The sequence below is a fragment of the Gossypium arboreum genome, chromosome 8 (assembly GCF_025698485.1).
Source record: "Gossypium arboreum isolate Shixiya-1 chromosome 8, ASM2569848v2, whole genome shotgun sequence".
In the NCBI taxonomy this organism is placed as follows: Eukaryota; Viridiplantae; Streptophyta; class Magnoliopsida; order Malvales; family Malvaceae; genus Gossypium; species Gossypium arboreum.
The window spans coordinates 5,929,299-6,001,387 of NC_069077.1; the positions used below are offsets into that span (position 1 = coordinate 5,929,299).

Sequence of the window (72,089 nt, forward strand, 5' to 3'; positions counted from 1 at the left end):
AGATAAAATAATGAATTAAAGATTTGATTTGGAAAAAAATGAAAAACAGAATCTAAAGTTGATTGAAATTGTGATTACAAAAATAATAAAAATAATAAAGAGAGGTTAAAGGAACATAAATTCTTATTGGTAGATTCCAGCCTCCAGTTGTCTCATTCGCCTTAGGTTCAATCCTCGCCTTTTAAATAACCCTTCTCAACTCAAGTAAGTCAGTTATAGTGGAAGAGGACGCCTATGACCACCAGCTCCAAAGATTAGACTTACGATTTTTATGGAACCTGACTCTAGCCAGTAATCTATGCTAGATCAACGCTTCTCAATGGCGAATCCCATGCCATTTTGTCTCTTTGGCTCGCCAACCTCAGACACAGTAAGTTAACGAACCGACTGTGCAATCCTTCCAAAACATACAAAGCGGCCGCCTTTTGCATATGCTGAAAAGATTACTTCTTAAGGGCCATGGACGGAAGCGTCAACCCGTAGTGCGGAGAAACAATGAATACTTGGAGAGAAGGCTAAGTACGGATTCTAGGCCTCAAAAACCCTTTTTGTGGAATATTGACAACTTTCGGCTAGATAGGTTTTAGTTGTGATAGCCCTAATTAGACCCTAGTCGGAATGTGGTTTCGGGACCACAAAACCAAGTCACAAAAATTTATTTTTATTTTAATTGCATATATTTATGTGTGATAGTGTATGTGTGAAAAAAAATTTAATTAAATGTTTAAAAATTAGTCTTAGGAATGTGAATTTTCTTGAAAGGACTTAGTTGAGAAATTTAGAAAAGATGATATGTAAATTGTAAGGATCAAATAACAACAAGGTGAGAAAGCATGGATTTGCATGTCAAAATACCCTTAATGCATGAAGTGGCTAGCCATGTGTGATAATGTTCCTCCACTAAGTCTAATTAAATATATATTATAATGGTAAATGACAAAATAATCTAAATAGAAAAATAGATTAATAAAAAAAAGATGAATAAAAGAAGAAATGGAAGGAGAGAGAAGTGTTCGTCTTCTTCTTGCAAAGCCAAACCTAAGTGAAGAAAGAAAGAAAAATTGTTAAAAACATTCCGTCAATTTAAGGGTTAATCAAGGTAAGATTTCATGTTTTTTTTCATTAAATTTTATGAAATTTAGTTAGTAGACAAATCTATATTATAACCCATAGGTTGATTTTTCTATTTGGTGACAAAATATGCATTCGGTTGTGATGTTTAGATGTTATGAGGATAGTGTTTGATGCTTTGGATGGAATATTAGAAAGATGAAGAATGAACTAGTTAATAGATATATGAACATTGGTATGAACTTATGAATAGATGTGGAGTTTTTATTTTTTTTTAGTTAGAAACATTAGGTCAAATTGTTATGTGGAGGAACTAAATGTTTAAATGAAATAAAAATGATATTACATTTGAAACTGTATATTCGGCCTTATAATTAAGTATATAGGTGATGTTGAATTTAATCTTGCACATTCGGCTATATAGGTATACACATTTGTGATATTATCTTTGATTGTATATAATCGACTAAATGAGTGATGTTGGCTTATAAGTTGAGTTTGATTCATGATTATATATATATATATATTTGAATGTAAACATATTTGAGATAATGTTATGTTTGGAAGTGATGATACATCCGGCCTTGAGGTAATAGATGAATATTTGTTGAAGTTTTAATGTCTTGAACAATTACAGTTGTAAAATGTAATGAAAATTATTAGATTATATATGTGAGTAATTAGCAAGGGTGGTCGCCGTATATACAAATATATATATATATATGTGTGTGTGTTATATATGTATGTATAATTAAAATATTGATTGGATTATTGATAGTAATGTGATATTATGTGGTTATTAGCCGAATAACTCAAAAGCATAAGGTAGAAAGATCAAATTTTACCATGTGTTTCTTATGATATAAAATCATTAAAATTTGGATACAAATAACTAGCAAGGTGGTTAAACTAGTTAATTTATTTAATCAAGCTCAAGAACTTAAAGGAGGGGAATCAAGCAAGGGCAAAGCGAGGAGCATCGAGTAGCCGATTTGGAACCGTTTTATCCAACACAAGGTAAGTCCATAAGCATTTCTAAGGTTGATTAATTTATACATAAATGACTCAACGTATCATGAGAGAATTTCTTTTGTTAGGTATTCTTTTGGAGTGATATACATATTTATAATTGTGGCCGTATATGCCAATTGAACTAAGTAAATTGTCTTATTATAATGGGTCAACATTGGCACTAAGTGTGCGGATTTGAATGGCACTATGTGTGCGGAATTGAATGACACTATGTGTGCTGATTTGGATGTCAATACATGAGTGAATCTTCAAGGCACTATGTGTGCGGTGTAGCATGGCACTATGTGTGCGAATTTGTTTAGCACTATGTGTACGAAATCGGTTGATGATATAAGAAGTATAGGGAAAGAATAAAGTGCTAGAGCTATTACCTGAAATATCGAAGTTGAGACATGAAACGTATATGCATGGATACATCTAGTTCATTATTGTTTCATACTTTGAAAAAAAAAAGATTTAGACCATTTGGTTGTTTGATAGTCGATCGGATAGCAATATTTGGCTTGTGGTTGGATCGATAATCTAGTTAATTGTAGCATAGATCGGTATGGCTGAAATAGTTGATCTTACATTATTTCTCTTATGATCTCATGTTAATGGTCTGTTTTATATTGCTTATGACTTACTGAGTTGAATACTCATTTGGTGTGTTTGCTTGTCTCCTATTTAGATTTCCTTGACCCATTTTGCGTGCTTGGAATCATCGTCGAAGTCATCACACCAGCTTGCAACATTTTGGCACCCTCTTCTTAGTTGATCTAAATGAACATTTTGGCATGTATAGGCTAATATGTATTTTGTTTGAACTTTGATATGTATACTTCCAGCCATGTGAATATGGCTTAAATACTAAGTTTGAATTTGGTTATGTTTAATTATGTATAAATCGTCTTGGTTATAATGTGTAATGCTATTAATGAATTATATATATATATATATATATATATATAAATCTATACATATGTTTGAGTGTTGAAAATGCTAAGAAATATTGATTATGTGTTTTTGGGGTAGTTCGATTATGACACATTTATATAAGTGATTAATTGCAATTTGGCTATTGTATATGATCTTAGTATTTAAATTGAGATAGCGTAATGGGTCGATCGGTTATGTCCGAACATAACATAAAATCGTATGATATGGTTGTTATATGATGTAAACATATGTAATGGTTTTGATTGAACTTGATAATGATTAATTATGTGTTCCGGCTATGTATGAATAAGGATCGTATATGGTAGTATAATGAATTATGTATTATTAAAGATGAACTTAACGAAATGAAGATGGTAGAAGAAGATGCATGAAAATTTTACGAATAAGTATTTGGTTCGGTAATATCTCGTAACCCATTCCAGCGATGGAAACGGGTTAAGGGTGTTACATTTTATTGGTATCAGAGCTATGGTTTAGTCGATTCTAGAACTACCGTAGCGCGTATGAGTCTAGCTATACATGCCATAATGCTAGGATATGATAGTGTGATGACTTCTGACGGTTGAAATTGTTGTTTTGATTAGTAAATGGAATTCGCTCCAGAGAGAGCCTTAGCGGATGACATTGAGAATGTAGCGCCTGCTCCCACGCAAGGGACAGCGCCTGTTGAACCTCAACCATCTGCTAGTAATCAAGATGATGGGGCTAAACAAGCCTTCTTTACCATGATGAATGAGTGGGTTGCACAATATGCCCGAACAAACCTGGCTGCTCAACAATTCCCGAATTTAAATAATTCTTCTCCGGTGCCTATAATACCAGCAACTACTGATCCTATGAGGCTAAGTAAACCTCCTGTTGATTTGATTAGAAAGCGTGGGGCCGAGAAATTTCGAGCCACCACTACTGATGACGCTGAAAGGGCTGAGTTTTGGCTTGATAATACCATTCGTGTTTTTAATGAGCTATCTTGCACACCCGATGAATGTCTAAAGTGTGCCACATCCTTATTACGTGATTCGGCCTACTATTGGTGGAGAACCTTGATTTCGATTGTTCCAAAGAAACGAGTTACTTGGGACTTCTTCCAGACGGAGTTTCGTAAAAAGTATATCAGTCAACGATTCATTGATCAAAAGCGCAAAGAATTTTTAGAGCTTAAACAAGGCCGTTTGACGGTATCCGAATATGAACGTGAGTTTGTAAGGCTCAGTCGATATGCTTAGGAGTGTGTAGCTGATGAAGTTGCCATGTGTAAAAGATTTGAAGAGGGATTGAATGATGATTTAAAGCTACTGGTGGGTATTTTAGAGCTAAAGAAATTTGTAACACTGGTTGAACGAGCTTGCAAGGCTGAAGAGCTTGGAAAGGAGAAAAAGAAAGCTGAAATTGAAGCTAGAGATTTTCGTAAAAGATCGATGGGTAAAACTTCTTTCTCGGCTGCAAAGAAGTTCAGAGATGATACTAATAGATTAAAGACGACTGCAGGAATTTCTATTAAGGAGCGACCATCAACGGACTCTCGAGCTACTTCGGTTGCTAGTGTTGGCAACAATTGACAAGAAAAACCCGAATGTCCACAGTGTGGAAGACGACATGTAGGTGAATGTTGGGGTAAATCTATTAACAGAGCCTGTTATAGATGTGGTTCGCGGGATCATTTCGTTCGAGATTGCACAGAACCTGACGAGCAAAATAAGATGCAAGGTGAGAGATTGAGTCGTACAACAATTAGAGGTAGACCACCGAGAAATATAGGAGGCAGGGGTGGTAATCAGAGAGGGACTACTGATACGGCTGTTCGATCTGAGACTCGTGCCCCCGCCAGAGCTTATGCCATCCGTGCACAAGAGGAGGCATCCTCCCCTAACATTATCACTGGTACATTTACTCTCTATAGTACTAGTGTGCTTGCTTTAATTGATCCTAGTTCAACTCATTCTTATGTATGTGAAACATTAGCGTCCAGTAAGACTCTACCTGTTGAGTCTACTGAGTTCGTAATTCGAGTGTCGAATCCCTTGGGTTGATATGTGCTTGTCGACAAAGCGTGTAAGAAATGCCCTCTAATAATCCGAGGTTCCTGTTTTCCAGCCGATTTGATGCTTTTACCGTTTGATGAATTTGATATTATTCTCAGTATGGATTGGTTGACTGTACATGATGCAGTTGTAAATTACAAAAGAAAGACTATTGATTTGAGATGTGCAAATAATGAGATAATCCGAGTTGAGTCTACTAACCTAAACAGATTGCCAGCAATAATATCCTCGATGTTGACTCAGAGATATGTGAAAAAGGGGTGTGAAGCATATCTTGCGTACGTACTTGATAGCAAAGAGTCAGAAAAGAAACTTGAATCAGTGCCAGTGGTTTGTGAGTATTCAGATGTTTTTCTTGAGGAATTACCGGGATTACCACCCGTTCGAGAGGTAGAATTCGGCATCAAACTTGTACCTGGGACTACACCAATTCGATAGCTCCGTACCGTATGGCGCCAATGGAATTGAAAGAATTGAAAACTCAGTTGCAAGAGTTGATGGATAGAGGCTTCGCTCGACCGAGTTTCTCACCGTGGGGTGCACCAATATTGTTTGTGAAAAAGAAGGACGGAACCATGAGAATGTGCATCGACTATCGTCAATTGAATAAAGTGACAATAAAGAACAAATATCTATTACCGCGTATTGATGATTTGTTTGATCAGCTGAAGGGAGCCTCAGTGTTTTCAAAAATAGATTTGAGATCGGGTTATTATCAGTTGCGAGTCCGAAACTCAGATATACCTAAAACTGCTTTCAGAACGAGATACGGTCACTACGAGTTCTTAGTGATGCCGTTTGGGCTCACTAATGCCCCTGCGGTATTTATGGACTTGATGAATCGGATCTTCAGACAATATTTGGACCGGTTCATAGTTGTGTTTATTGACGACATTTTGGTCTATTCGCGAGATGAAATCGAACATGCCGAGCACCTGAGATTAGTGTTGCAGATTTTACGGGATAAGCAGTTATATGCTAAGTTCAGTAAATGTGAGTTCTGGTTGAGAGAAGTTAGCTTTTTGGGACATGTGGTATCCGCATCGGGTATTCGAGTTGATCCGATCAAAATTTCAGCCATACTCGATTGGAAGCCTCCGAGAAATGTTATTGAAGTTCGGAGCTTTTTGGGACTTGCTGGTTATTACAGACGGTTTGTAAAAGGTTTCTCGATAATAGCCACACCAATGACGAAACTACTTCAAAAAGATGTTAAGTTTGATTGGTCAGAAAAATGTCAGAAAAGTTTCGATCAATTGAAAACCTATTTAATTGAAGCTCCAGTGCTAGTGCAGCCCGAATCCGGTAAAGAGTTTGTCATTGACAGTGATGCATCCTTACTTAGGCTGGGTTGTGTGTTGATGCAAGAAAGTCGAGTTGTAGCTTATGCGTCGAGGCAATTGAAGCCACATGAGAAAAACTATCCGACTCACGATCTCAAATTAGCTGCCATTGTATTCGCTCTGAAAATATGGCAACACTATTTGTTTGGAGAGAGGTGTCATGTATATTCGGACCACAAAAGCCTCAAATATTTGATGACTCAAAGAGATTTGAATCTGAGACAAAGACGTTGGATTGAATTGTTAAAAGATTATGAGCTCGTCATTGACTATCACCCGGGAAAGGCTAACGTGGTTGCCGATGCTTTAAGTTATAAATCGTTGTTTGCTTTGAAAGCGATGAATGTTCGCCTGTCCGTTTCATCCGATAATGTGTTAGTAGCAGAATTAAAGGCCAAACCATTATTGATTCATCAAATACTTGAATCCCAGAAAGTCGACGATGAATTGGTTACTAAACGAGCTGAATGTGTTTCAAATGTAGAATTAGAGTTTCAGATTGACGACAATGATTGTTTAATGTTCAAGAGTCGATTATGTGTTCCAAGAAATTCAGAACTTATTTCGATGATTTTAAGCGAGGCTCATAGTAGTCGAATGTCAGTCCACCCAGGTAGTACAAAAATGTACAACGATCTGAAACGTCAATTTTGGTGGCTTGGTATGAAACGAGACATTTCTGAATTTGTTTCAAGGTGTTTGATATGTCAACAAGTGAAAGCAGAACATCAAGTGCCTTCGGGATTACTTCAGCCAATCATGGTACCCGAATGGAAATGGGATCGAGTAATGATGGACTTTGTATCTGGTTTACCATTGACACAGAGTAAGAAAGACTCAATCTGGGTTATTGTTGATAGATTGACGAAGTCTGCTCATTTTATCCCTGTTCGTACGGATTTCTCGCTCGATAAATTGGTAGAATTATATGTCTCCCAAATTGTTTGATTACATGGAGTACCTATTTCTATTGTGTCGGATAGAGATCCGAGATTTACATTGCGATTTTAGAAGAAATTGCAAAAAGCATTGGGTACCAAGTTGTATTTTAGCACCGCTTTTCATCCCCAGACTGATGGTCAATCTAAGCGGATAATTCAGATACTCGAGGATATGTTGAGATGTTGTATCCTAGAGTTTTGTGGTTCATGGGAAAGGTATTTGCCTTTGATTGAATTCGCTTACAACAATAGTTTTCAATCAAGCATTAAGATGGCACCTTACGAGGCTTTGTATGGTCGTAAATTCCGTACACCATTGTTTTAGACCGAACTTTGTGAAAGTAAAATCTTCGGGGTTGATTTGATTAAAGATGCTGAACAGAAAGTAAAAGTGATCCGCGAAAGTCTGAAAGCAGCTTCGAATCGTCAGAAGTCGTATGCGGATTTAAAAAGAAAAGACATTGAATATCAGGTTGGAGACAAAGTGTTTTTTAAAGTCTCACCTTGGAAAAAGGTGCTTAGATTTGGCCGTAAGGGCAAATTGAGTCCGAGATTCATCGACCCGTATGAAATATCCGAACGAATTGAGCCGGTCGCATATAGATTGATTTTACCCCCTGAACTTGAAAAGATTCACAACGTTTTTCATGTTTCGATGCTTCGACGTTATAGATCCGATCCATCCCATGTAATTAATCCATCAGAGGTTGAGATTCAATCTGATTTGAGTTACGAAGAAGAACCGGTTCGTATTTTGGCTCGTGAAGTAAAAGAACTACGAAATAAGAAAATCTCATTAGTGAAGGTACTGTGGCTTAAACATGGGGTCGAAGAAGCTACTTGGGAACTTGAAGACACTATGAAGGATCAATATCCTAACTTATTCGCTGGTAAGATTTTCGGGGACAAAAATTCCTTATGTGGGGGAGAGTTGTGGCAGCCCTAATTAGACCCTAGTTGGAATGTGGTTTCAGGACCAAAAAACCGAGTCACAAAAATTTATTTTTATTTTAATTGCATATATTTATGTGTGATAGTGTATGTGTGAAAAAAAATTAATTAAATGTTTAAAAATTAGTCTTAGGAATGTGAATTTTCTTGAAAGGACTTAGTTGAGAAACTTAGAAAAGTTGATATGTAAATTGTAAGGATCAAATAACAACAAGGTGAGAAAGCATGGATTTGCATGTCAAAATACCCTTAATGCATGAAGTGGCCGGCCATGTGATGATGTTCCTCCACTAAGTCTAATTAAATATATATTATAATGGTAAATGACAAAATAATCTAAATAGAAAAATAGATTAATAAGAAAAAGATGAATAAAATAAGAAATGGAAGGAGAGAGAAGTGTTCGTCTTCTTCTTGCAAAGCCGAACCTAAGTGAAGAAAGAAAGAAAAATTGTTAAAAGCATTCGGTCAATTTAAGGGTTAATCAAGGTAAGATTTCATGTTTTTTTTTCATTAAATTTTATGAAATTTAGTTAGTAGACAAATCTATATTATAACCCATAGGTTGATTTTTCTATTTGGTGACAAAATGTGCATTTGGTTGTGATGTTTAGATGTTATGAGGATAGTGTTTGATGCTTTGGATGGAATATTAGAAAGATGAAGAATGAACTAGTTAATAGATATATGAACATTGGTATGAACTTATGAATATATGTGGAGTTTTTATTTTTTATTTAGTTATAAACATTCGGTCAAATTGTTATGTGGAGGAACTAAATCTTTAAATGAAATAAAAATGATATTACATTTGAAACTGTATATTCGACCTTATAATTAAGTATATAGGTGATGTTGAATTTAATTTTGCACATTCGGCTATATAGGTATACACATTTGTGATATTATCTTTGATTGTAAATAATTGACTAAATGAGTGATGTTGGCTTATAAGTTGAGTTTGATTCATGATTATATATATATATATATATTTGAATGTAAACATATTTGAGATAATGTTATGTTTGGAAGTGATGATGCATCCGGCCTTGAGGTAATAGATGAATATTTGTTGAAGTTTTAATGTCTTGAATAATTACGGTTGTAAAATGTAATGAAAATTATTAGATTATATATGTGAGTAATTAGCAAGGGTGGTTGCCGTATATACAAATATATATATATATATATATATATATATATATGTGTGTGCTATATATGTATGTATAATTAAAATATTGATTGGATTATTGATAGTAATGTGATATTATGTGGTTATTAGCCGAATAACTCAAAAGCATAAGGTAGAAAGATCAAATTTTACCATGTGTTCCTTATGATATAAAATCATTAAAATTTGGATACAAATAACTAGCAAGGCGGTTAAACTAGTTAATTTATTTAATCAAGCTCAAGAACTTAAAGGAGGGGAATCAAGCAAGGGCAAAGCGGGGAGCATCGAGTAGCCGATTTGGAACCGTTTTATCCAACACAAGGTAAGTCCATAAGCATTTCTAAGGTTGATTAATTTATACATAAATGACTCTAGCGTATCATGAGAGAATTTCTTTTGTTAGGTATTCTTTTGGAGTGATATACATATTTATAATTGTGGCCGTATATGCCAATTGAATTAAGTAAATTGTCTTATTATAATGGGTCAACATTGGCACTAAGTGTGTGGATTTGAATGGCACTATGTGTGCGGAATTGAATGGCACTATGTGTGCTGATTTGGATGTCAATACATGAGTGAATCTTCAAGGCACTATGTGTGCGGTGTAGCATGGCGCTATGTGTGCGAATTTGTTTAGCACTATGTGTGCGAAATCGGTTGATGATATAAGAAGTATAGGGAAAGAATAAAGTGCTAGAGCTATTACCTGAAATATTGAAGTTGAGACATGAAACGTATATGCATGGATACATCTAGTTCATCATTGTTTCACACTTTGAAAAAAAAAAGATTTAAACCATATGGTTGTTTGATAGTCGATCGGATAGCAATATTTGGCTTGTGGTTGGATCGATAATCTAGTTAATTGTAGCATAGATCGGTATGGCTGAAATAGTTGATCTTACATTATTTCTCTTAATCTCATGTTAATGGTCTGTTTTATATTGCTTATGACTTACTGAGTTGAATACTCATTTGGTGTGTTTGCTTGTCTCCTATTTAGATTTCCTTGACCCATTTTGCGTGCTTGGAATCATCGTCGAAGTCATCACACCAGCTTGCAACATTTTGGTACCCTCTTCTTAGTTAATCTAAATGAACATTTTGGCATGTATAGGCTAATATGTATTTTGTTTGAACTTTGATATGTATACTTCCAGCCAAGTGAATATGGCTTAAATACTAAGTTTGAATTTGGTTATGTTTAATTATGGTATAAATCGTCTTGGTTATAATGTGTAATGCTATTAATGAATTATATATATATATATATATATATATAAATCTATACATATGTTTGAGTGTTGAAAATGCTAAGAAATATTGATTATGTGTTTTTGGGGTAGTTCGATTATGACACATTTATATAGGTAATTAATTGCAATTTGGCTATTGTATATGATCTTAGTATTTAAATTGAGATAGCGTAATGAGTCGTCTGGTTATGTCTGAACATAACATAAAATCGTATGATATGGTTGTTATATGATGTAAACTTATGTAATGGTTTTGATTGAACTTGATAATAATTAATTATATGTTCCGGCTATGTATGAATAAGGATAGTATATGGTAGTATAATGAATTATGCATTATTAAAGATGAACTTAACAAAATGAAGATGATAGAAAAAGATGCATGAAAATTTTACGAATAAGTATTTGGTTCGGTAATATCTCGTAACCCATTCCAGCGATGGAAACGGGTTAGGGGTGTTACATTAGTGGCTCATGATAATGGTGGAAAAGAAAATAAATATAAAAATGGAAAAGGGAATTTTATTGAAAGAAAATATGAAGAAACAAAAACCTAGACTTTTAGGGGGAGAGTGTTTACAGAAAAAGATGAACACCAAATAGAGTCACTTCACCCCCTATTAATAGTGCTAGGGAGATAGTCTAATTTAACTTAAATTCTTAAAAGATAAATACATTTAATTAAAGATAAAAAAAGATAATTAAAAATAAAATCCTAAAATTAAATAATCCTAATAATTATCTTAATATTAATTATCCTAATATAAATAAAATGGAGTCTTATAAAATAAAATCTCTTCTTTTTGCATTTTTAGTCCTTGTGTCTTCCATGCTCGCACTTTTGGCACAATCTTTTTCCTGTGTCGCATATCAGCCCATTGTGTCTCTAAATTCGCATTTTGTCCCTTAATTTTGCTTTTGCCTCCAAATCAGTCCCTAATCGATAAAAAGACATAAATAGCTCAAATTAGTAGGATCAAGCTCAGAATAAACACATGATTAATACATAAAAATACGTTATTCTAGAGCATTATCAAATTCTCCCTACCTAGTCCATGCTTGCCCTCAAGTATGGGTTCTGTCCATTGTGAAAATTAAATCCTGCCATGAAAGAAATACCACTCCAAAGTTTTATAAAAATTAGTCAAAATGCATATGAAAACAAAGAGAACCCTTAACTTGCTTTAAGTAAAATTGAGAAAGTTTTCCAATTAATACATACAGAAATTAAAATCGATTTAAATTATTTCATGGAAATTAGGTGAATTACTAAACTTACCAAGACACACTCTTTTGTTTCTTCCTTAGTCCCAAATTTTATTTATTTACATATATATTTTTTTATTTTTTATTTTATTTTATTTATTTATTTATTTATGTATGTATGTATGTTGAACCTTTTGATGCGAAGGGTGATGACAGCCAAGCACCAAACCCCGGTTACTCAGCCCAACATACTTTTTATTTTTATTTTCCCTAAGAACATGTGGAACCTTTTGACGTGAAGAGTGATGACAGCCAAGCACCCCACCCCAGGTACTCAGCCCAACGTATTCTTAAGAATTAATTTCGGTTAGCGGAGCTTTAACTATCACGTCACACAACCTTTTGATGCAAAGTAGAATGATAACCCAAGCACCCTACCCTAATTACTCAGCCAGTCACGTTCTAAGCTGTACTCATAACCATGGAAAAATTTATTAACAATTAAATGAAATTAACATTTTGAGAACTCAGGAAAAACAATTTAAGTGTCAAGAACAAGTTTCAATAATCACCTAATAGCCATGAACATAAATTAAGCATGCAATCATTTTAAGTGTTCACTTTATATTAAACTTGATCGATTTTACGAAAAGCAAGATAGAGTTAACTCCATTAATCACAATTATTTTTAGCCTAATAAAAATAAAACAGTGGAGATGGCATCAACTATGGGGAAAAACATAACTTCCTCAGAAGGCAAGAATCATACTTGTGGGGCAAATCGTAGGCAATTCCTGGTCAAAATCTTGGTCATGAAAAGAGGCAAAATATTCTTAAAAAAAAAATTTATATGGGCAGCAACAACCAAATCAGCATCTACAACGACAAAAATAATGAGGAATGTCTCCCCATACTTAAAACACATAGTCTTTGATGTGAAATAAATAAATAAATAGGTACAAGAAAAGTTTAGAAGAACTCCCCGTGTAGTTACTGTCGTTCGTGTATTAAGGTAATGAGTTCTTCTTATTGTTGCTTCGGTTTACCTAGACAAAAGAAGAGAATTTTATTAATATCTGAAAATAATAAATAATAAAATAATAAGAAAAAATAAATAAAAATAAAATAAACTAAAATAAAATAAAAATTGGGTTGCCTCCCAATAAGCACTTGTTTAACGTCGCTAGCTTGACGCTTCAACTAGTATTAGGGCTGTTCCAACTGAATTCTTTCGTTCGTATGGGCTTGAAAATTCTCATTTTTTATCACGCCCACTGTATTTGGGTTTAATCGTCCTTGCGCCCCTTTCTTTCGTTTCATATTTTCCTCCAAGGGGTTGATCCTTTTTAAGTCGACAATGGTCTCATCATTCTCTAAAAATGTGAATTTGAGATGTTCGGGAAGTGGTTTTAATTTCGGATCTGGTGCCTACACAATAGAAGGTAGAAATTTAGTATTCATGAAAGCCAATATTTTATTAACAGATTGAAAATCATTAAACATCAATTTAGATTTATCTCCATAAGATGACTCAAAAGTTTTTTTTTTACTGATGAGTCAATTATGTCGACACGGTTTACATCCAAGACTTCACTTGGGCGACTAATAGTGCCATAAATGTTAAACTTCACAATCTCCCCGTCAAACTCCATCCTGAGGGTTCCGCTTCGTACGTCAATCTTGGTATTCGTAGTACTAAGGAAAGGTCGTCCCAACAAGATGTCTGAAGTCCCAGGAGCGTTATCCTCCTCCATTTTTATCACATAAAAATCTGCAGGGAAGAAAAGGCCATTGACTTTGACTAATACGTCCTCGAGGACTCCTTCGGGGTGCAAAACAGACCTGTCTGTCAACTGAATGATAACACCTGTCTTTGTCAAAAAACCCGCGTTAAGTGACTCATAAATAGAACAAGGCATAACATTTATGGAGGCCTCTAAATCACACATGGCCCTTTTGATCCCCAAATGGCCTATTTTTCATGGAACAGCGAACATACCCCTATCTTTGCATTTAACCGGCATTTTCTGTTGTAGCACTGCGGAAACATTTTCACCAACACTTACCTTTTCATTGCCTGTTAACTTTCATTTGTTGGTGCAAAGCTCTTTAAGGAATTTGGCATACCTTGGAATCTGTCTGATGGCATTCAACAGTGGTAAATTGATCTCGCCATTCCTGAATGTTTCGAGGATCTCTTTGTCTTCCTTACTTTTTCGACACTGATTTAATCGTCTTGGGAATGGAGGTTGATTTTTGGCAGTGGGGGTTTCGCTCGAATCTGTATGTCATTTTCTGGAGTTTCCTGGGCGATTTCTTGGCCAAGATTCTTGCCAGAAATTGGTTCCAGCACTTTTCTACTTTGCAACATTACTGCATTTGCATTCTATCTCGGGTTTGGTTTTATTTGCGACGGCAGCTTCCCTTGAGAACTCAATTTCTCAATTGACGTGGTCAATTCTCTTATAGATGCCTTCGTTTCTTTTTGGAAATTAAGAGTTTGCTGTTGAAAATCAAGGACATTAGCTGTTAATTTATTGACCAAAGTTTCCAGAGAATTACCTGAATCTTGTAGCTGTTGTGGGACACGATTTTGGTATGGCTGGTTATATCATCGATTAGCTCCATAACTAAAGTTAGGGTGGTCCCTCCATCCTGGGTTGTAGGTATTGGTGTAAGGGTCATATCGCCTTTGTAGTGGCCTAGGAAAATTTCCCACAGCATCTAAATGGGCTATAGTATCATCATACAGACTAGGGCACGCATCAGTCGTATGTTCAGGTGTAGCACATATTCCGCATACTCAGGCTGGTTTTGCTTTTTCTACAACAAGAGAATTCACAATATTAGTAAGTCTATCAAGTCTATCCTCAAAGGTAGAATTACTTAGCTGGTGAACCCTTCTAGGAGGTTCAGGATTAGCTCGAAATTGCTGAGAATTTGCCGCAATTGAGATCAAGTCTCTTACTTGTTGGGGAGTCATGTTGACTAACGCTCCTCCACTCGCGGCATCTACCATATTCATCTCCATGGGTTTCAGGCCTTCATAAAAGTACTGTAGCAAAGACTGTTCCGTTATACCGTGTTGTGGTTAACTTGCACACAACTTCTTAAATCGCTCCCAATAGTCGTACAGAGTCTCTGCGTCTTTTTGCCTTATGCCCACGATTTCTCTTCTTAACTCAGCTGCACGTGATGCAGGGAAAAACCTGTTAAGAAATAAGCGAGATAGATCAGCCCAAGTTGTAATGGATTCAGGAGGTAAATAAAATAACCATTCCCTAGCTGAATCTGCTAGGGAAAAAGGGAAAGCGTGCAATTTAATTTGATCCTCAGTTACCCCCTGAGGTTTCATACTAAGGCAAACCATATGGAATTCTTTCAAATGCTTGTGGGGATTTTCGTTCTGTAACCCCCGAAAAGTTGGCAGTAGCTGGATCAAGCCTGATTTTAATTCAAAATTGTAATGACCCGAATTTTTACAGTTATCAAAAAAGTGCATTTTCGGGTCTCCGTTTCTAAAAAATAGATTTGTAAATATTTATTAAAAATATTTACGAAGTTAAGAGAGTGATTAATTAAAGTTTAATGAAGCAAATTAGCTTAAATAAAGGATAATTAGATAAAAGGATTAAATTGAATGAAGTGTGAAAGTTTAATTATAGAATAAAGAAAATTAGAAGGACTAAATAAGTAAATAAACCAAAAAGAGTGCCAAGTGTATGGCAAAAATAAAATACAAGTATAATAAATATAATACACACATTTGTAATACATATATTTATTTGCTTATTATTTAAGTAAATATTAATGTATTTATTATTATTAAATTATATATTATTATTAAATAAAAGATATTTATATAATAAATAGATTAAAGAAAGACAAATGTAATAATATATGTGTATATAAATGTAAAATAGATATTGGATACTAAATAGATATTTTATTATAGCTATTATTAAGTTATTATATATATATATATATATATATATATATATATATATATATATAAAGTAAAAGGAATAAAAAAAGAATAGAAAAGAAAGAAAGGATGAAACGAAACAGAGAGCAGGGGAAAGAAGGAAGGAAAAAAAGAAAGAAGGAAAAAGGGAAAAATTGGATTTCAGGGCTTGAAAGTTAAATAGGTAAGTCAATTTAGCCCTTTTTACTTAATTTTGATGTTTTGGAAGCTTTGGGACAAGGTTTTGATGAAATTAAGTGAATATTTTGAAAGTTATTAGATTTTTAAATATTGTTCATGTTGAATAAAAAGATGAATTAGGGGTTCGATTGATAGGAATTCAAGTTAGAAATGAAATAAGGATTGAATTGTAAATTAATTCATAAGTTTTATGTTGTAGGGACTAAATTGATGAAATTTCGAAATTAGGAAAATATGCTGGAAATTTAATAGTTAAATATGAGTTTAGTTAAAATTTGAGTAGAAATAAAGTATGAATTAAGATAGAAAAGTAAGTGAATTTAGTTAGGACTAAATTGAAATTAAAAGTAGAAAATCAACATTTTGCACTAAGACTATTTTGGACAGCAGCAGTAGGTTTGAAAAATCACCAAAAATTGTATAAATTGAATTAGAGGATTAAAAAAATATGGAATTAAATCTTATTGAGTCTAGTTTCTTATAAAAGAAACGGTGTAAGCAATTGAGTTGTAAATTATGAGATATAATGAATTTTGTGAGACAAGGTCAGAATGAATTAGGGTTCCCTTGTTCTGATTTTTAAAAATCACCAAAAATTGAAGAAAAATAATTAGAGGCTTAAAATTATATTTTTAGAATTCATAACGAGTCTATTTTCAGGAGAAATCAATGGGAATATTATCCGAGTTCTGTACTGTGAGATAATTAATTTTTAGTGAAGAAGGGTCGGAACTGTCAGATAGCAGAATAGGGGTGAATTTAAAGAATAAACTGTACCTAATGACTAAACTAAAAATTCTGAAAATTTTATGGTAAGAAGATATATGAGTCTAGTTTCAAGGAAAATTAACGGATCTTAATTTGGAGTTCCGTAGCTCGTGTTATAAATAATTTAGTGACTATGGCACAGATGGACAGCTTGAATATTCATAAAAGTAAATAATAAAAATTATAGATAATGTTACTTACAAGTGTGTTATATACACTAAGGATGTGGAATGAAGAGGAGGAGGAGGAAAAATATGTATGAATTTTCATCTAGCATGGCTAATTTGCATGTTTTAGGCTCAGGGACTCAATTGAATAAAAGTAAAACTTTATGGGTAATTTTGTAAAAATGTCAAAAATGACCAAATTGCATGAAATGGATTATTTTATTATTTAAATTACAAAATTGAATGAAATTATTACTTTAGTTCAAGATCGGGGGAAAACATGTTTTAGGATTAAATTGAAAAGTGTTGAAATTATGAAAAATTCTGATTTTTTATAGAATTCATGGATTGTTATCAATATGTATGAGAATAATATCTAGAAATAAGGATTAAATTGCAAGAATTTTATTTTCCTGACCCTGAGGATGAAATTGTCATTAATTAAAAGTTTAAGGGCAAAATGGCAATTTTTCCTAGAGCATTAATTAAATGCATTAGAATATGAAATGAATGAAAATGATGATCAAATTTATTTATAAAGATCCGGACGACTCAAAAATGAGACTTGATCTTGGAAAATAAAAGATATTGGATTAATGAAATTATAAACACAAACAAGCAATGAGGTAAGTTTGTGTAACTTGAATTGTATTTTAAATACTTGAAATATGTTGTTATGTGATGAAAATATGATTTGAATGTTCAATTCATGATAATTGATGAAATATCGCTAATACTCGATATAAATTGAAAATAAAGCTCGGTTGAATGAAAGGAAAATTCGATGAATCTCTGAAAAGGAATTGACGGTAAAAAGGATCTAGCCCGGACGGGTGATCCTATTCTGATATAGCCCTCCCAAAGAATACGTGTAAAATGGATTTAGCCCGGACGGGTAATCCAAATTAGGGTCTGAATTTAGCCTGGACTGGTAATTCAGATCCAAGCTCATTAGAGTAATTGTCATTGCAGGGGATTTAGCTTTGGACTAGTAATCCCGACAATACTCTATGAGTTTATATTCTGAGGATTTAGCCTGACCGGTAATCCCATTGTAAGGATGAGGTTCAAGGAGTGTGCTCTCGATATGAAATTTGTAAGACCATGGTTGAAAGATACCATGGCAACCTGATATGAAATGTGTAAGACCATGGTTGAAAGATACCATGGCAACCTAATATGAAATGTGTAAGACCATGGTTGAAAGATACCATGGCAACGTGACATGAAAAGAATAAGACCATGGTTGAAAGATACCATGGCAATGTGACATGAAAAGAATAAGACCATGGTTGAAAGATACCATGGCAACCTGATATGAAATGTGTAAGACCATGGTTGAAAGATATCATGGCAACCTAATATGAAATGTGTAAGACCATGGTTGAAAGATACCATGGAAACGTGACATGAAATGAATAAGACCATGGTTGAAAGATACCATGGCAACCTGATATGAAATGAATAAGACCATAGTTGAAAGATACTATGGCAGCGTGACATGAAAAGAATAAGACCATGGTTGAAAGATACCATGGCAACATGACAGAAAATGAATGAGTAAGACCATAGTTGAAAGACACTATGGCATCATGTCAAAGATAAATAAGACCGTGGATAGGAGACGTTATGACATCTATTGAACAATTGATATTCAGGTAATACTTATCAGATGACGAATGGTTATATGAAATGGTTGTGTGAAATGTTTACAAGAACTGGTCATATAGAAATATATGTACAAAATAGTTGTATGGAATAATTATGAAGATAAATAAACAAAATAAGTATAAGTACATGGAATATAATTTATGTCAAGTTTGATATAAACTATTACCGGAATAAATATACATAAAATATATGGAAATGATGGAGCATGAAGTATTGATATAATGAAATGAATGATATATGCTTATGAAGAAACGGTAAGAGCATGATATGTTTCATGACATGTACATATATGATTATCTTTGATATGTTGATACAAGGAAATTACGTAAGTTGAGACTATTATTAAACTCAAGTGCGATATGTAGAGAAAATAAGTATATCAATGTTGAATTTAGATGAAATGTGTGCAAGTATACTAACAATGATGTTGTTTGACGCTTAGACAAGTGCCAAACTATTGATTGAACGGTAACATGTTTAATTATAAGGAGCATTGAAATAGTAAGTACTTAGATGAAAATAAAATTTAAGATTTTGTGAAATTTTTTTTATAATCCCGATTTAATTTCGATTGGTTTCTAATGTATGTTTGGGGCTTCGAGGGCCCAATAGAGAAACATTATGATTATTTCTAAAATATGAATAATAAATGACTCAGAATTATCTGAAAATGTTCAGTAAACTCCGGTAATGCCTCGTACCCTATTCCGGCAACGGATACGAGTAAGGGGTATTACAAAATCAGTATCCATAGTGCGATACGCGATGCATAGTGGCGGTTGTTCTGTCGGCGCTTCGGCCAGTTGCCGAATTGTCTGAGCCATAGGTTGAGGTGCTAAATTAGGGTTTACATCAGCCCTAGCGTTAAGCACTTCTTCTAGGGAATCGACTTCTACTTTTTCGCCTTCAAAAGTTTGAGTAGGGTTTTCGTTAACCCTAGACTCTGCTTCGTCGTCAATTCTAATTTCTGGCGGTGGATTGCTTTGAGGTCCAACCACCGCTGACTGGTTTTTTCTTAGCTTTGTTTCCTTGCGATTAGCTCTCGCAGTCTTTTCAATCTCTGAATCAAACGCAAGAGTTCTTGGAGCAGATCTGGTCATAAGAAATAAAAAAAAAACAAGATTAGTACGTTACCGGTCCCCGGCAACGGCGCCAAAATTTGATTCGTCGTTGAGAGCACCAAAAATATCCTATTACCTAAAATAATGAAAAAGAACAGTAAAGGGGAAGTAGGGTTGAATCCTCAGGGACCGGATTATACGAATGCTTGTTTCTCGAAATCCTGGGCAGAATCGTGCCCAAGAAAACCTGCGTGACAGAAAAAGATAAAATAACAGAATTAAAGATTTGATTGGGAAAAAAAATGAAAAACAAAATCTAAAGTTGACTGAAATTGTGATTACAAAAATAATAAAAATAATAAAAAGAGTTTAAAGGAAAAGAAATTCTTATTGGTAGATTCTAGCCTCCAGTTGTGTCATTCTGCCTTGGGTTCAATCTTCGACTTTTAAATAACTCTTCTCAACTCAAGTAAACCAGTTATAGTGGAAGAGGACGCCTACGACCACCAGCTCCAAAGATTAGACTTACGATTTTTAGGGAACCTGACTCTAGCCAGTAATCTATACTAGATCAACGCTTCTCAATGGCGAATCCCACGGCATTTTGTCTTTTTGACTCGCCAACCTCTGACGTAGTAAGTTAACGAACCGACTGTGCAATCCTTCCAAAACATACAAAGCGGCCGCCTTTTGCATATGCTGAAAAGCTTACTTCTTAAGGGCCATGGACAGAAGCCCATAGTGCTGAGAAACAATGAATACTTGGCGAAAAGGCTAAGTACGGATTCTAAGCTTCAAGAACCCTTTTTGGGGAATATTGACAATTTTCGGCTAGATAGGTTTTAGTGGCTCATGATAATGGTGGAAAAGAAAATAAATATAAAAATGGAAAAGGGAATTTTATTGAAGGAAAATATGAAGAAACAAAAGCCTAGACTTTTAAAAGGAGAGTGTTTACAGAAAAAGATGAACACCAAATAGAGTCACTTCACCCCCTATTTATAGTGCTAGGGAGATAATGTAATTTAACTTAAATTCTAAAAAGATAAATACATTTAATTAAAGATAAAAAAAGATAACTAAAATAAAATCCTAAAATTAAATAATCCTAATAATATTCTTAATATTAATTATCCTAATATAAAAAAAATGGAGTCTTATAAAATAAAATCTCTTCTTTTTGCGTTTTTAGTCCTTGTGTCTTTCATGCTCGCACTTTTGGCACAATCTTTTTTCTGTGTCGCATATCAGCGCATTGTGTCTCCAAATTCGCACTTTTGTCCCTTAATTTTGCTTTTGCCTCCAAACCAGTCCCTAATCGATAAAAAGACATAAATAGCTCAAATTAATAGGATCAAGCTCAGAATAGACACATGATTAATACATAAAAATACGTTATTCTAGAGCATTATCACTTGGACAATTTTTTAGGCTCATATTTTGGGCTGGGCCAGGCCCAGGCATAAGAAATGAATCTAAAATTTTATTTGGGCTCGACCCATACCTAGCCCGACCCATCATCAGCTCTAAGTGCAATGTCCAATCTTTTAACACTTCTTGCAATTGGTATAGGTGAGATTTTCGGTCACTTCATATTTGTAGGTTAAAGTTGTGAGTTTTTTTTTCTAATTTATTTTAGATTTAAAATATTTTCTTCGAATTTTGTATAAAAACATAAAAAAAATTAATAACATCCTCATAGTATTATTTCATACTTTTTAACATGAATGATGTTTTAATTCTTAATTAGAGTGATATTTAATTAATTTGTGATATTAATTTAATTAAAACTCATATTAATAATAATTTTGATAAAAATATTAACGAGAGTCATAAATTTTATTTAGGGATAGAATAAGAGCAATTTAAAGATTATTATGGTGTCAAAAAAAAATATATATATATATATATATATCCCTTATATATAGTTTTAAACAAGATAATTTGTTTATAAGCCAGATTTTTGCGTAATTTGATCCGGTCCAAATAATTTTTTGAAAAATTTAAATAAACTTGAATTTATTTTATTATTTTATTAATTTATTTAATTTTAATTAAAAATATCTTTAGATGTCAAGTGGACTAGAATGAGTTGAGAAAAAAGTATTTAATTATTAAAATTTTAATTCCTAAGAAATTAAAATATGTAAAAATTATTTAATATTAAAAATAGAAACATAAAATTATATTAATGTATAACAAGTAAAATAAGTAATATCTAATCCGTACTAAGTATAGTGATGTTTTTTCTTTCATTATGAGCATAAAACGAAAAAGATTACTAAACAAAATAATTAATGTAAAAAATATCCATTTGATTAATTAAATTTAAAATAAAACTAAGTTTAAAACTAATAAATGATTTACAATTTATTGCATTAAAGTAAAATGTTACTAAGACTAAAGTAAAAATTTGTGGAGTGACCTAAATAAATTTTTTTTAAATGGATGATACGAGGATAATTTTAAAAAAGTTAAAAACTTTGGAAGTGACAAATAGGATTTTACCATCCTTTTCAAATAAATAATACCCATAGTAAAAAAACCGGTCCCTACATAAGACCTAAATATTCTGCCATTTAAGGATTTATATATGTATTTTTTTTATTTGATATTGATTGTATAAGTAGAATCCGTATAGAATTTCTCTCTTTCTATTTAACATTGATTAGAATGAAGTTTTTCAATCTTCATTTCGTATATGAATTCTTATATGTCATTCGTATTTGACATTAGTGAATTTTCTTCTCTTTTGCCTGTGGTTTTTTCTCAAAAAGGTTTCCATGTAAAAATCTGTGTTTTTTTTTTATTTTTTTCTTATTACTTTACGATCGTTCTATTGTCATTATAGACGTTAGTTTTAACAAACAGAGTGAGAACACTTCATTAAAAAAGAACGTACGTGACGTACCACCACCTACCAAGAAAATGTAGTCATTTGTGCTCGGTATGGTTTGAAGTTATACCTTATAACATATAGGGTACTTATAGGCAACTATGCTACCACTTGGGTCATTAGACAATTGTTACTAGTACTTCAACAGAGTGGGCTTCGCCACCCACACCTCACCTTGCCTAGCCTCAATCTCGTTGGCTACAACTTTGCTTATGGATAACACTTCACTATCTATGGACCTTTGAGACATATATATGTATATATGGCACATGGATCACATTTGATCTACTTCTCTAGGGACAAATGTTAGATCATTCTATGCATGCATCATGCATAGAGTCTTGCTTAGTCTATACCAACCACAATAAGATCAACATTAAACATGTGTCAAAGCTTGATGCGAAGGATGGTCGACCCTTACTTATAAATATTAATCTTTAGTCTCATGAACCTTTATTCAATTTTGTACTCCCATACTTCATACATCTCCCTCCTTCTAAGCAACTCTCTACACTGGCCATGGTATTCCCAATATAAAGCCTAAAGTTCTTATTCCTTAAAATCTTTGTTAAAAGAGCCTAAAATCTTTAGTAAAGGAAAATCAAAGACAAACACTCGAGCACGATCTTTAGCAATAAAAGCTTTCTTCCAGACCTTCCTTAAAATCCTAAAACTCTTGGTAAAAATGGCATAAAAGTTGAAATAAAATCTCTAATGCCTTACTTTTAGAGGTTAAGGTGTGTATGAAAAGATTTAAAACGACACAAGTTACGATATCAATATGGTACAAACACATGTCCTATAAATTATAATCCATCAAATCAATGCCCTATCAACATAGAACGGGCCTCAGCCCAAATTGCAGGAAAAGCCTTCTAATACAAGAAAGCCGCCCACCACCACTCACTAAACCCGAAAAGTGTAAACCAAACAAAGGGGAAAAAAAAAATCCCGAGCTTTCAACACTCCACAGTCACTCACTGATTAATTTAAAAGAAAGAAAAAGACAGTTGCTCACTGATATTGGTGTAGTGGCAGAGCAGTGAAGAGAATCAGTTGAGATATGTCTAAGCAAGGAGAAGTGGTCTGCGTAACCGGGGCCAGCGGCAGCATTGGGTCTTGGGTTGTCAAACTCCTCCTTGTTCGCGGCTACACCGTCCACGGGACCGTCAGAAATCTCAGTTACTTCTTTTGCTTTTTTGTTTGTTTGTTTGTTTTTCTTTCATTTCACAGTGGCTTTAATTTTGATGCTAATTCCATCTTCTCTACTGTTCCATTGTGGCAGAGGACGAGAAAGAAACGAAGCACCTAGAAGCTCTAGAAGGAGCAGACTCACGTCTCCGCCTCTTCCAGATCGATCTCCTCGATTATGATTCACTCGCCGCCGCAATCAATGGCTGTGCTGGTGTTTTCCACCTCGCTTCTCCATGCAGCGTCGATCAAGTTCACGATCCTCAGGTATGTGCGGCCTCTCTTAATACAATTACTACTGTTATTTCCAATTTTAAGAGTGGATTATACTATTCTCAAGATGTTTATTTTCACAGAAGGAGCTTTTGGATCCTGCGATTAAAGGAACGCTTAATGTACTGACAGCTGCCAAAGAGCTTGGTGTTAAACGTGTGGTGGTTACGTCTTCAATCTCCTCCATGTGGCCCTGCCCAAACTGGCCAGCTGATAAAATCAGAACAGAGGATTGCTGGACTGATATTGAGTATTGCAAGCAAAATGAAGTAAATATTATTTTTATATATTTTTTCCTCTAATGGCTATGTTAAAATGAACCATATTAGCTAATATATTGTGGGTTTTGATCGTTGTGGATTGCGCTAGTTATGGTATCCAATTTCCAAAACACTAGCTGAGAAGGCTGCATGGGAATTTTCCAAGGAGAAAGGTCTGGATGTGGTGGTTGTGAATCCGGGCACCGTGATGGGTCCTAATATTCCTCCAAACCTTAATGCTAGCATGGTAATGTTGTTACGCCTTCTGCAAGGTAATATTCTTCTCAAACATTTTTTGTTGGAATTTTTTGTTGAAATGGGTAAATCTTTAGTATGATTCTGTAGCTCTATCATCTATGTGTTGCATTTGGTTGACCTAAATTTCATCTCTCTGGATGTATGGAATTTTGTCCTCTTAGCTTGCTAATCCATTTCAACAAAATCCATGTTAGTTCTGTTATGTACATGTAAGAAATTTGTTTATACCTTAATCCTGGAACATTCATAGTCAAGTATTGAAGAAATTTTTTGCTTAGAAATGGGAATTAAACATGCTAACTTGAGATGTAAATGAAAAAAGAGTCACTAGCACGAGCTGTAATTTAAATTTTTTTTTTGACAGAATTAGCTTGTTATACTTATCACGCTTCAAATGAGCGTGGGAAGGTTTAAGGTGAACATTCAATTTTGTAAGACCCATCCATTGAATAAAAAAATAAAAATCTGAAAGGTAATTAAACATGTATTGGATATTTAATGCCTAAAGGTGTAATGGAGGGGAACCAAACCCGGAAATGAATATGTTTACATTGAATAATCATGAGTTTGTCATTGGATATCAATCATGAAGATTTGAGTTGTGTGCTTTGTATTTAAGTAGTCTCTTCTCTGATATTCCCGGAAGCTTGAATTTATTAAGTGTTTCTCTTGTTGCAGGCTGCACAGAGACATATCAGGACTTTTTCATTGGATCCGTCCATTTCAAAGATGTTGCGTTAGCACACATTTTGGTATATGAGAACACATCAGCAACAGGAAGGCACATGTGCGTTGAAGCTCTATCTCACTATGGTGACTTCGTGGCCAAGGTTGCTGAACTTTACCCTGAATATAATATTCCCAGGTAATAAGTTCATGCTTTATGCACCCATAAAATTAATGCACTTTGGTATCTTTTTAAACTTTCATGCTATTTGCCTTCAAATATCATCTTTCTTTTCCTCTTTTTTTTTTTTTTTTTTTCAATTGTTAATAGAGGTGTAACACTTTTTACTGTCAAAATTAACTCTAAATCGTAATTTATGTGCATAGTTTGCCAAGGGATACTCAACCTGGGCTGTTAAGGGCTAAGAATGGAGGTAAAAAGCTGATGGACTTGGGGTTGGAATTTATTCCCATGGAGCAGATAATCAGAGATGCGGTTGAGAGTTTAAAAAGTAAGGGCTTTATTTCATGAATGTGTCTTCTACACTAAAAGCTGTGCTGTATAGCCGATGAGTGTGGCCACGAACCGATAAGTAAAGGGCATGTATGAATAATTTCAGGGGAGAGAAGTGAGTAAAAACTATACTTTATATTTGATAAAAAAGATAGTGGGTCACCTAATCTCCCTGAAAATCTGATTTTTATCTTCCTTCTTTTTTTGGTTACGGTGAAATCCTGCGTGGCTAAGAGGAATTAAGAAAAAAAAAGGGTCATATGAATTAAGCTTCAGCTCCATAATTAAGAAAATTCTGGAACGTATATCTTGAAAGGGGGCTCATTGCTAAGTTAAAAACTGTGATTGAAACTTACAATTAGATTAAAGCAATTATCACTGTGAATATGTTTATTGTACAACTTCACAAGCACCTGTTTTCAAGTTTGGTACAAGATTATCAATAATGGTAAGATTAGACTCACTATTAGTGTTCCTAGATCTTATTCTAATTTCTTAAAATTAGTTTACACTAGTTTTAAACCATGGGAACATAATTAACCAATATATATAAATATTGAACTTTATATTTTAAAAATTTATATGTACATAATTTTAACAAAATGAAAACTTTTAGCATAAATAGGTTTTATTCTTCTTAATATATTAATTATTTAATGGCTAAATTATATAAATAGTCACTTGACTATAAAAATTCTCATTTTAGGCACTCAAAAAAAAATTACAGTTTAGACATTCATGTTATGTAATAAATTCATTCAGAGGTTGATATAGGGCTGGCAAGGCCCTGGCTCCTCAAAAATAAAAAATTGCTATATACACATATGCCAACAAGTTATTGGTGTAGTAGCAACTTGTATATGCTTTCAAGTGTTGACAAAGTTGGATGTATGTGAAATCTCTTCCCTCTCATCTTAAAATAATTCTTATATATGTATACATATTTTTCCTAGCTAGTATACATTTAGTCAAAAGTTCTGCAGACAGAATAATCCTTGCTTTTTCCAATATTTCCATGTCCAACCACTCGTTTGCTTTTTTCCACAGCATCTTTGTGTTGAAAATAGCAGACTAAAAGCGAAGGCAACGCCAAATTAAGAAGTCGGCATTTGAAGATAAATTGGGAAGAACATGCAATGCGTATTTGTCAGATAAATGAAATGCAGTGTATGTAGTGCAGGTGCCTGATATAGTGTCGGCGACCAAAACTACAGTTTTTCAACAGGGGAGGAGAGGGGACACCCCTTAGAATTTTTCTTTCTGCTGCCAACTGCCAAGCTAAGGGTCCACCTTCATAACTCACTCACTTGTTTGTTTCTCCTTATTGCTAATCAAATTTCTTTGCCTATTTCTCATTCTTTCGTGTTCTCCGAACAACCCCCCAACCCCCTCCGCCCCATGTGCCTAATTCACCCTATATACATTCTTCTTGTTGTCGAAGAGATTGCTTTTTGCTTTTCATATATAATTAACAATCTCTTGGAAATTAATATCGTTTTCTTTTTTCCTTTTCTGGGGGTTTCTCTCGCATTAAATGTCATTCAAAACTTGCACCTAACTGTGGGAAATGTAATATTGACATTGTAACACAAGATGACAAAAAGAAGCTGAAAATATAAAACAGTACCAGCGCTGAGTCTCTAAAGTCACGTATTTATCTTGTCTACCTTAAATATAGATGTTGCTTTCAAAAAGTAATAATAATAATAATATAAATTTATATTTGATTCTACTAAATTAAATGATTAAATATTATCTAAAATTAATGTAATTTATCATGAAAGGTGTGTAACAAGTTGTTTCGGAGTTGATTTAGACAAAATGCACGATAAATCGTCTACGAACTGTCCTCAACAAAGGGTCACTATAATCTCTAATAGAGGATTGCACGTGGGTTGTTCCTAACGAAAGATTACCTATAAATTATTTCATGTTGTATCATATGTATAACATAAAAAGTTTAAACGATATGTAGTTATCTAATCTATTGATAATATATGATTATATAATATTAATTCATATTCTTTCTTAAGTAATTTCTCTTAATTTTCTTTACATATTATGAGCAAAAGAGGGATCACAATTACAAAATTTAAGCATTCCATAAGGATGATATTGGCAACTTCCTTTAAATCTTAATTATAGTTTATTAAATATTTTATATAATTTTTAGGTGATAAATGTAGTATAATTTTAGAATTAATGTCATCATATAAATTAAAATTATTAAATTTAAAGATTAATATCCCAAAAATTAACAATTAATTTGAAAGAAATAATTAAATTAAAAATTAAATGTTGCTTTATTCTTTTAATATCATTCTCATTAATCATATATTAAATTATCATATTAATGGTCTTTGTTTGTTTGCGAAAAGCCAGACGCACAACTTTGATTTACAATCAAAACCATACGAGTTATCAATCATTTAATGTGAACACCTAAGCTAAGCCTTCTTTAGAATTACTTGGCGTTTCTACCGACAAAAGTTTAAGGATAAAATCCCATGGGAGTGGTCTAATCTTAATCTGTAATAAATTTCTCTTGTACCCTTCTCATATGGTAGATTGATAGTATAAGGCTAAAATAAGCTTAAATCTTTGTATTTTCTTTTTTCTTTTTAGTTTTAGTTTTAGGAATTTGGTATTTTTTCTTTTTAGATTTTTTACAAAAAAAAAACCTTAATAATCAATAGGGTGAAGCCATGAAAAATTTTTAGGGGCCAAAATTAAATTGTTTATATCTTTATAATTTTTAAAGATTTAAATTAAATTTTATCATTTTAAGGGAGGCTAAAGTACAATTTTAAATTTATTAGTTTAAAATTTTTAAAATTTAAATGGCTAAAATAATAAAATTTTCATTTTAGGGGGATGGGGCCAGGCCACCCCCTAAATTTGCCTTTAATAATCATGTAACAAGAAAATAACATTTGTAATAAGCTTGAATTTAATAAAAGAATTTAACGGTTTAACAATTGGGATTGTATTTTAAATCCATAAAATAAAAGAATAAATTCTTTGAAATAAAAATAAAGAGATGAAATTTCAAATGTACAAACAATATAGGTTCTTAGAGCACATTTTAACGTAATAAATTTAAATTTTACAAGTAAAAATTAGAAAGTTGTCATGTATTTTTGAAAATTTTAATTTCATTCACATAATAATTATATATAAATGTGAATTTCGAAACAAATAAGGTAAAACCTATAACTACTATAAAAATAAATACATGAACATACTATAAGCATTGGGGTTTGAGGATTTCACAAGTGGTATTCTTTTTACAAAGAGTGAGAAAAGGGGGTTGATAAAGAAGAAAATACGAAGAATATGAAGGAAAAGAAAAAAATGATAAACATTAAATTTGTGTTATTTTTAAGTAAATAATTGGTATCATGTTTATTTCAAATATTGATGGTTTTTATGTGGTGTTTATTTTATTTTTCATGTCACATTTTAAGGGTTTTTTTTGGATTTTCTTTTTTAACATTAATCACATTATATGTTCTTATCATATTTGCTCTTTTTAATATATTGCCTAAAACTACCCATATCCCCTCCCCAACCTTCAAATAGGGATAATACGCTTCAATGCACTCAAACCCACGTCCTCTTACACTGGCAACAATGATAATGTCAATCGAGCTAAGAAAAACCACCACTTTCTTCCTCAACTCACTATCTTCGATTTTTGAAGCTAAAGAAAAATCGTTTTAGATATTTCAACATTCGACTACTTGATTTGGTAGGAAATTCAAGTTATTTTCTTGTAATTTTTTTTTTATAGATTTGAGGTCATGAGAGCTTGATTTAGCTAGTACATGTACCAATTTGTAAAACTGTTAAAATTTTAGAAAGTTGCCATTGTTGATTTCTTGAAGAATTAGGTGTGAAATTGATATAAATTAAGCTTAGTATATGAAACAAACTAAATTGTAAAGCTTAATTGTTAGTTTCGTACATTAGGGACCAAATTGAATAAAAAACAAAATAGTCATGAATTGTTGGCAGGGATAGAAAACCTCGATTTTTACTTTTATGATTCGAGATAGAAATGTTTGATTTTATATGCATGTTTTTACATTGTTAAATCATTGAGGTGAGTCTATTATGATAATATGAAATGTTTTGATTAAATTTGATATGGAACATCAAGATAGATAACTAAAATGGGAAATGGTATGAAATACTTAAATTATGATATGTGATATGAAATTTATATTGAAATATATCTTATAATATGTAATATGTGCGTTTGATGATGAAATGGGGTTGTGATTGTGAATTTGACTGAAAAACAACATATGTACTAAATTGCAAAATAATTGTTATGCGATAGAACAATACACAGAGTATGAAATGCATGTGACTAAATACAGGGAATGAACATGCGAACAAGATGATTAAAGGTATGGAAATATTTACATATATATAATTGATGCCCATATGAACTTAGTAAAAGGTTAAGATACGATTGGAATGCCAATAGGGTCGTATGTGCACTTGTGTGAGATATGTGTTTGTACGAAGATCATTACAGGTTATACCAGGATCCAACATTTGTTGTAGATCATCGAGTATAATATGGTGTGGTGGAGGGATGTATTAGCATATTAAAATGCATTTGATGCCTTCGAGCTTTGCACTTCGATGCCATGGTGTGTTGTAATTTAAGTGTGTGGTGTAGTTTACCCATGTTTCGTGTCCATTTTAATAGGGTTCCATCGAGCATAACATCTTAATTAGAACTGGAAAAACTTAAATATGTAAAGAAATAGATTGACAATAGAATATGATGTCGAAATAAATATAAATGAGTTGATAGACTACAAAAATGAGTTTGGATAGTAAGAAAACCAGATAATTATATGAATGCCATGGAACATGAATAGTATAATGTTAATTATATATAGAGATGTGTGATATATGTCTGATAGTGTTAGCTAATAAGGTATGAAAAATGATAATTGTCAAATGATATGTATAGATTATTTGCCTTGCAAATATTGACTAATGCATTAATTATTTGCCATATTCATATACTCCCTCGCATTTAAGATGTGACATTGTTAGATTGGTAGATTATAACTTGGTTAAATTGTGTAATGGTGTTACGCATGATCATTGTAAATGTTTATATTATCTTGAATCGAAAAGGTACCACTAAGCTTGATCACTCAACATATTGTTTCGTTTTCTTTGTGCGCAGGTTCAGGTATTTCTCCAAGCCTCGAGACTTGAAGTCAACATTCAGGCTACCATTTACAAATTCAATAAAGTTTGTAAATTGTATTTCATTTTAGTTTTATGGCATGTACTTGGGGACTTTTGGTTAAATGCTTCTAAATAGTTAGGTTGTATGTGATGTGGCATTATGTTAATGTTTAAAGATTGTGTTTGGATGTGCTCATCTAGTTGCTTTGAGTTTTAAGTTAAAGGTCATGCTTGGCATAGAATTTTGATTGACTTTAGACATATAAAGTTTGAAATTCAGCCTTGAAATCAATGTTTAGAGATTACCATTTTAGGCACAATTTGACATTATATCTATGAAAGTCTTACTATTTGATAGCATAGCAATATATATAAAGGTTTTCAAGTCATTTCAAACTTGTATTAGGTTGATTATAGAAGTAACAGGTTGTCACGTCGCGATAATAAACCCCTAGTGTCGCGACAAAAAACAGGGTAGAATTTTCGCAACGACGCCATTGCTCCAAGGTCACGACGAGCATAAAAAAAAAGAGTTATGTCGCGACGAGGAACCCTCGATGTAGCGATGTCAACCCAAAAATTTTGAAATCTTTACAATTTGGTCCTATTTCGACCCCAGGTTAGTAAAAGAGTTTTTGTAAGCTCGTATAAGACCCAAAAATGATTATGTATCATTTTATACACATATCTTGGTTATATTTGAATGTTTAACAGTTTGTAATTTAATGTAATTTGATCGTAGTTGTTTCGGCAATAAATGTGGTACCTTGTAACTTAGACTTGATGATCGAGTTGGGTAACAGGGTGTTCCAGAGTAGAAGTAGAGATAAAATGTTTTCATTAGTTCCATAAGAATAATGAAAATGTTGTTCATTTATAAGTTTCAAATTCCTAATAAAATGTAAAGAAATTTTGTAGTTCGAATGGATGTTGTATCTAAATCATGAAATACAACAATGCATCCTAGAGGAATTTAAGATAAACTTCAATATTCGACAAATTAAATTGCCACTAATATGTTTTGCTACTTTCTAGTGGCATGAAAGCTCGATGGAAATTGGCAGACAAGAATATCAAATTGTAGGACTATAAGTATAGTTTTATACTTATACACATGTTGGAATTTGATTGCAAGTCTGAAAAATTAAATAAATCAAACATGCATCAAATCATAGCATAACGGAAAAATAAAACATACATCTAAAACATAGAAACGGTAGAAGAATTAATACTTAGAATAAGACTAGTCAACATCCTCATTCGATTTTTTCTCCGATTTTGTACAAACATCAAATTTAGTTGTTGAAAACACACAATCGTCCAAACGTTCCTCCTTTAAAGGTGATCCCACTAGGAGTTTGGAAAAACCTTGTAAGTTTGAGTTCCACTTTGCCGAGATACTGCAAGCAATCTAATCATTCGGATTCACACTATCTAGATTTTCAATCTCAAAGTTGGAAGAATGAATTTTTCCAAATCTTTCTTGTAAAATGCAGCTAGAGAAATGAATACAAGAAATAATTAACCCCTTAATTCTCCTACGACCAAGTGAGGAATAAATAGGCTAGGGTTTTAACCAACTTTTGGTTAATTACAACATAAATCCTTGAGACTTATTGAACTATTCAATTTAGTCCCTCTCGTTTTAATTTCTAGATTACTTCATTGTGTATAACTCGTTACACTTTCAATTATGTTGACAAAAACTATAATCTATTTTAATTAAAAAATATTTATATTTGTAGACTATGAGTAAGATCTATCAACTCATCATGCCCCTCAATTATACTTGATTCCTGAAAGCAACCCTAATTTCCAAATAAAGTACATGGTTGGATGTTGCTTCAACAATTTATGAGATCGGGTCAACATTATTCACCATCGACAAGCTTATGTTCAAACCACTCTACATAGGAATTTGAAGCATATTGCATCAGTATATCGAAATTAAAACCAAAGGTGCTTACAAAATGTCTCTTCATATGACTTGTTTAGATATTTACATATAGCTTCTAACTATATAAAAATGAAAAACCACTTATGACAAAAATTGTTTTACTGAAAAATAACTTAAAAGGAAAAAAAGAAAAAGCAATAGGTGAGTGGATTGTGTTATCAAACAATATAGTTAGATAAAAATGAAAATACCCTATTTTCTAAAAAAGTCTTCGATCTACACTACGTTTCAACTATTGTTCAAAGAAATAACTTGGTTGGTTGTAAAAAAAAAAATTTCTAATAGAGATTGGAACATAATCGAACAAAACTTATTAAATGTAAAATAAAACAATGAGCAAAGTAGGGAGAGATAACATGCAATGTTGTTAGTGTAGTTCAGGTTCACCGATCCTATTTTGTAGTACCTCACTCAAAGAATAATTTTCTTCAACATTATATCTAGTACAACGATTGGCTAAAGTCCAAACTACCTTTTATACACATAAATATTGTAGCCCTAAAGTCGAACTCAAATCATTACAAACCATTATCCCAAATCCCTCACTTTACAATCAATAAAACTTTCCAAAGAATACCTAAAAGAGTGTCACAAAACAACCATAAGAAAACACAATAAAACTGTTAAAAAGACAATAAAAAACTACACAAAAGTGTGTGGCACAAACAACCTATTTATAAGCCTCTTCAAGTGATCAACTAACAATGTTGTGATAGGCTTGAACCACTCATTTAAAAACCGATTTTCTCTCATTAATTATTGTTAAAACTAAACGTTGATAATGACAATATAGAACAATAGCAAAGCAATAAGAAAAAAAAAAAAACACACAGATTTTAGATGGAAACCCTTTCGGGAAAAAACCACGGGCAGAGGAGAAGAAATGCGCTAATGTTGAAAACTGAACGATACAAAGGGAGTTTCGACTACATCTATTTAAAGGTTGAAAAACTTTATTTTAATTAATGTCAAATAGAAAAAGTGTAGTTCTATATATATTCTACTTGTGCAGCATGCCCTCGACCTTAAGCCCTACACAGATCCCCTTATCTTGCCACTGTATTTTATTTCTTTAACAAGGATTCGTTAACAAGGATTCGGGTCACACAACTATAACAATTATATTGAGCATTTATCACATAAAAACCTTTATAAATAAGCTTCCCAACAGTTTCAAATATTCTGAAAGATAAGGATAATGATAGAAATAAGTGTCCACCAAAAGTCAAACTCCTCTCCTTCCTCTTCAAGACTAATCAAATGGACGATGATAATATTATAATTTACCATGAATTTCTTTATCATTTGTTGTTAACTAATATTAAAGCATAAACCATTAAAAAGTCAAATATGTGTACGCCCAAAACTTTGATTGCTCCAAAGGCAGTCAAAGTTTCCAACATTTTCTTTAATTTTTTTTTTCTAATGATGATATTAATTAAGCAAAACAAAAACACAATGAATACATCAAGCCCAAACTAGAGAAACTAGTGTATGAAACCCCTTAGCGTTGGCCTTGGTTAGGGAATGGAGACAAAAGAAATAAGTGAAGTGAATTAGTAGGGTATCCCTTTCTTAATGAACCTTGTGCTCCTTCCACTCGCTCGATACTCTCTGGCCCCTACTACTATACTAACATGTAGGATCAAAATCGACCAAACACATTATCTACGGATGATTAAATCTAGAGACAAATGTGATCTACTAGCTCCTACTTTGGAAATTTTTTTTGTAAAATCAGTCAAGAAAAAGCAGGGTTAATATATAAAGAAAAGAAAAAGTTATCCTGATAATGAGATTTATTTATACCAAGTGATAAACAACGAAATAGCTTAACCATACATGCATGAAAAGAAAGAAGAATGTTTGCCGAAATTATAAGCAAAATGCTTCTTCTTTTTTTCCTTTTAATCGACAAGAACAAAAGGCCAACACTACCTAGAAATTAAAATTTAAGATTTATATGATGGTCCCGAAGCGAAGAAATAAATATAGCAATATTTAATTGGATAGGGGTCTACAAATTGAAAATCAGAAATGGGGTTTTGTTGTGGAGTGACTTGTGGCCTAGGTTATTATAGTAAAACAGAATATTATATAGATATAGAGTGTGAGATACTGATGCTGATAATAATATGCAATATATAGAGAGGCGAAGAAAAGGTTGGCTATTGGTCCTTTTCATACTGAGGTGGTGAAATTACTCAAATAAAATAAGGGCAGCATTGACAAGGATTGTTTTTAAATATTTATTGATACTTGCTTGCACCCAGCAGCCCTCATAATTTTCGTTTGTTGTTATCACTGAAAGAAACGTTGCTTTCGTGGCATAGGTAGGAGTGAGTTGAGGTCATTAGAACAGATTTTAAATATTATTTGGTAATTTCTTTTAAAAACTTCTTAAATTTTTTTCAAGTTTTCAAGTAAAAAAAATAATCAATATATTTTATATAGTACTTTTAAAAATAAATTTTATTTGATGTTTTTAAGTCATTTTTACTATTTTTTGGTATAATTATGCTTTCAACTCAGGTTATTTCTGGAAAAAGTGAACCAGTATTATTTGAATTAGATCAGATTAAGAATCTGTTCAGAGAGTAACTTTGACCCAGTTAGATAGTAAATTAATGCAAACCGATTGAACCTATAGTTGAATCATGTTTTAAATTTTTAATAAATTTTTTAATTAGACCAATTGGGTTAACGAACTAGTGACTTAATTGATTTAACCACTGATCCGGTTTGAAAAACAATGAGATGAACACTCGGCGAATAGACGGTAAGTTAGAATAGTTAAAGGATTTGAATTTTGACTATAGTAAATAAAAAAAATTATTTGTATCTAATAAAAATTAAATTAATTGTAAATTAAATAAAAATAAAATTTATTAATAACAACAATTTTTTTTAATTTGTATTTTATAAACGTTCAAAATATTCAGATTTAGAGGCAGTCATAGTTTTTTCAATTTTTCTCGCTCATAGCATAAGAAAGAGAAATTATTAAAGCTCATGCGGAGAATAAAGAGAGGGTGAGATGGAAGTGAATTAATATCCTTTAAACTCAAATCGTAGATGATGAAGATATAAAGCAGAAAACACCTGAAACGGAACGAGCAAGATGTGTAAATTCAGAGAGGCGCACGTGTGCATATATATAGAGAGAGAGACACATAAATCAAAGCAAAGCAGAATTAGTATTGCCCTTTACGGGGGAGCCCCGGGACCAGATGCACAGTTGAGAACTGTAAAGTGTTGTTGTTGTGATAAAACTAGAAAACATTTGGCTAGATTTTGCCCTCTTTCATTCCAAACCAGCCTAAGTTTGTCTTAGATATAGTTACAAACAAATCTTAACCCGACACTCACACAACCATAGTGTAAAACAAAACTAGAAAATGGAAATTTATATCTATATGAAATTGTTCAAGATTTAATGGTCCCTTCCTTGTACATTATTATGTATGGCCGCCCTATGGGGAAGGAAAGGAAATTAGTGTAACTTTCTTCAACTTTTTTCCAACTAAAGTAGATTTCTTCTCCATAAATAGTGAATTCCATACATATGCATGCATCTGATTGGAGCTTACCAACCGGAACCAGGTCAAAAACTCAAAACAAGGAATGAAAGAGAAACCTATTAGGGATATCAATAATGACAAGAAGCCAAGTTTCCTTGGCATGATTGAAACCCAAATCTAAAGTGACCCATTTGTTCCTTGCAGAGGAATGAGGATGAAATTTTGCTCCTTGTCTTGGAATGGGGAAGACGGAAGGAGAAAAAGATTGATGGATTAATAGTTAGAAGCAAAAATATGATATTGTCTTTTTTTAAATATCACCCGCTATTTATATATTAATATATGATAAAATTATATTCTGAACATTAAAAATGATAAAATTGTGATATAATCTTTATAAAAATAATAATAAAATATTACATTTAAATACTTGGGGCTGTTTTTCCTAGTTCTACCCATCAAAACCATTCACACATAACGTACAAGAAGGAATAGAAAGGGGAAAAAGATTAAAACTTGTTATATTCCTTTTTCAAGTACATGCATAGCAAGAAATGATGAAGAAAGTAGAGAAAGGGGAAAATAGGAGAGATTGATTGAAAGAGATTAAAACTAGAATTCTACCTAAATTCTAAATTTGGTTCATGGGATGTCAATCCAATTTTTCGACAGAACCACCAGATATATATAACTCGTAATCACATTTAAAACAGCTGTTAAAGGCAAAAAAAGAGGACAAGAATCTGTTAATAGGGAAAAAGAACTATACGCTATTAGTGGTAGCAGCAGCAACTGCGGTGGCACTACCAACATTTGCCCCAGTTTTAGCACCAACACTATCATCTCCACCACAAATGCCGCCGCGACCCCCACCGCCATCAACTGGTTGAGTGGAAGTCCTGGACACATTGACCCCGACAGCCGTAGTTGTGACGGTGGGCCTTTTTCGCTTCTTCTTCTCATAAGGAATCCCTCTAGCTTTAGCCTGCCCTTCTCTCACTTCCCTCAAATAAATCCTCACGGCTCTTGCGCCAAAAGGGTTGGATTCTGGACGTCCACCGTTTTCTTCATAAGCAGCTCTGAGCCGTCCGATCAGCGCGTCGAGGCTACCCCACGCTTGCTTCAGTGGGCAAGCGCAGGGAGCAGGTGGGTTTACATGTCCGAAATAAGGACAATCGGTTATGTGAACCTTAGTCTTGCCGAACTGGTCAAGGTATTTCAAGAACTCAATTACGTGGGTGCCACTGCAACGAGCTAGTGTTAATGGGGGTTTATGGTTGGTCAAGTACTGCAAGAAAGTGTTCCAGTCTCGACGCTTTTGTGACTCGTACCTACTCGGTGGAGCTGGGGAAGGAGACGACTCACTACCACCTCCTCCTTGTTGTGAAGCCGCGGACAGCAGGGCTGAAGCTGTTGCTGGTATAGCCTCTTTGATGCTATTGTCACTCCCTGCGGAGGCAGAATCCATTGACTTCGAAACAAAATGGAAAAAAAAAAGAAAGAAAAAAAAAACTGTAGGGGTTTTGGTGATGAACTGTTGATGGGTTGTGATGAATTTTTCCCACCTGGGATTTTGTTTTTATCTGAAATCCAAGTGTTGGGAGAGATTACAAAATCCAAGCTATTTATCAACCACTCACAATTCACAAACCCTTATTAGCTGCTTTTGTTTGATTAGGTCAGTCAAATAAGACTATGATAATTGAGGGTGTTTAGGGTTCATTGAAAGAAGTAGTGCTCCATGGGATCCTTTCACGGGAAAGATTTGCTTGTGTTTATTATTTTTCTTCTTTATTCGTGAGGGATAAGATGATTTAATTTTCAATGAAAGAAAAGAAAATTCAAATGAAAAAGATGGGCGCAGAGAGAGAAAGATAAAAAGAAAAACAAGTAAGTAGGGTGGATGTTGGATGATGAATATGATGGGACGATCAATTACATTTCTCACTTCCTACTATTTTATAAACATCACAAGTATTGAAAAATAAATGTAACGAATTTTTTATAAGATCACATGGTGGCCCCACTGGGAATGGACATGACATGGCTCGTATTCATCCCCCCCTCCCCAGCGGCCCTTGTATTCTCCCCCTTCTTTCTATTCACCACTCGCCAATCACTTTCCTGCTTACTTTCATCCTATCCTTCTCCCCTAAATGTCAAAACGTAAGGGGAGCGTGTTCAGCACGTTGGACAGTATGAGAATGCGGGATGGATGCGCTCCAGTTAATGGGTATCTGAGTTAGGGTAACTTTTGTTAACTAGGCTAAACGTTGAATTGAAACGAATTAAGAAATTTTAAGTTAAATCTTATTTTATTATTTTAATTTAATTTAAAATTTTTAAATTGAGTAGAGTAAAATTAAATTCAAGTAGAGTTGAGTCAAATTAACTGAAATTATTTAAGTTAAATTAAATTTTAAATATGTTAAATTAAAATTTTGTTACAAATAACTAATTTCATGTTAATATATATATATATATTTGAACACTTTTTCAAAGTAAATTAAGAAGAAAAAATATATTTTAATATGATAAATTTAAATCATTAATTAATTAATTTAAGTCTCAAGATTATCATTTTAGAAAAATTTAAAATTTTAACTTTCTTTATATATTCTTTAGATTTTTTAAAATATAAATTTTGAAATTTTATAAATATTTTTATTTTTGAAATTTTTTGTTGAGAGTAATCAATTTGCACCAATTAATTATTCAAATTATAAAATTCAATTCAACTTGAATTATTTATTTGAATTGATTAAAAAATTAAATTATTCAAATAACTTATTTCAATTAATTTAAAATTTAAAATGTTTTTCGATATTTTTGAATGGAATTTTGTTTAGCCGTACTTAATAGCATGGTAGTTGCCTGATTACATGCTGGTGTAATATGTTTTGGGTACATCTTTATTTCTGACTAGCCACGTGCACTCTGCTCACTCTATTCAAATACAAATGTTTTGCTCTATTTCCCCTCTCTCTCTCTTATAACTTATTATTTCTGTAATTTATAAATAATTACTTAATTCACTGATAAATTAGATTTTTTAAAACCATATTAAAATTTATTTATTTGGGGAGTTAACAAAAAACCATAACACCAATACAATAAGTAATAAATGCTATAGCCATACAAGTCTTCTTTTCATAAATTTTAAAATTATTTACTTATTTTAGAAGCCCCACAAAAGGACCACCATTGAAGAATTTATATATTTTGCATAAGGTTCAAACTACAATAATTAAACACTTATTTATTGCAATATAAATCTAGGTTATTCCCAATCTATAAATGTGAAGTATATATAACGCTAATAAACTCCCTTCACTTAAAAGCAATGATATTAAATAATAGAAAAGAAATTTAGGTTTCGAAAATGTTTTTAAAATATAAATTAATTTTTTAATGATTTTATGTAAAATATTTTATTCTTTGATAATTTCTTTTTGAAATCATTTTCTAAAAATTGTTATTAGCGAAACAAACACAACATAAATATATTTATTATAAAATATTATGGTAACATAATTTTCTTTTGGCAATCAGAATTTATTTTATAATAAATAATATCATACCTAAACTTAATAATAGCAATGCCTAATTGAAAATTAATTTAAATTAAGTATATTATATATATGAGAGTTGATAATGAAACATCGAGTTTGAAGGATAAATGAAGTTAAACATGATTTAAACAAATACTTTTATTTATATAATTAAATTATTCATATTTTATACTATAAATCATTTATTATTACATATTTATAAATTGTAATATATGTTACTTTATAACACCTAAAACTCTAATAAACTCACCCAACATCCTATTTTTCTCACAAACTATATCAAATCAACCTTAAACAAATCTCCAACACCTTCACATTAATGATACGTGTATATATATATATATTAAGTGTCTCTGAATGGTTAATGGAGTGAAACTTTACTCTTTAATCTATTAGAAAATGAAAGATTATTTGAAATAAAAATGAAAAATTACATTTTAAAGATTATACCTCATAGTCATATATATATATATATATATGTGTGTGTGTGTGAGAGAGAGAAAAATGTGACATGACACTTGGGTTGTACAAAAGCATATTATGAATTTATGATGATAAGTTGTAGGAGAAAAAGTAACATATATATCATCATGCAAGCAGAGTACCAGTACCATGTATGTATCCACTTTATCTAGACATGAATAGGACAATATAAATGGCTACGTATCAGTCGTAGCCAATGTTTACCATGCATGATGCATCCCCTTTTCTTTTTCTTCCAATGCTCAATCAATAATTTTCAGATGTGACTCTACCATCCATTTTCTACCTTCAAAAACTCCATCAAATTTCAGATGTTGACTCCCTTTCTCAAATCAATCTTATCTCTCTTCACATTTTTGGTATAATTAATCGATGAAAATACGTACGTGGAATTTAAATGAAACTACTAATATCGATTATTTAGTTTGGTGACCGATAAACTCTAAATTAACCATCTAATTAATACTCAGTACGTACTTCGCCAACAAATATAAACTATATTTATTTTCCTTCAATTATCAGTAAATTTATATTTTAATTATTTAATTATAAAAGTTATAATTAGGTCACTCCTTCATTAACTTATTGATGAATATCAACATGATCGTTAAGTTATTATTCTTCAAATATGTTTGGATAAGCTACGTCGTTAATCATCCAATTAATATTAAGTTTTCATTTTCATCACCCAAATATGAAAGTTACAAAATGATCACTAACGAACTGATAACATAACATATTAATTAATAGGTTTAATTAAGGGTTTTCAAATTCTGATTAAAATCGAATTAACCAACCGAACCGATCTAATTCAGTTAATCAGTCGATTAACCTATCTAATTTGGTCAGAGGTCGGTTAATTAATTTTTGAAAGTTTGGTTGTCGATTAATTCGGTTTGAAACCAGGTAATTAACCAAATTAATCGAACTTAATAATTAATAATACAAATTATATGTAGTTTTAGTTCGGATAATTCGATTAATTCGGTCAAATGAACATTATCAATTTATTTTTTTGATATGTTTTATATTTATTTTAACAAAAAAAATAAAAATATATAAATTTCGGTTGACCAAAATATTTCGGTTCGGTTAATTTTTTTTGAAATAATTTCGGTTCGGTTAACGGTTAAAGGATTAAAAAGTTCGATTTATTTGGTAAATACTGGTTTGGTACGATTAACCGTTTAAACACCCCTAGGCTTAATAGCCAATTTGGTCCCTAAACTATAACTAAAATATCAATTTGTTACTTATAGAAATTTCTTTAAGGATAAATCCAAAAAAAAAACTAAAATTATTAGAAAATTCTAAAAAATCAAAAATTCATAAAAAAAAAATTAAATGCCTAAAATCCCATTGTTGGACTGTACAACCTTTCACTGAATTGTCCTTTCTTTCTCTTCACTGGATCTTTTTTTATGGTCCTCATTTGGGAAGTAAGTAGAAGAGGGTGATGATGGTAAGACAACAGTTTCTATTGTTGTGCTTAATGGATCATCATTCACCTTTTCTTGTTTAAGAAAGAATATCGTTTTCCTGACCAATCTTAGTAGTTTTCAGTTGAATCTCCCTCTTGTTCAGAATAGACTTGAAGATTAGCCAGCTAAATAAAGAACCGTTAAAGGAATAAGGGATGAGATGTAAATCAAAGTGTTTAAGAGACTTTCTAAGCAAAGACTAATTGAGAACTCAGTTACATTGGAAGAATGCATTAATTTAAAGGAGAAATGCAGAATCTATTGAATTGCCAATTAATTCAAAGGTTGATGATCTTTGTTCTTTTCTAATGGATTCTGTGATTTCATATGATTTATTTACCCTATATATATAGATCTATAGTAAAGCATTAAATATATGTATTTTGTAAATTAATAATGCAGAGTGCATCAAAAGGGGAAAAAATGATGGTGATGTGATATTTGCAAACATTTCTCAATTACAAATAATTTGTGGAGTGGATTGTAATAGCTAATAGAAAATTAATTATTTTTAGAATTTTTAATTTTTTATAATTCTATGAATATTTTAAATTTTAATAAATGCAAAAAAAATTATGAATTTTCATATTTTATAATACTTGAATGTGTTTAGAATGTGATAAATTGGTATGTTTTTTATTAACTTGATCCAGGTTTTGAGTTGGTTTAAATGTGCATTGGGTCATCAAATAGGCTATTGATTTAGTTTGGTATGAAGTAGGCATTAATGGCATATTTTGCATCATACAGCCTGTCCACATGATCGTGTGTCTATTAGATAATAGGAAGAATTAGAAGCACACGGCTCTCGATTGTCATACAGGCTGGCCACACGCTCGTGTGAGTACTGTAGATTTGTTCATTTAGTTTTCACACGGTTTCAGTTTGTTATACGGCTCAATCACACACCGTGTGACCCCTATTTTTGAATTTTTTCAATTTAGTCCTTATTTGTGCTCTGGTCAACTTAAGAGCTTTGTAAGCTCGATTGAGACTCAGATTAGTTTGTAAATCATATTATGCATGGATTATGAATTTTTTTTTGTTTAATTGAATTTTAAAGCTGAAATTGTATGTGATTTACTCCGTTAACAATTATAGCATCCTATAGCTTGGGTCCAGTAACCGGATCGGGTGAGAGGTGTTACAAGAATGTTTACTCTTAAAAGAAACACTAACTATTATGGGTATAAATTAGTAATAATTTTGATCCCAAGTTAAGATTTTGTTTGCAATCAAAATATAAATTTAACTGTCGATGCAAATGAGTTGATTGTTGTTGAGTGGCGCTTGGTAGTGCCAACTACAAACTGCCACTGAGGTAGTTTGATTACTTGCCTTATTTGGATTGCCAATTTATGAAGATAATCTTCTGAGCTATTAATTTGTTGTTATATTGAAGATATTGAAGATTGGATTGGATACGAGTAAATCAATTCAAGCCTTATAACATGGAGGACCAATCGAGATTGTGTTATTGTTTTTGAAAGCATATCCACATTTGATTGTGCTTTTATTGTTAATAATGTAATAGTTATTTTCAAGGAGTTACTTTGTATTCACTTAGATACTATGTTAGCAAGCCATAATGATATATGTTAAGAGGCTTGTCTAAGTTATGTATGAGATCTTATTGAGTACATTCTAATCTGTTCATTGAGGAACTATTCTTATGAAAGAGTGCAAACTGAATTATAAACATTGTTGAGTGTTTACTGTGTAAGTTCTCAGGGAAGGATTTGGAGGTGAGTGTTCTAATCGTTAAGTACAAAGGTGAGATCTCTATACTTGGAAAGTGATAGAGTGTGAATTGTTTGTTATGTTTATGATTAAAGATAGTGAAATTACTCACTAACTTAGACTTCACAAATGTAAGGAAACCTAACTGCATAAACAAATCTTTTGTGTTATTTATTTTGTTTGCACAGTTTTCGCAATGTCAAGTTGTAGTGACCACTGCAATTTAATACTTTCGCTACAAGTTTCATTTTAAGCAAACAAATAACTTAAAAGGTAATAGAATTAACTTTAATCGTGATTTTAATAAATAAATAAATAAACTGCAATTATCCAAAAAGAAAAAAGAAAAGTTGCCTAACCCTTTTAAGAGACAGTGGATCTAATATAATAATATCAATAATGTTGCATTGTTTTAGTCATTATTTACTATTATTATAAGGGAATTTGGTGAAATGGTACTGTTTTGTTCTGCTTGAATAAAAGTTTACTCAAAGTTTAAACCTTAAGGTGGAAGGAAAGAGATTTGGAAAAGAAAAGATTGTTCGTATCATCAGCGTTTTCATTATGTTATCTCAATGAAGTATCCTGGTAACAATCTTTTCAGATGTCAATGAAAGGGGAGAAACACGATTGAGCCATGTGAATTAATAGGTGAATAATAAACCAATTTAATAGAATGATTTTGACAATATATCACGTATATTTTCGTAAGTTTTCCTCACAATATTTTGGTTTTAATTATATAAAACTAATTGTTTTAGATGACAGTTATCACAGCTATAGCATTTATGATTGCTTTATGAAGGTTTATTAATGGTGATTTACACTGTAGTTCTGAGAGTGGTTAAAGTCTTGGCGAAGAGAAATGTTTTATAAAAGGTATAGAGTTTACTATAGAATATTATGTGTGGGGTTGGGTTCAGGTTAAATTTTAATAAAAAAATTAGACACGTTTATTAGGCTCAACTTGAAAATTAGTCTAAAATTTTGTTCAAGTTCAGTCCGTCTTTATTAATTTTTATATAATTTTTAAATATATATAATCTAACAAATTAAAAATAAATTTTAAAAATATGTATATTTATATAACACTAAGATAAATGCAACTTAACAAGTGAAGTAGTAACATAATAGTGAAATAGTAGTAAAATATAGAGAGAAAAAAACAAGAAAATAGCATTAAAAAAATAATAAAAAAGTAGATTTTTTTGTCCTTTTCTGAATTCAAGCCGGACCCGGTCCAAAAATACCTTACTTGAGACCTAGCCTATTTTTTAAACGAGTCTTATTTTTTTGCCAAAGCCCATTTTTCGAGCCTATTTTTTCCTAACTCCTCCCACTTTTCAAGCGGACTTTAGTATCGGGCCACCATGAGCAAGTCTAGTTTACTGCGAGCTCCATCGAGTAATAGACTACTTGAGCTTTTTAATAAAAAAAAATTTTATAGAGGGTTTAGAGCTTATTTGAGTCTATCTTACTACCTAACTAGGTTTAAAGAATAGAATGGTAGGTCAAGGGATGATGGAGTTAACTTGATGTAATTAGTAACGTTTGCTTTAGTAAGGATTTATTTTATCAAACTAAAACATTTTTTTTTTAAATTCAAAATAAAACACTCTATAATATGTTCCAAAATAAAAATAAATTTTAAAAGAGAGAAGAAATCAAAATTTTCAAAACGGTTTTAACGTTTCTCAAAAATTTCACTGATCCCAAAAATTTTGTTTAAAAAAAAGCACAAAATGTGTCAAGTGTCAATCACAATCAACAAATAGAGTGGTAGACGAAGGGATGTTAGAGTTAACTTGATGTAATTAGTCAAAGTAAGACTTTGCTTTAGTGAGAATTTATTTTATAAAAATAAAATAATTTTAAAAAATTCAAAATAAAACACTCCATAATATGTTCCAAAATAAAAACAAATTTTAAAAAAGAGAGGAGAAATTGGACTCCTCAAAGTGGTTTCAATGTTTCTAAAAAATTTCACTGATCCCAAAAATTTTGTTTAGAAAAAAAGCACAAAATGTGTCAAGTGTAAGTCACAGTCAACAAGTCAAGTTAAATATTAATCAATATCAATCCACTCTACGAGTAAATCAAATGATGCAAAAAGTTAAATTTGTGAAAGGAAATTGATTTGGAGTAGCTTGATTTCTAGGTTCTTATACTCTTTTAAAATTTTAAATGTAGTTTCTATACTTTAAATAAAATAAATAAAATTTAAAGATTTTTTTTCATATTTTAAATAAAAATTTAAAATTATGAAAAATAAAAACTCTTTAGTTTTTAGCTAAGTTCGACCAGTTCGTACCAATTCATAGGTCATTTGATTTTTTAATTTTTATGTTTTTATTTAAAATATGAAAAATTTAATTTAAAAAAATATGCCATTTTTAAAGGCTAAGCACCAAATTGACGAAAAATTGTAAATGTTGAGAGTTAAAAAGTGTCTAAATCTTTGACATTGTTAACTTTAACGGCAAAATTAAATAGAGAGACCAAGATTTTTAAATAAAAAAGTACATGGACTCGATCTCTCAAAATTAAAGTATAGAGATTAAATTTTAAAACCCTGCCTAAAACCATGTACTCTTTTAAAATTTAAAATCATTGGTCAGGTTTAGATAATATTGAATTTTAGAATTTTATTTATATTTAATATTATTTATATTTTATATTTTAAAATTTTAAAGAGGTTTTATTTTTTCATAAGCTTTTAATTTTTATTTAAAATATGAAAAGTAATTTTAAAATTTAAAATTTTTATTTTATTTTTATTTAAAATATAGATATTAAATTTTAAATTTTAAAAGAATAAAAGACCTGGCAATCGAGCTATCCCAAACTGATTTCCTTGTACAAATTTAACTTCCTGCATCATTTTAATTTGATCTGGACAGTAGATTGACATTAATTGATATATGACTTAACTTGTTGACTATGACTGACACCTATCATATTTTGTGTTTATTTTTAGAAAAATTCTTTTAGGATTTGTGAAATTGTTGGGAAAATGTTGAAATTGATTTGGGAAAACCAATTTTCCCAATTTTCCCTCTACTTGAAAATTTGTTCAGTTTTGGAAAATCTCGTGGGAGTGTTTTATTTTGATAAAGAAAATCCTCTTATGAGTTTGTATTGGGAAGTGATGGAGTGATAGGATGGTCTTCCAAATGATTCCCTTTAGGATTTGGTAGCTCTTTTTCTAGTAGATTCTCTAGGCGAAGTGGTCATGCAAAGTGGAATTTACTTGGCAAGGTCTTTTAGGGAGTATTTTATGTAGGTGCAACACTCCGTTCCCACCCCTAACCCCACCCCAAAACCAAGGGGGAAGCCATAAAGTGGCTTGCCCCAAAGCTAATGACAGCAAGGTTGTTACGATAAGTGTGCTTGGCTAGAAGTGAGCTGCAAAAATGCTTGGATTTTGATTTTACTATTTTTTTCATGATAGCTTCTCGTTTTCCACTCGTGTGTCATCGTTATTTTTTGCTTGCATCTTACACATCATTATTTGATTAGGGGGCTTTATGACGTATTTAGTATGATTGTTCATTATATGTTTATTTCAATAATTGGTGGGTTAGTTTTCTTCATTAACTTTTCCCACCCCAATGGTTATAAATAGAGATTTTGAATCGTACAATAGTTTCTTTTTTTTTTATTTTCTTTTATTTCTTCGTCTTATTTTGTAGCCTGTTGAATTGTTCTTTTTGTTGATCTTTTTATTTGAAACAAAATACTTTCACTAATTCCTCATACCATGTCAAATAGAGGGCACCAAATAAAGGGTAAAATAAAGTTAATCTTTCGCTTAATTTTAATTTTCTCTCGAATAATTCTCATCTATAATGAGAGTTTAGTCAAAGTAAAATCTCAATTTTGATTAATAAATTTTAGTCCATTGATGCAAAATGATTTTTAATATTTTATAATAAAAATGTAAAATAATTTGAACTATATATAACTCGTGCAACCCAATTCAGTGAATTTCGAAGTTTGTAATGATTGACTAATAGAGACCAATGGGAGAATGAGTAATGAGGGTGGCAGTGGGATTCTAAATGTCAATACAAATCTAGCACATATTGATGGGGTGAATGTGTTAGGGACCGGGAATAGCCTTAGCGCTTCTTCGAATAACCAGAGAAGGGAATGATAACGTGTGAAAATCATAAAACCTCTGCTCCATTTTATCTTACTCCATGGACCATCCCCGTTAAAATTCCCTACATTAATATTTGACTCGCTACGAACTACACAAGGGAATATCAAGATGATATTCCATTTTTTTCCTTACTTTAATTACTGAATACAGATAAATTACTCGCAAAATTTTTAAGTTACAAAAGAAGAAATAGGTATATTAAGAGAAAGAATTTGAGAAAATAAAGGGAAATCAATGATCGCGCATAAGAAAAAATCCAACGATTTGCACTAAACTAAGCATTTGAGTCAAATTCTTGTGTACATGAGTCCATCCTTTCATTTGACTCTTACAAGAGTTATAGAGCATTATGGTTTATAAACAAAAAGCTAAAGTTCATTTAAGTGATATGGGATAGGTTTTTCTTTTAAAATATCCCTTTTTTTTACAATAATATTGTTTTCAATAGGGGTTCTGTCTTTTGATTTTTTCTATAGTTTGAGTGTTCGTTGTGTGCTTGAAAAGGTGAACTGTGCGTATTTTGCAAGGTCTAACTCGAAACATTGGCTCTTCAAACCGCCTTTTTAGGCACTCAAGCTCTCGACATAGTTACTTTGTGAACCTGCTTGGGCCATCGATATTGTTGGGAGACAAAATTCCCTATGTAAAATAATACCTGACATGTCAAGAGTCTAATCCTCAACAAAACTCGAGCTCTAGATAAAGTCGGGAGGAAAAACCCCTATTTGAAACCATATCTAACGTGTTGAGACTTCAACCTCAACACTTTTCATTGTTATATAAATTTAATAAAGTTAAATTTTTTTCTAAGAGTTTGTTGATTTTAAAATAGGCATAGAAATTGATTAAGTAGTTTAGAAACTTTTTACATCTACATGATCTTATTCAGAGAGCAATCCAATATCAATATGTAGTACACACTAAATATTTTCCCTTGAAAGCTTAACTACAAAATGAACAATAATAACAATTTGGTTACAATAATTATGCACTAAAATAAGTTTCTCACAAAGAATAAGATAAGTGCATGTGTTAAAACTACAGTTAATATGAACTTTATTTTCCTTGAATTCAACTCGACTCAAGATTCATGATCTCGATAACAAAGTTTTTTTTTGTATATTTTTTTATTTTTTATTTTTTTTAAAGTAGCGTAAAGGAATAGACTAAATCGTATAGGCAACCTTTTTGAAAATATAATTTTAAAATTCAACTCTTTATTATGCAACAATGAAAAAGCATCCAATGCTTTTTTTTCTCACAAAAGAAAATCAAATAGAAAATAACACCGCTAACTAATATAGCTAGCATGTTAGTACTACTATTTTTAGCTGAATTTTTATTTTTATTAAGTTAAAATATCTTACAAGTCATTATACTTTTTATAAATTTGAAATTTAATCTTTATATTTTTATTTTGAAAAATTTAGTCCCTTACTTTACAAATTTTTTTTATTAAATTTGTTGGTGTGACATTTTAAGATAAAAAATACTCACTTGGTATTAATGTAATTAAAAATGATCTTTGTAATGAATTTGAATTTAACAAAATAATATTAACGATATTAATATTTGGACTTAAATTTTGAAATATAAAAATTAAAAATTAAATTTTTATAAATAAAAATATAAAGACTAAATTCTAAAATCATAAAAAGTACAGGGACTTAGGCAATTTTATCCTTTTTATTATTAGGAACTCCATTATATGTATTGAAATTGACAAAATTGTATTTAGTTTGAAGTTAAAAATATTAAAAGTGAATTTAGATAAGTGATAATATATGTTTAATCTACTTTTTATCTCACATTATAATATTATTACAGTATTTATTTTCATTATTACTTTTATTTGTACACTAACTACAAATAAACGTACATTATTTATCTAAATTTACCCTAAAAAAATAAGAATACAATATTTTTCAAATAAATGGGGGGAGAAATAGATTATAAATAATGGTGCCTGTAGCATGACATGAGTGGTTCATGACAGCATTGATGGTTGTACATTATGACTTTAAGAGTATCTCCTATTTAAAGTGTGGGACAGTGGCCTTTGTTTTGTTTTATTTATTATACCCACCCACCATCCTCTGTTCCCATTCTACTGTGGGGTCTTATGTTGACGCAAAAATGTTGAAAGTCTATAAGTTTGATCTTTAAAAGAACAAAAAGTAACGTTCGATGTCTCATTTATTTCTTTGAACAACATTTAGAGCAATATAATTAAACATTTTTGTGAATGATGGATATTCTCATTACAATTAAAAAACATAATAATTACTATTATATCATATAAATATTGTAAATAATAACATATGATTGATATAAATATTACATGAATGCTTGAATATGATAAATTTATATGATTATTGTAATTTTTAAATATTATTATAAAACCGAAAACATTAATATAAAATTAATAATTAGAGTATGTAAACTCGACATATTTTTAGAGACTATAATAAAATTGTTAACTACATAATTAAACTAACAGGTCATAATCTTAATAAATTATAGAGATTTGAAGAATACCTAGATTCATCTCTAACATTGTTACATAGAGATTTAGATGCATCATCTCTTACTACTACTTAGGAGTTTTATTGGTTTATAATCACTAGTATAAAAAAAAAAAAAAAAAAGTGCATTGCCCTTCTTAAGGGAGGGCCCAAATTTGACATTTAAAAATAACATTATTGAAAAATATAACCACCAACTCTAAACATCATTAATAGTATTAATAATTCATATTAAAAATGTAGAGAAAATAGGATCTAAACCCTAAATCAGTCAACTCAAAATCAGCTTATTACGATGAAAACCACTATTTTTACGTAATCACTGCCAAACAATTTATCCACTATTCTCATTGAAAAGCATATGGATTTTTTTTTTATCTATAGGTGATTAGGGACTAACTAAGGTACTTTTTGAAGAAATTATGTAATCTTAAATTAATAAAATAACAAAATTACACTTTCATTCCGTTAAAATTTTATAATTCAATTTTAATCCATACTAAAACTTCTTCTATGTGGTTAAAGATGGTGACATAAGCATGATATGGTTGATTGGAAACACAATTTTGAGCGTCAGAAATTTTGGTTAGAAGAAAGCAAAAAACACAAGCTCCTTCATCTCTCTTTTCTGGGCCTGGCTTCGTTGAAAATGTGAGCTGTGGTCCAACAGCAAATTGGAGACTTGTTGGTTATGGGCTTTTGTCATTTTTTCATACACTTAAATGTGTAAGTAAGACGTCAATGCTTGCAAACAACTCAAATTCGTGTTTAAGTCAATTCAATAATTATTGATTTAATTTCAAGCTCAAGTAGGTTAAAGCGATCAGTCGAGCTGAATTCAAATTTAATAATATTTTACTTTAATGGCTCACAAGCTTTATCATTTTTTTAATTTTAATATATATTTTAAATATTTTATATTATTAAATTATATTTTTGTCTTTAATATACGGGAAAATATTTGGTACACTCCACAAGTAAAGTTGGGGGTTGACAAGTATCTTATAGTGAAAAATTTTTAAGGTTGTTTATGGAATAAAAAAAAAAAATACTTCTAGTGTACCAAATACTAACTCATAATATATATTATTAACTTAAGCTTAATTATCAAGTCAAGCTCGATCTCAAACTTAAATACATACGATCTTAATCAAGATCAAGTTCAAAGTTGAGTGCAAATTTAAATAGTTCAATTTTATCTCGAAACAAACCTAAATTTTAAAATAAATGTTAATCAAATTCGAATTTATTATTATTTAAACTCTACTTAACTCAAGATGAAAAATATTTTGGACAAATAAAATTTTTTTTTTTAAGAAAAACAAAATAATTTGCCTGAGAAATGAGAAAGGTATTTGTTTTTTAAATGAAATAAGAATGATATGTTGGAGGCATAAATGATGTGAGGTAGCATAATGGTTAAGATACCAACATTTACTCTTTTTACAAGTTTTATTACTACTAATTCAAAAGTAATTTCATGCACGAAAAGGAAAAGAATAAATCGAACTTGATTAGGGTTAGAGCAACTAAATTGAGAGGAAATCAATTCGAATAAAATAAAATGAAATTTATGAAATAAAAATTTAAAATTAATGCGTGGATTCTTTATGAAATAAAAATTTAAAATTTATGATTCTTCGAATAAAATAGAATAGAATTTTTATTTAATTTATAATTATTATAAAATCTTTATAATATAAATTTAAATGCTTTATATATATAATAGTAAAATAATTTATAATTTTTATATTAATTTTTATTAATTTTCACTTGAAAAGTTTATTTTAGAAATATTTATAAAAATTCTTTAAAATTTACTAAACAAAATTAAAAAACTATAAAACAAAATTTATTTGATAAAAGATAAGTGAAAATCTTAAACCAAAATTAATATGAAAAACCCAAAATTAAAACTAAATTATCATGAAAAATTAGGTCCATTAAAATATGAGCTTGAGCTCAACATTTAAGACTTGACTTCAAGTAAATTTGACTCATTTTATATTTTTGTAATGTAATGTAATGTTTTTTTAAATGTATTATGTAATTTATATAACATAGTTAAATATTTAATAAGTGTTCAATCATACTTAGACAAAGATAAGAGGCGACTCCAATTTGCTTAATAAAAATCAGTGTTGCAAAATTAAATTTTATTTATTTTGTCAAGCTAATTATTAATTAAAAATAATTTCGACAATATATAATTTAAAAGTGGGTTTTAAATTTAAAAAGTAGATGATTAAATTTACAAAAGTAAAAATAGGAAGATTAAATCTCAAATATACGAAGTGTAGAGTTTTAGAGTCATGGTTGTTTGAATTGGATCGAACTAGTCACAGTATCTGTTCGAAGAAAGGCATTAGACTGATTGACCTGTTATGGACTGGTTGAACTAAATTAAAAAAATGGAACCATTTTTTTTAATGAATTTTTTAATAGAACCATATAAACTCGTGGCCTAACCAATTTGACCACCGATTCGATTATAAAAATCTTGCTTAAAGTATATTTTAATTTTAAAAATTTTAATCTGTAATTTAACATAAATAAATAATCAACGTAATGTAAAAGCATACTATCAAATAGAACATTAATATTAAAACACATTATTATAAATAAAACATTAATTTTTTTCTATAGAATAAAAGAACATTAGTCTATATATATATATATATATATATATATATATATATATATAAAAGATGTTAATTAATCTAAATATCAAAAGGCACCAATTAACAAATATTGTAAATAAACTTACATAGTCATCTTAAAAATTGTGAGTAATCTAACCGAGTTGATTTCATTTTTCTTTCATTTAAAATTTTATATTGTAAAAATAAATATTTTATATTTAAAATAATAATATTATATTTTTTGAAAATACTATATAAATTATTATTTATTTATTTAAATAATCATTATTTTTAAAAATTATAAAAACAAATTTATTTTATTAAAACAAATGTAAAAACTGGAACCCAAAATTAATATAAAAACTAACAACCAAACGGAATCAAATTATAACAGTTAAAACCTTAAATCAGGAAAAGGAAAGCTTCTTTTTCATTCTCATTTCCTCACTGAACTTGAAGCATAATCAAACACACCAACAAAATTAAAATATACTCTAAAGGAAAAGAATTTTCCTTCCTTCCTCGGATTCTTTTCTCCTCTTCATCAGAGTCATAACCGGTACGTTTTTCCTTTTAATTTTTTTTTCTCTTTTAAATGCTTAAATAAGAATAAAAGAATATTTTAATAACAATCATGATAAGACTAAGGTTCGATTTACCCATCTTTGTTGTTGTTGTTGTTTTTCTTTAATAAAAGTGAGATGTGTGGGATGGATGATAACATGAAATTGTCTACATTTGCGGCATTGACGATCGTTTTTCTTGGGTTTTATGGCATTTTCGGCAGTTTAATGCACTATATGCTTCCTAGAAAGAGAGCAGGTGAAGGAGAGGTTGTAGAAGAAGAGTCTGAAAATAATAATAGCAACATAAAGGACGTCACTGTCTCACCGCCAATCAAGAAGCATCGCATTTCCACCACTGATGCCGCCGATTTGACTGCTGATAACAAAATCGTAACCACAGGGGACAATAGCAGTAACTACAGTAACACTTGCGTGGATGAGCCATCGGTCATGGCTTCCAGGGATGTCAATCACAATGATATAGATGAGGATCTGCACAGCCGACAACTTGCTGTGTATGGCCGCGAGACAATGCGACGCCTTTTTGCCTCTAATATCCTCATCTCGGGGATGCAAGGCCTTGGTGCTGAAATTGGTATCCATTTTTTTGCGTTATTTATTATTATCATTATTATTAATTTAATTAATTTCAAAATAATTATTAATTACTAACCGATTTATAACATTTCGAGTACGGTACTGTTATCTAATTTTAAGAATGAGTTCGTTTATAAAAATAGTCACTTTTATTTGACTCAAGTTACATTTTAGTCATTTATGTTTGAAATGTTACGTTTTAGTCACTTATGTTATTATTTTATTACAAAGTGATCACTCTATCGTTAAATTCCGTTATCTCTCTAACAGTAATCCTATGTGGCAATCTAACTAGATTTTAAGTGTCAACTTGAATTTTTAAATTGGATGAAAATAGATTTTAATTAAAAATTTAATTAATTAAAATTTTAAACCTAAACCTTAACTAAAAAATATTCATATCATCTTTTTAATTTTTCTTCCATCTCTTTTTTTTCTCATTTGACTGAAAAAAATATTATTAAGATCAAAATAGTTAAAATCAAATTGACTGCTTCATAAAGATGGATTCAATTGGGAGTTCAGGTATGTCTTTTTTGTATTCCTCTATCTCTTTTATAAAAAAAAAAGATTAGATTTTTTATTGTTTAATGAAGACCCTAAATTAAAATTCTTGATATTTTCTTTTACTTTTTGAAATTGTTTGTAAACATTTATTTTATTTTGCATTAGTAGACATCCCATAAAATGCAACCAGAAACATGTTTTATTCAAGCTAATTTTAAAATTTTCAGAAAATTACTGTTACTTTCACTGTTCTTATTCCTAATTATTATATTTTCTAGTTCTTTCACAGTTCTTGAATAATTGGTTTCTCAATCAAATTTTTTTAATCTGAATCAACTTGTATGTTCACAATCTCTTTGTAGGTATTCTAGATTATTCTTTCTTATTGCTGATTTCAACTATTTTGATCTTAATAATAGTTTTTCCAATCATATGAAAAAAAAATCCCATTGAACAAAAATAAGAGACAAGAAAAATTAAAAAGAAAAGATTAACAATTTTTTTTAGTCAAGGTTTAGGTTTGAAAATTTTAATTAATTAAATTTTTAATTAAAAATTTATTTTCATTTCATTTAGAAATCCAAATTGGCACCTAAAATCTAGTTAGACTGCCACCTAAGATTACCGTTAGAGAGATAACAGAACTTAACGGTAGAGTGATCACTTCGTAACAAAATAATAACATAAATGACTAAAAAGTAACATTTTAAAAATAAATTATTAATATATAATTTTATAAATTACCCTTAAAAATATTACGAATATTTGACGCAGCACAAATTATTCATATATATATATATATATATATTTTAATCACCCATCTCATTTTAATTTAATATTAAGATAATATACGTATAATATATTTTTACTTTCTTCCTTTCTTCCCTCCCCAATTCAAATGTTCTATCAACTCTCCAAAACTAAAATCCAGATCCAAAATCCGGCCAACTCCGGCGTCGGGTCACCGCGCTGGTTGTCAGCGCCGGTGGCCGGCGGACCCCAAACTTCACTTCCAAATTCGTTTTCTCATGCTCTTTCCGAATTTATCTACCGTTTCTTCAAAATTATCGTCTATTTTCGTAGATATAAAACCAAAGTTGTGGCCTAGCTTTTTCCGATCTCCCTCCCCGATCGTCGGATCAGCTTCCGTTTTCTATATGTTGTTTATCTATTCTTAAGCTTCAATTTCACCATTGGGATCTGCGAATGGAGCACCAAAGCCTCATCAGGCTTTTCCTCTCTACTATCCAAATTCATGGGTTTGGGGGTTTGTTGCTGTTAACTTTTGGGTTTTGTTTCCAGTGGTTTGGGGTTTTTGGTTCGTGGGTTGAAGATGTGAGCTGCATGTTGAAGATGATAATGGTGAAAGTTTATGGGTGAGATGAAGATGGTGATGAAGGAACAGATAAAGAAAACGGAAAGGAAAGAATAAGAAACGTGAACAAGAATAAAAAGAAAATAAAGAACTAAAAGTGTTAAAATTAAAATATATATATATATATATATATATATATCACATCGCACAAGGATCAAAATGTTATAAATGAATAATATTAGTGACTATTTCATAATAAATTAAAATTTAGTGATCAAAACATAATTTAAACCATTTATTTTTATAGTTTACTCTTGTTATTATTTTGTGTTTTTCTTAGTTTCAAATATCATTTGACTCTGTTGTGTTGATGTTTTGGCATTCTTTAACGATGCCCTTTGCTGCTGCATGAATGCGGCGTTATGCTGTGTGTTATTCTTGTTTAAAGTAAATTTTATCCCTGTTTGTCGAGAATCAATTCAATTCCCTTCGTTAACATTCATATTTTCTTATACATTAGTTGTGGTGTGTCACACAACAGGAGTGAATTTATATGCAACCATCTACTTATGAATAAAGAGTATATATCTGGTGTTGAATGAACATGTCACAATGTGTGAGGAGTTTATAATCTTCAGTGCAGGACTATACTTAATTTGATTTGAATGTCATGTGAAGCTAATGATTTCCAATTTCATTTTGGCTTTCTGTAGCAAAGAATCTAATACTTGCTGGTGTTAAGTCCGTGACCTTGCATGATGAAGGAGTGGTGGAGATGTGGGATTTGTCCAGTAGTTTTGTTTTCTCTGAGAATGATGTTGGTAAGAATAGAGCACTTGCTTCGCTTCAAAAGTTGCAGGAGCTAAACAATGCTGTCGTAATTTCCACCATAACTACCACTTTGACCAAACAGAAACTTTGTGATTTTCAGGTACTTCAATTTATTCACTCATTTATCTTTTTCTTTGCCCATGTTTAGGTTTTTTGTTTAAATTGTATTTCAAACGTTGAAGGGCTCATTTGAGTTAAATAATAATAATAAAAGTTTTAATTGATTTTTCTTTTTTGAAACTTCCCGGAGCTTTATTACCCTTTAACCTAATAATTAATAGTTCAAACTAACAAAATAGTCACTTTTGTTTGCCTAAAGTTACATTTTAGTTACTAATGTTACGTATTAGTTACTTATGTTATCATGTTGTAATATTTTATTCACTAAGCCATTAATTGTCGTTAACAGTGTAACAGTAAGCTGACATGACACCTTTTAGTTCTTTTTTTTTTTTTAGCAATTTAATTTTTTTTCTTTTATGTTGTTTTAACTTTTTTTTTAATTTTTCATTCTCTTCTACATCTTTTTCTCCCTTCTCCATTTATTTTAACGTAGTTTTCCTATTTTTTTATTTGTTAAAACTAATTTACAAGCTCACCTCACTCGAAAAATTAAATTGTTTAAAAAAATAAAACTATAGGGAGTAATTTTAACAAATAGAAAATATAGAAAAATAATGTTAAAAGAAATGGTGAAGGGAGGAAAATAGAAGAAGCAGAAGAGAATGAAAAAAAAGAAAAAAAAAAGGAAAGCTAAAAAAACATAAAAGAAAAAAACTAAATTGCTCAAAACAAAAAAAAAATGGAGATCGATTGTATAAATTAATCTAAAATTTTTATTTGAAATGATGATTTAACATCTCACGTCAGCTTATTGTTACACAATTAATAACAATTAATGACTCAGTGATTAAATATTATAAAGTAATAATATAAGTGACTAAAACGTAACATTTCAAATATAAACAATTAAAATGTAAAATAAGGTAAACAAAAGGAAAGGTCTTGCGTCATTCTCCTTCGCTTTGAAAACATGGAAACTTTCACCAGTCGGGCATAAATTTTGTGATCAATTATTTGCGGCTCTTCTTCTGCAATCCAGATAGTTTCACCAAAAATCTCGTATATTGATTACCCTTCTAAGCCTAAACTTATTTAACATCCAACTAATCTCCAATAAAACCTGGGTTTTAGCCTTAGGAACTTGTTGCACCTTATTTGAAACTTCAATATCATCTGTATTCTGTTGTGATGCTACTTTCAACAATAGTGGTGGTAAAAACTATTTTTCGTTTCTTAGGTGAAGCATAGTCAGATATTTCTTGTTGATTATTGGTTAGCATAGAGCCAAGTAGAGGAAAACTCAGAAACTAGCTAAGATTCCTATGAAAGTTGGTTACTAACTAACGACTTTCAGAAATGCTGCTTCCTAGGAAATAGTGTGTGGGTCTTGAAACATTGAAGCACATCTTGTTCCTCCAGAAACCACTATAACTAACGAGTTTCAGAGACTTAGCAAGTAGTCCGAAATGCTGCTTCATCTTCATACTATTATTTGTCTTCAACTATCATGGTTTTTCTTGAGTTCAACACTGACTTCTCTTGCTAGAATTTGATTCAATTGTAGAAACTCAATCAGTTACATTTACTATATCCAAAAAAAAAAAAAAAGAAAAAAATAAATTCACCCCTGGCATTTACCTGCTCGAACGAAAAAGAGAAAGTGAACGGCATAATTGCAAAGGAAAGAGTAAAAAGAAAAAAATTATATAGGGCTGGATTTTAGTTTGCGGGTAAAGTAGTAATTTAATATTATAAATATGTTATAAATGAAAAAATTCATTTGGCTCACAAGTTGCTACAATCAAAATTAAAATACTTAAATTCAACTCCTTCAGCTTGAGCTCGATTGAATTATTGAATCAAATTTGAACTTTTTTTGAATTTAACTTAAATAGTTTACAAAAGTTAATGTTTTGCTTACAACTCTAGTTTGGAAGAATAAGATTTAACCTTTATTTTACTTATTAGTCATGGCTTTTTATCTTACTTTTCATGCCGTGGGTTCAAGTTGTAGAGATTGTTTGCTTATAAAAGAGAATAAAAATTGTTTGCTTGTAAAAGAAAATTAAAAACTACGATTTCACCACTATTTATGATCGAGTATTCATAGTTTCCTCCACTTTCTCTCGTCCAGAGGCAGATTTAAGGGGGTTAGCAGGAGCCCGGCCCCCTAAAATATAAAATTTTTATTAGAGCCCTTAAAATTTTCAAAAAAATTTAAATTAATAAAGGTATTTGCACTTTGTTCCACTTTAAAATTATAAAAAATTAATTTAATTCTTTAAAAATTATGAAGATATAGATTATAAAAAAATAAAAAATTTATTCGACCCCTAAAAATTTGTTCTCTTTTCACCCCTGCTCTCATCTTATGTTTTTAATTTCTTTATTTTTTCAGCACATATGTCATCTTGTGTTCTGTTGGTTTTTTTTTTCCTAACGGGTGCAGGCTGTTGTATTCACTGATATAAGTCTTGAAAAATCCGTCGAGTATAATGACTATTGCCATAATCATCAGCCTCCAATTTCCTTTATTAAGACTGAAGTTAGAGGCCTTTTTGGTACTGTCTTTTGCGACTTTGGTCCTAAGTTTACTGTTTTTGATGTTGATGGAGAGGAACCACACACGGGTATAATTGCATCCATCAGCAATGACAACCCTGCCCTAGTATCATGTGTCGATGATGAAAGGCTTGAGTTTGAGGATGGGGATCTTGTTGTGTTCTCTGAAATTCAGGGTATGAAAGAACTCAATGATGGAAAGCCACGGAAGATTAAAAGTGTGAGGCCATACTCATTTACTCTTGAGGAGGACACCACAAATTTTGGTACATATGTTAAAGGTGGCATTGTCACTCAGGTGAAACAACCCAGGGTGTTGAATTTTAAGCCATTGAGAGCAGCTCTTAAAGACCCTGGTGATTTTCTTCTGAGTGATTTCTCGAAGTTTGACCGCCCTCCTCTCCTGCACATTGCGTTTCAAGCACTGGATAGGTTTATTTGTGAAATTGGCCGCTTTCCTGTTGCTAGATCGGAAGAAGATGCACAGAAGTTTATATCTATTGCTGGTAACATCAATGAATGCCTTGGGGAGGGTGGAGTGGAAGATATCAACCCAAAACTTCTGACGCATTTTGCCTTTGGTGCCAGAGCAGTACTGAATCCCATGGCTGCCATGTTTGGAGGAATTGTGGGACAAGAGGTAGTCAAAGCATGTTCTGGAAAATTTCATCCACTTTTTCAGGTTGGCCGGAACTACTCTCTTCCATATGTTTTTCTCATAGTTACGTATGTATGTTAGATGCTATCTATCTACACATGCATTTAGGGATGCCAATGCTTAGATAGTTAACACCTTCTAATTATGCTATTGGGACTTCATTTCTATTAGTAACAAATCCATGAACTCGTTTGAACTTTTAGGCACTTCTTAACTAAATTAATCTGTCAAACTAAGCAATTTTGTTTTTGTAAGAATTAGGAGACTTTGTTAAATAGGTGATAATTTGTGCAACTTAATTCGTGCTACTTTCACAACTGATATATAATTCTAGTTGCTTTTGAACTTGATTTTTAGCTGAAATTTAACCATAAATCATTTGTTTTCAACAGTTCTTCTATTTTGACTCAGTGGAGTCTCTCCCTGTTGAACCTTTGGACCCCATTGATTTTAAACCATTGAATAACCGTTATGATGCACAGATATCAGTATTTGGCTCCAAACTTCAGAAGAATCTGGAGGACGCAAAAGTGTTTATAGTTGGATCTGGGGCCTTAGGCTGTGAGTTCCTGAAAAATGTGGCATTGATGGGTGTTTCATGTGGTAGTCAGGGCAAGCTAACAATCACTGATGATGATGTAATTGAGAAGAGCAACCTTAGCAGGCAGTTTTTGTTCCGTGATTGGAACATCGGGCAAGCTAAATCTACTGTTGCTGCTTCTGCTGCTGTATCTATAAATCCTCAGCTTAAAATTGAAGCTTTGCAAAATCGTGTGGGTCCTGAAACTGAGTTTGTGTTTAATGACGACTTCTGGGAGAACCTAACAGTGGTCATCAATGCATTGGATAATGTCGATGCTAGGTTGTATGTTGATCAGAGGTGCTTGTATTTCCAGAAACCACTTCTTGAGTCAGGAACTCTTGGTGCTAAATGCAACACCCAGATGGTGATTCCTCATCTAACTGAGAACTATGGAGCCTCAAGAGACCCACCCGAGAAACAGGCTCCAATGTGCACGGTGCACTCATTTCCACACAACATTGACCATTGCTTGACTTGGGCTCGATCTGAGTTTGAGGGCTTGCTTGAGAAAACTCCTGCTGAAGTGAATGCTTATCTTTCCAATCCATCTGAATATGCCACAGCAATGAGAAATGCTGCTGATGCTCAAGCTAAGGATAACTTAGAGCGCATCCTTCAGTGCCTTGAGCAGGAAAAATGTGAGACATTCCAGGATTGTGTTACTTGGGCTCGCCTAAGGTAGTACTAAAATTCTTTGTTTGCATCATTTTCTGGTTGGACCTTTTGATTGATATTATGTTACTTTTGAACTTAGATTTGAAGACTATTTTGTTAACCGGGTGAAGCAGTTAACATTTACATTTCCTGAAGATGCCACAACCAGTACTGGGGCTCCCTTCTGGTCTGCTCCAAAGCGATTCCCACGTCCTCTTCAATTTTCAACTACTGATCCTAGCCATCTTCAATTTATTATGGCTGCATCTATACTTAGAGCTGAAACATTTGGGATCCCAGTCCCTGACTGGGTCAAAAATACTAAGATGTTGGCCAAGGCAGTTGAGAAGGTAATAGTCCCAGATTTCCAACCGAAGGAAGGAGTCAAAATTGAGACAGATGAGAGGGCTACTAGTCTTTCCACTGGTTCTGTGGATGATGCAGCCGTTATTAACGAGTTACTCTTCAAGTTAGAGCGTTGTAGGAACAATTTGCCTTCAGGATTCAGGATGAAACCAATTCAATTTGAAAAGGTTTGATTACATCTTCTCTGGTGATAACTTGTAACGATATCCTTTTGTGCTATCCTTATTTATCTCTAGAAACCTTATAATCAACTTTTGATGGAAGTTAATGCTAATGTAATCTCATGAATTCTAGGATGATGATACAAACTATCACATGGATCTTATAGCTGGGCTTGCCAACATGAGGGCAAGGAACTATAGTATTCCCGAGGTGGATAAGCTAAAGGCAAAGTTTATTGCTGGAAGAATCATTCCAGCAATTGCCACTTCAACAGCTATGGCTACTGGCCTTGTTTGCCTTGAACTATACAAGGTTCTTGATGGAGCACATAAAGTGGAGGACTATCGCAATACATTTGCAAACTTAGCACTGCCTTTGTTCTCTATGGCTGAGCCAGTCCCGCCCAAGGTCATGAAGCACCGTGACATGAGCTGGACTGTGTGGGACAGATGGATCTTGAGAGGTAATCCCACAGTGAGGGAACTCATCCAGTGGCTCAAAGATAAGGGCTTGAATGCTTACAGCATATCTTATGGAAGTTGCCTGCTCTTCAACAACATGTTTCCGAGACATAAAGAGCGATTGGATAAGAAGGTGGTAGATGTGGCTCGGGAAATAGCCAAGGAAGACTTGCCTCCCTACCGATCCCACTTGGATGTAGTAGTGGCATGTGAGGATGATGAAGACAACGATATCAACATTCCTCAGATCTCCATATACTATCGTTGAGGTGTTTTATTCAATCCACCTGATAAACGAGGCTGTGATTTTAGGATGACATTGGCATTCTTCTATTCTGGTGTTATAGCAATGAGCATACAAAAATGGAACATAACTATATTAACTTCATTGATGAGCATGTGCATGTGGTTAATTTTGTATTGTTATCCTCTTTCACTTTGTCTCCAAACCATGTGAAATGGTGAAACTTTTCAGAGTCCTCCACTTTGGGATGTTGCTTTTCTCATCTCAACCTTTTTAACTTTTGGTAACAATTCATTCTGTCCTTCCAAACACGCTTGTCAGTCTGTTCAGGAATTATGGCACTTGGCTGCCTTATCTATGGTCCCAATCTCCACATGTTGGGATCCATCTCCTTTTAATTTATTACTTTCTCTTTTCATATCTTAATTAAAATCGATGGCAAAGAGGTGTTAGGCTTATTAATACAAGTTTTACTAGCATTTCATTTGATGGTGAAGGGACAAATGTCCATGTTTCATTAATGAGTTTAATGGCTGAAACAAGTTGGTAAGTAAAAACCAAGCTTTAGCTGTTAAGCTGCTGAAGTGAAATTTAAGGCATCAGAAAAATCACCTTCTTTCTGTACAAAGAGAAAGAGAGGTAAGAATACTGAAAAAAGCTTAAAATTGCTTCCATTTCTGCTTTTTGTTAACAATTTTTAGGCTTTATTCTCGATTTGACCTTTAAATTATATCAATTTTCTCATATTATACTTAAAACTATTGTTCCTTTATACTTGAAACTAACATGTTAAAAATCATTGTCAACCAATCAAAACACATCATATGGCAAATGTTAGACTACTGATGTCCCCGATGATTTGTCAAAAATTTGAAAAAACTATAGAAGAAAATATTTAAAATGTAAAAGAAAAATTAAAATTATTTAAAATTTGTAAAAAATAAATATATATTAGAAACTCTTAAAAGAATTACAACAATTAAATCAAAGTTAAAAATACAAAGTTATTTAACTAAATTTTCTTTAACTAAAAATTTCAATATAATTAGTTAATTCTAAATTCCATTTTTTTCGCCATTGATGATAGCTTGCAATGACCTTCGACCACATCAACAACCTCCTCTTTCTAGTTTCAAATTCCGTCGTTGCCTATTCATAGTTAAAATCCAGCCTCAACACCGTCATCTCTTCCAAGCCCTTCGTCAGATCTAGCTTGATGATCTAATGGTGGGTTTTAATATGGATTTTAGATGTGGGACTGGATTGTATCAATATTTCATCTATTTTATGAACAATCCAGCTTGTATGGATTTCATCCAATCCCAGTAGACAATTACAGGTAGAAATCAGATACATATTTCTATTTCTTCAAAAAAATTATTTCTAAAAATCTTTCACTCGGGTCGAGAGAAATGCTTGAGTGAGGGAGTATAGGTTGAGAAAAAAATATGAGAAATGATTGAGAGTTTGAGACAAAATATGAGAAATTATACATTTTTAAAATATGCCTTTTTACAGTTTCTATAGTTTTGACAACTTAATTTTATTTTTAATTATTTTATAAATTTTAATATTTATTTTATAATTTTTATATTTTTAAATATTCTTTTACTAAATTTTAAATATTTTTAAACAATTTTTATTCAATCAACATCAATATTGATTAGTCAACATAGTCTAATGCTGATCAACAGATACACCCACAATCAATGACCACATTAGGGTCAACATTTGCCACTCGACATGTTTTGATTGGTTGATGAGTTTTTTTTTTTTAACACGTCATGATAGTTTAGAGGTGATTAATGTCCTTTAATATAGACATTTAGTATTTTTTTTTAAATTATTGAGAAGGATAAATCAGATACTATAGAATATGTACAATGAAATATTAGATATGTTCCAAAAAAAAATGAACCGGCTGCATAATCAAGATGACTTTTAGCAGGACATTTAAAGTGCAAGTATTTGAAGATGCAATCGAAAACAAGATTACGTAGATAAAATTAATGGTGTTTTAGCTCATGGTGGCTTATCTTAATGTATTTGTATTGTGTTTTTTTTTTTTTAATTTAAGGGTCAAAATATGTAAGTAAACAATAAATGGATAAAAAAAATTGAAGTATCATCCTTCTAAAGCTGCTTAATTAATAAACCAAACCCATACTCTCTCAACTACCATAACTAATAAACCAACTGGCCATCTCTCTTGTCTGCCTCCCCCATTACCAAAGCAAAGCCAAACCAGAAAGAGTGAAAAAAACCCACTCTCCCAAACCCTCCATAAACAAAACAAAACAAAACAAAGCAACTTCATTTGTTTGACTGTTTGTTGCTCTCATGCTATTTTCTACATTGAGCTTTTGAAAAGCAAAAAAGAAAATCTCATCTTTCAACCTCTATTCAAATGTGGCTGCCGTGGGGCAACAAGAAAATGCCATTGCGGATTCATGATACTTCATCTCCTTTCTCTTGCTCTTCTTTCAAAGATATCCAACACCTTTGCACACAGGATTCTTCCGCCTCCTCCAAAAGAAACGCCAATGTCTTCCATCGCGGGCGAATCGTCAACTCCCTCCTCCGTTCATGGGGCCCCGCCCGCACCGGGAAAATCACGGATTCGGTTTCGGATCCTTCCATTTCCATCCCGGGCGCCGAGAAGCGGGTTGTGGTCTATTTCACGAGCCTTCGGGTGGTTCGGTCGACATTCGAGGATTGCAAGACCGTGCGGTCGATCCTCCATGGATTCCGAGTCTCGATCGACGAGAGGGACCTGTCGATGGACTCCAGGTTCTTAAACGAATTGCGTGGGATCCTGGGCCAAAGCAACTTGACTTTGCCGCGGGTTTTCATTGGCGGCAGATACATGGGAGGGGCAGAGGAGATCAAACAGCTCCACGAGATCGGCGAGCTCAAGAAGATCGTCGAAAGACTGCCCGCAGCTGAACCTGGCACTTGTGTCGTCTGCAGCGGTTACAGATTCCTCTTGTGCAACGAATGTAACGGTAGCCGTAAATTGTACACTCAAAAATCTGGGTTCAAGACTTGTACGGCCTGTAATGAAAATGGCCTAATCAGGTGCCCTTCTTGCTCTTGTGCACAGCTATAATTTCTTTTTTTTTTTTTTTGTTAACATAAAAGCAAAAATTTTGAGTTAGTTAATGTAGTTATTATTATTATTATTATTTGTATTTGTCCAAAGTCCAAACAATGGATTCATTGCTTAAGATTGTAAGAGCTGAGAGCTGACCTTTTTTTCCTGTAATTTTTCTTTTAAATTTTGTAGCTTTAAAAAGTAAGGAACGTAAGAATAGTAGGATTGTAATTGTATTTACAGTTAATGAGTTGAGTTTTTTTTTTTTTCTTATGATGATGAACATGTAATTGGTTGAGGTTATTTGGTGTCGTGATTGATGGATATAGTTTGTTTACTAAAATTGTAAGTTTCTGCTTTAAAACTTTTGTTTACCACTGATTTCTACTTGGTTTATGAAGATTACATTTTGTGAACTGAACATGCAACAATAATTCCGATGTTGATCCTGGTATGAGAAACGGAACTTTGGATGTTAGAAACCATACAAATGTAGTCATCAACAGTCATTTTACAAGAAAATGTTTTGCGGGAAGTCCTCATCAATTCATTACATCACCTTCTGTCAATATTTCGCTTAAAAATTAAAAAAAATGATCACTAAAATATTCAAAATTTACATTTTAACTATTCAACTTTAAAAATTTATAAAATAACAGTTTAACTTATTCAAAATAATTTATTTAAAATCATTCCACTCTTAAATCTTTAATATACTACTAATGTCACCAGTAAATAACTTCTTATCATATATATATTAGCCGCATACTTTTTCAAGTGATATTTAAAAATGTTTTGATTGTTTTTTTTTTATCATTTAATGAATTAATCTAACCTAGTTTGAGGTCTTTTTATGAAAATTCTTAAATCTAATTTAGTACTTTTAGGGAAAATAGGTTTAGTTTAATTCATTAAAAGATAAAAAAAAAAAGCATCCAAAACACTTTTTTTTAAGTGACGTGTATAAAGTGTACAATAATGAGGAAATATGGAGAAGGATGTGGTGGTGTTGATGAAAGTCGGTTCATCCAATTGAGGCAAAAAACTTTAAATTACAAAAACTGGAAGTGGAGAAAATATGAAAGGTTGAGTGTTGAGGTAAGTTGATAGAGTGTAGGCAAGTACCTTGGAGAGCCGATCCCCTCTTCATCGTATTGGGGATTATTTATAGGTAAGGTCCTACGTAGGATGACTTTCACGTGTTAGATCTGTAATCAAGTCATAATTGCAGGAGGCATAGGGCAAATGTCTTTGATGGGACAATGATGTCTATGACGGGACATATGTTGTCATTCGTTTTAATTTGGGGTACAGGAGCAGTCAAGCTCTCATGGGGTTTGGTGTCTAAAATGATCATGTTCTTAACAAAAAGTCTGGTGCCTAGAGGAATAGATGGTTAGTTTCTTCGAATGGATGGTTAGTTTGCTCAAATGGCTACCTTCTGTCTACTCAAATGGGGGCATATCTTGTCATTCGTTGTGATTCGGGGTATGAAATAGTTAAGCCCACATTTGATGATAAAAAGGATCACATTCTTAATAGAAAGTCAGGTGCCTAGAGGAACAGATGGTTAGTTTCCTCGAACGGTTACCTTTTGCCTACTTGGATGGCTAAGGCGAGGGGTGAAGCTTCTAGCGACCTTCCAACCTGTAGCAGGTGGAGTACATCCCTCAGGTGGCCTTTCGATCTGCCACATGTTCCCACTCATGGGGAGGTATAACAATGATAAACAGTGATTTTACAACTACATTAGCTGTCTGTTAAAGATTTAACAACCTAGTGAACAAAATGTAAACTTTCGAATAGTTCAGTGATCATTTTATAATTTTTTAAAGTTGAGTGACCAAAATGTAAAGTTACTAATAATTCAGTGACTTTAGATATAGTTAATTACCCTACTAAATTATTAACAAATTACGAGAGGAAAGTTCAAAACAAAAACAAAATTTAGAGTTTCCTTCGTATCAATTGTGGTGCATTAATTGAATGAATTACAGGTAAGTTTCCTACCCTGTCTCTTATAAAAAGAAATGGTGCCATTAAAGTACGTGATGAAGAAAAACATAACATAAATGACAGCAAGTAGAGGCCAGAATTGTAGCCAAATGAGGGTTAGCAGATGCGTACGTACGTAACTCCTCCTCAACGTTGCTTAACCACGTAACAGGCGAGGGAAGTAAAAATTTTCAGAAAACTTGGAAACGTGGATAATACACGAAGGGTGTAGGTAATTTTTTTATTCAATTCTTCTACTTCTTATTATTATTCATAATTCCGAAAAAATATATGCGTTAAAAATTATTTGGTGCTTTGTTGATACAACAGAAATGAAACAGAAGGTGGTCGGTATTATTGTGAAGAAGTGAGGAAGAAAAAGATAATCCAGTCGTGTTTGGAATGCCCCTTCCCATAGAGTCTTTAAAATTTAATTAGATAAAGAGATTAATCGGATCGAATTTCGAGTCGAATTATTTTTATTATAATTATATATAACATATTTAGTAATGTTTAATCATTTCTTCATAATCGGAAAAAAAATCATAGGATATAAATAGCAAGATTATAGAACAAGAATTAAAGCTAGTATACAATATATTTTAAGATGGAAGTGATCATTATTTGAAAGAAACTTTGATTTGGATTTGTGTGAGATAATACTAATAATAATTCACCATCATTCATTAATCACTATATCTGGGATGGGTTTGCATGGTTTCAAACACGTCAATGTCACCATCATAATTGATAATTTCTTTGAAAGAAATTTTGATGTAAAAAGATAAACTAATCCCATTATTTCAATTATTATATAAAAGTTGGTCTAATTTTGCTTTCGGTCCCTCTACTTTTTACACATTTAAAAATTGGTCACTATACTTTTAATCTTATAAATTTAGTCCCTCTACTCTTTTGACATAATAATTGAAGTTCAATTGATAACACCATCAAAATAATTTGAGATTATATGATATACGTGTAGATGCACAAAGAAGTAAATAAAAATGTTTGAGTTCGAGATGATAAGATATTTGATTTTGAAACTAAGGTGTAAGATTATTTAATATTGTTTTAGAGAAGCAAAGTAAGTTGAAATTATTATTTTCACCAAACAATAAATATTATTTTGAGAGTATTTTAATTTTTATATAAAATCCTAAAATATACATATATATAATTTGAACATAAGATACTACTATTTTCGTTATCTCAATTTTATCATTTCTACTAATATTATATTTTATTTTTATATCAATTGTTTTATAAATTTTATTACATTGTGAGCGTTTCATAATTTAATTATGATGATATTGCTTTTTTGCACACCTATAAATTTCGTTTTTACCATAAATGGAAAAATTTTGGGTTAGTTAAATAGCTTTCTTTTTTCGCCCAAGCAATGGAGTTGTTGCTTAAGATTGCAAGAGATGACCTTTTTTTTGTAATTTTTCTTTTAAATTTTGTAGCTTTATTATAGTGAACATAATGGAGAATAGTAGGATTGTAATTGTATATTTGCATTTTTCTGTCGTATTTGGTGTTGATAGTGTTTATGGATATAGCTTGTTCACTAAACTTGTAAGTTCCTACTTTAAAACTTTCGTTTACAACTAATTTCGACCATTGGTGTATGGATTTTTGTTGTCAGTCGGCAGATTCTTGTCATTCCATTGCCTGAACTGAACACCCAACAACCTTTCCCATGTTGTTGACTCTGGTAAAAAAAAAAAAAAACCAAATTTTGGATGCTTGACAGTGAAGAGATGAAAACTGGTCTTTTTTTTCTCAAAGCATGGCAAGGTGGTTTCGGATTTAATTGCTTTTTTGCTTATGGAAGTGAAATAAAATGGTGGTTTTTTTATGCAGGTTAACATCAACTCTGCATTAAAACATCGGCCAACATCGGCCATTAGGTAAAAAGAATAACATAAACGACACCAAGTAGAGGCCAGAATTGCAGCCAAATGTGGGTTAGAAGATGCGTAGGTAACTCATCTTCAACGCTGTTTGACCATGTAACACCCCATGGCCATGGAAGTGGAAATTTTCGGAAAACTTGTAGGAACCCATAACATAAGACAATCCATTTTTTATCTTCAATCATGAAACATTGATAACTGCAAATTATTGCTTCCATATGGTAGGTAGGCAATTATCCTGTTACCTAAAGAAATTTCTAAACATAAATCGTGGAAAATTATTTGATGTTTCTTAATGTTTGATCATTTCTTCATAATCCAAAATAAAAATCCATACGGTATACCTGGCAAGATTAAAAAACTAGAGTCAAAGTTACCATATACTTGACAGGAAAGAGCCAAGGCTTTGGACCCTTTATTCAGTTCAATATTAGGAATATTTTTAAAATGTATATATAGTATTTTAATAGTATCAAATAAAAAGTTAATTGGAAATTATATTAATTGGTTATTAACAAATGGTCATAATTATTTACTATTTGTAGCTATTATTTCCCTTTTAAGGGTAGGTTCTTACGCGTTATTCACCCGTCCGCCATTAAAAACACTACTTCCCGTCCAACTTGCATGTGTTAAGCATGCCGCCAGCGTTCATCCTGAGCCAGAATCGAACTTTCCATGAGATTCATAGTTGCATTACTTATAGCTTCTTTGTTCGTAGACAAAGCTGGTTCGGAATTTTTTTTCATTCCAAGGTATAACTTGTATTCATATGCTTCATATTTGCTTAGAGTTCACTCCCAAAAATATAGCCATCCCTTCCCCCTCGTGTCAATGCCACGAATTGATATATATTAAATAATTATATTTATTGCACTATCTATTTGAGCGGTTATGTCCTTATAAAAAGACATGAGATTTCCTATGATGTTTTATTTGTATGACACAACCAAAAACATACATTATTTAATAATAGAATATTGCATAAATTATTTATAGAAATTGATAAATTTGCTCTAAATTATTTTTGACAATACAAAATAAATAAAATCTTGAAAAAAGAATAACATCGATACACATTTTAAAATATTCATTAATTTCTCGTATAACTTTATTTTATCCTCCCATAGCAACACATATAACAATTGATTATGACGTGAATTAAAAAAAAAAATTCACCATCATTCATTAATTACTATAATCTGTAAATGGGATAGGTTTGCATGATTTCAAACACGTCAATGTTAAGATCATAATTGATATAATTTCTTTGAAAGGGATTTGGATGAAAAAGGATAAACTAATCCCATTATTTAATTATTATTAGAGGGGAGTTTTGAAAAATATGATATAATGTAGCTTGTATCACAGGACTTCATTAAAAATTCAATTTTCCTTTTGATTTGAGCTGAACAACATTTGACAGAGACTATATTCCATCACAATATTCTGAATGGGGATCAGATTAAACACACAACGCTACTCTTCCTCAGTAGCTGCCAAAGAAGTGGGAGGAATTTAAAGGGAACTTCAATAGGATGAAATCTTGAGAAAGTGCCTACCTATAAAAAAACAATGTGCAGAATTTTTATGAATTTTCTTTTCATGGCTATATATGGCAAAGCTTCTTTGTGCAAGGAAGAGAACACCGATCTCATTTTACATTGATATCCAAGAAGAAGCAAATGGAGTTCCACGCTTCTTGGCCAACTTACAATCCAATAGGTTTACCAATTGAAGATGAAGGGTTTTGCTTGGCAGACATGGATGCCCTAGTTAACAGTTTCAAGTTTTCCACTTCATCTGTTTCCATTGAACATTTCTCAGACATTTCTTCTTCAACTCCATATGTCGATGAAGCCTATAGTTCCCACTTTTTAAGCACTCATTTGCCAGGCATCTTACAATGGGTTAATGAGGGTGATACTCCAAATGACCAGTTTAGTCTTGATGGTGTTGAAAACTATTGTTCGGAACAGATGTTTATGGAAGATGTCAGCTGCCAGAATCTCTCACCAACGTCGGCTGAAGTTTCCATGGATGTCATCCCACTGGTTCAAGCTTACTTGGTTCTGCCTGATGAAAGCATGGAAATTGATAACCAAACATCGATTCTTCATCTATTGAAAGCTTGTGGGGATGCCATGGGGAGCAAACAGATGGAGCTAGCACAAGAAATCATTAGGAGACTAAACGAAAAGGCCTCTCCGACCGGCAAAAGCATCGAACGACTTGCATTTTATTTGACACTATCATTGGACAAGCAAGCTAACTACTTAATGCAAGAAGCAAGCAAAAATTACGATGCAGCCTTCAATGCCTTGTATCAGATCTTCCCCTATGGTAGGTTTGCTC

At 31.7% G+C, this 72,089-nt stretch overlaps 5 protein-coding genes across 7 annotated transcripts in view; 4 read left to right on the forward strand and 1 right to left on the reverse strand.

Annotated features, from left to right (window-relative positions):
- The first annotated feature begins 23,580 nt into the window (after positions 1 to 23,580).
- Positions 23,581 to 26,027, forward strand: LOC108461447 (cinnamoyl-CoA reductase 1). The gene is made up of 6 exons (XM_017761288.2): positions 23,581 to 23,867; positions 23,972 to 24,144; positions 24,234 to 24,419; positions 24,520 to 24,682; positions 25,347 to 25,533; positions 25,722 to 26,027. The coding sequence occupies exons 1-6, from the start codon at positions 23,750 to 23,752 to the stop codon at positions 25,864 to 25,866; spliced, it is 972 nt and encodes a 323-aa protein (XP_017616777.1). The 5' UTR covers positions 23,581 to 23,749; the 3' UTR covers positions 25,867 to 26,027.
- An 11,011-nt stretch (positions 26,028 to 37,038) lies between these two features.
- On the reverse strand, positions 37,039 to 38,505 carry LOC108463093 (protein LIGHT-DEPENDENT SHORT HYPOCOTYLS 6-like). Its single transcript, XM_017763036.2, has one exon. It carries the CDS (start codon positions 38,012 to 38,014, stop codon positions 37,310 to 37,312), a length of 705 nt encoding a protein of 234 aa, XP_017618525.1. The 5' UTR covers positions 38,015 to 38,505; the 3' UTR covers positions 37,039 to 37,309.
- Positions 38,506 to 53,558: 15,053 nt separating this feature from the next.
- LOC108463154 (ubiquitin-activating enzyme E1 1-like) lies at positions 53,559 to 63,032 on the forward strand. 3 transcript variants are annotated; one of them, XM_017763101.2, is made up of 7 exons: positions 53,559 to 53,713; positions 53,942 to 54,315; positions 56,853 to 57,070; positions 59,483 to 60,277; positions 60,646 to 61,514; positions 61,591 to 62,023; positions 62,151 to 63,032. In XM_017763101.2, exons 2-7 carry the CDS (start codon positions 53,946 to 53,948, stop codon positions 62,745 to 62,747), a joined length of 3,282 nt encoding a protein of 1,093 aa, XP_017618590.1. In that variant the 5' UTR covers positions 53,559 to 53,713; positions 53,942 to 53,945; the 3' UTR covers positions 62,748 to 63,032. The 3 variants fall into 3 exon arrangements, with proteins under 3 accessions (XP_017618590.1, XP_052887430.1, XP_052887429.1); XM_053031470.1 differs by having other exon boundaries at positions 53,565 to 53,713; positions 60,736 to 61,514; XM_053031469.1 differs by lacking the exon at positions 53,559 to 53,713 and having other exon boundaries at positions 53,729 to 54,315.
- Positions 63,033 to 64,848: 1,816 nt separating this feature from the next.
- On the forward strand, positions 64,849 to 66,233 carry LOC108463490 (uncharacterized protein At5g39865-like). Its single transcript, XM_017763422.2, has one exon. The coding sequence runs from the start codon at positions 65,131 to 65,133 to the stop codon at positions 65,830 to 65,832; it is 702 nt and encodes a 233-aa protein (XP_017618911.1). The 5' UTR covers positions 64,849 to 65,130; the 3' UTR covers positions 65,833 to 66,233.
- A 5,186-nt stretch (positions 66,234 to 71,419) lies between these two features.
- Positions 71,420 to 72,089, forward strand: part of LOC108462501 (protein NODULATION SIGNALING PATHWAY 2-like) — a 1,506-nt gene continuing 836 nt past the window's right edge. The window contains exon 1 of the mRNA XM_017762443.1: positions 71,420 to 72,089. This exon is cut by the window's right edge and continues 836 nt beyond it. Coding sequence (XP_017617932.1) covers positions 71,420 to 72,089 — 670 coding nt within the window.

Excerpts from the sequence above, each read along its gene's own strand:
- LOC108463093 (XM_017763036.2), bottom strand. The coding sequence starts at position 38,014 with ATGGATTCTGCCTCCGCAGGGAGTGACAATAGCATCAAAGAGGCTATA.
- LOC108461447 (XM_017761288.2), top strand. The coding sequence starts at position 23,750 with ATGTCTAAGCAAGGAGAAGTGGTCTGCGTAACCGGGGCCAGCGGCAGC. Across the intron at positions 24,145-24,233 it reads ATCAAGTTCACGATCCTCAG|AAGGAGCTTTTGGATCCTGC; the intron begins GTATGTGCGGCC and ends TTATTTTCACAG. Across the intron at positions 24,420-24,519 it reads AGTATTGCAAGCAAAATGAA|TTATGGTATCCAATTTCCAA; the intron begins GTAAATATTATT and ends GGATTGCGCTAG.
- LOC108463490 (XM_017763422.2), top strand. The coding sequence starts at position 65,131 with ATGTGGCTGCCGTGGGGCAACAAGAAAATGCCATTGCGGATTCATGAT.
- LOC108463154 (XM_053031469.1), top strand. The coding sequence starts at position 53,856 with ATGTGTGGGATGGATGATAACATGAAATTGTCTACATTTGCGGCATTG. Across the intron at positions 57,071-59,482 it reads AGAAACTTTGTGATTTTCAG|GCTGTTGTATTCACTGATAT; the intron begins GTACTTCAATTT and ends TAACGGGTGCAG. Across the intron at positions 62,024-62,150 it reads AACCAATTCAATTTGAAAAG|GATGATGATACAAACTATCA; the intron begins GTTTGATTACAT and ends CATGAATTCTAG.